This window comes from Calidris pugnax, unplaced genomic scaffold, assembly GCF_001431845.1.
Source record: "Calidris pugnax isolate Ruff unplaced genomic scaffold, ASM143184v1 scaffold32, whole genome shotgun sequence".
NCBI classification, from domain to species: domain Eukaryota; kingdom Metazoa; phylum Chordata; class Aves; order Charadriiformes; family Scolopacidae; genus Calidris; species Calidris pugnax.
Genome location: NW_015090783.1, coordinates 5,349,534 through 5,420,637, shown reverse-complemented (window position 1 = coordinate 5,420,637; position 71,104 = coordinate 5,349,534). Strand labels below are relative to the sequence as shown.

Sequence of the window (71,104 nt, the reverse complement as noted above, 5' to 3'; positions counted from 1 at the left end):
CACCTTAAAAAGCGAGTCCACCTTAATAAAGGGCCGCCTTGCGCCCCCCGACCGTGGGTCCGGAGCGGGGTCGGGGTTCGCCCCCGAGGTCCCGCCGCCCGCCCGGGCCCAGACAAAGCTCCGCGGAGCGCGGACGGCGAGCAGCAGCAGCGGCGGCGGCGCAAGCGCGGTGCGCGGCAGCGGGGGAGGCGGTCGCGGAGCGGCGGCGGCGGCGGCACCTGAGGCGGAGGGGGCCGAGCCCGGCGCATTTAAAGGCGCCGCCCGCCGGTGGCCCTGAGTCAGCGGCACGGCACGGTCCCCTGCGCCCCTCCGGTCGGGGACGGGGGGGTCCTGTCACCCTCTGCCCAGTGCGGGCCTTTGAAAAACGTTCCCAACAAATAAAGAAATGAGTCCGTTCGGGTGAATTGTTACAAATTCACCACAGGATGAGAGGGCCCAGGCGGGACCCCAGGGACTGGGGATAGGGCTGGTGGGCCCCATCCCACCTTCCACAGCACCCCTTCTTCGCCCAGCTCCTCCGCAGGCCCCAGCCTTCTCCACAGCCCGCTGTGGGGGGGACCAGGGCCCCCTCACCCCTCTGACGGGAGGGCAGCAGGCCCACAGCTCGCCCTGAGGAGGCTTTCCTCTGAGAAACCTCTCCACACCCCGCTGTGGAGCTCAGCGCGCCATCATTGTGAGGAGAAAGCTTGCCCAGCCCCAGCCCAAAACTCGGCTCTCCATCCCCTGCCCCTGGCTGTGCGGTTACCCACCAGCTTTGCCCTGGGGGTGCAGGCCCGTGGGTCGTTCCCTCCATGGCGGGAGCCTCTCACACCTCTGACCCGCTCCAGGCTGCCCACACCAGCTCCCGCTGGCCGTGGTGGCATCGGGACGGCTGGCGCACTCGCTCCCTTCCGTCTGCAGCCTTATCAAATTGTCCAAAGCGGAACATCATATTCCAGCTGCAGGGGAGATAACGCTCCCCGCGGGCAGCACCCCGGCTTGTACGGACCGGCCTGAAGTTTGCTTTTTACAGGGTTGCGCAGTATCGACCCGTGTGTCACACCACATTGGCACAGCTGTGCCAAACACCCACTGCTCTTACACCAGCACCTTCACAGAGACGCAAGGCGCTCAGTATCATGACACTGACCATCCACAATTATCGCTGTTTTCAGCAAAAATGAGGAACAAGCAGCACCTCACAGCGTCAGACCTTGTTTTCTATACAAAAGCACTGGCTGAGTGATAGGGCGTCTGGCCTGTGGTCTGCTGCCCTTGGATGGTACATAGCTCATGGTCAGGTACCGTCCTGCGCTTAAAATTTTGTTGAAAAAATGACAGCATATACCAAATGCTGATATAAAAGTCGCAGTGCCTGACCGGTGGTAATTTGCATCTTAAATTCCAGCAGTTATTTAGTGGTTGGTGGGAACTGTAGAAGCGATAAGGGTATTCTTCAATAAGAATTTGAAAACAGCATCTGTTGAAGTAGCCTTGAATTCAAAAGGAGACTGGAGTGCCTTTGCGATTTCAGCAGAAATTAATTAAAATTTTACTTTCTTAAAAAATACAATTGATTTGCTTCTTGTTTTTATTCTCACTTCTAGGCCTGTGCCATCCACAAGATTTACAATATCAGGCTTTTGTCAATGATCACACAGGGGTTAATTCAACAATTAACACAGAAACCAGTAAAAATGGCAAACATCATCAAACTTGCAAAAAAATAAAATCAAGCTACTTGGCAAATGACAGCCACGGGAATTTATTTTACCAGCTGTTAAAAGCCGCTGTCTGTAACGCAGAGCATAACAGTTGCAAAAGTTTAAGGCAGGAAGTGAAGAAAATGTTTTGAAACTTCTTAGATGACTTCTAGGCCGGCAAAATCTTGTATCCCCCTTGGCTGGAAAAGAGCCAGGGCACCACGGTTAGTGAGTGTGCTCTTGGGAGAGCTGTGGTAAAATCTCTAGTGGCCGCAGGTGTTTCTGCCCTGACTTTCCTCGCACAGCGGAGACACGCAGTCCTAGCGCGGGGCGAAGGAGGAAGTTGATACGAGTGCTGTTCAATTAGAGGCCAAAACATCACTGTGATGAATGTTCTTTGTTCTGTACTGTGTGTACTTGTTTGTTCCTTCACGTGCTGTTGGTTGGGGTAAAAAAAAAAAAAAAAAAAGATGTTTAACTTAAATAGTTTTTGATTAAAGGCAGGTCCTAAGGTAGCTTTCTGCAAGCAGAGCCAGGTGGCAAAGTCAGCCTCCTCTGTTGACGTTTTACTTTTATTCTGAGAAAACTGGGTTTGTTTTTAAGCCGACTCACTGGGTAGCTTTCTAGTGAATAAGTGGAACTTCAAAGTGGCGTAAGAATGGTGAAGGTGCTCGGAGGTCTCTTCAGGGATCAGGGCCAAGTTGTACTGGATGCTGTGCGCACACACGAGGCACGGCACTTTCTTTGAACTGACAGTTTAACGTTTGTAGCAGTTAAATGTCTCTCAAAAGTCTCTTCCGAAAATAGGCTGTTGAAAAGATTTCAAACTTCTACAGAGATTTAAAAATTTGACCAAGGACAACTAATAAATGTAATGCCACTTGACAGCAAATACAGTTTTGAGATATTTGGAGTGCACTCTGCAGACACATGGTATTAGCAAAACGTTTGTTTCTTTTGGAACAAAGGCAGCTGAAAAGCTTTTTAATCAAAAGTAGGGCTCCTCAATTTATTTTTTTTTTTTCTCCTGTGGTTTGCTGATTAAGTACTTATGCTCTATCAATTCTTCCCTGATGTCCAGAATTCAGTGAGAGTATGTTTAGGCCGACATCCAGCACATGCAAATTCTGCTCTCCTCCCCCAGTTTCCCATTTGCTAATGATGAAAGTACTACCACCAGCACGTATTCAACTGCTGCCTCGGATGGAGGCATTAATCTTTGAGGGGACAGTTCAACTGACTAATGCAAAACATGAGCGGAGGAGGATCTACTGCTGTGATTTACGATGGGTGGAGAAAAACACAAGCATCCACCCAACTGTGGGAAACCTTTGAAAATTTTCTTTAAATTCTTTTTTTAATTTAATGCAACTTTATTCTTTTTTTCTAGTTCACATGTGAAGGAAAGCAACAGATAACTGCTATCCTGATGACTCACATGATACTCTTTTCCAATACCATGTTTTAATCAGTAGTCATAAATATGACTGTTTCTACCTACCAGAATCCCAGAATGCCATCCTTACCTCTGGGATGCCAAGGTATGACATAATTATCATCACCATAATCTCTGACATCACCTGTATGCAGAAGTATGAGGGAATTATGCAAGAACAAGCAAACAGAATAAAGATTTAGAATAAAGACAGAATAGAGATTTCCATCTAAGGCTAAACTGTTCTCATCATAGTCCAACCTATGGAATAAATTATGTGTGTACCTTACCAGTATCTCAACCTGTGACTGAAGCTCGTGTAGGTACAACTGCACTAGTTTTAAGCAAGCTAACTCTTTTATCAATAACCGGGAGCAACACAGACTTCATCTTGGACTGCAAAGCCTAATTTGGAAGCTGGGTGGATGCTCCGAGGGCTACTTGCTGCTGTGTGCACTTTGCTGTAGGGACCAGAGCTTCGTGAACATGAGGCTACAGTCCCGTCCTGACATACCCAGGGAGCAAGATATATCTATTTGACTATGTCTTCTAGGACAAGTGACATTTTACTTTTGCCCCTATATAGGAAAGGCCTGCGTTCCCATATCCCAAAGAACCTGGGCCAGATGTGTGACCCGTTTCTTATTGCTGTTTTAGACAGTTTTGGCTACCACGAGCATCCTCTGTGGGCCAGACAGCTGTCTTTCCCAAGATCCTAATGTTTTTTCTTTTCTAGTTCAGCAGCTCCATCCCAGTGTTTCCCGCGCTGTCCCATGAGACACCAGAAGCCTCACAGCGGCCACCCACGGAGTTGAAGCACCGTATCTGGAAGGCATGGGGGAAATCCTTGGCCAGATACGATCGCAAAGAACAAGTTCTTTCCCTCACCGTGTGTCTCTATTTTGAAATCAAAGTTCTGCTCGTCAGAGAGGGAATCTCCAAGGCACTGCGGTGCAATCGTTTTATTGCAGCGGTTGCTTCACAGACAGAGGCACTAAGGGCCAGGAAAACAAATCCGTGTTTCTGGAGGAAGGGAAACACCAAACTATGAGGCTTGGGCACACGAGCAAGATGTGACTGAACAAGTTACTGCACACGGACTGAGCCTGTTAATTGGCCACACATCGCCTCTTTGCGTGAAATGAAAGCTTAAGCCTGCAGAGGAGCTGCAGCACAGTTGTAGGTAGTGCTGCTGCTGGCTAATTTATTTTCTTCACAGAAATGGATGCTTGATACTTATTTTGGGTACTTTATAGCCAAAAAAGAGGGACGGAGCAGCACAAGAGGAAAGATCAAGTATGGCTCAGTTTCAGAGTGCATTTGGATGAAAAGCAGACATTGTATTCGTGCGGTTTCAAAATCTTATTCAAATTCAGACGTGTTAAGACAGTTACACATCCGCTTTCCACACGCATCCTAAGAGCTGAGAGTAATTGCCAGTATCTGGGCAGAGCCCACACTAACCTGAATGCTGGAATTTTTGCCAGATCCATCAGGAAGGAGCAAAGGAACTGAATATGCAGTGCTTGGCTGAAAATCAGTTTGGTGATAGAAATATGTGGAAGGTCTACAAATATCTGTAAATGGTAAAAGTAAATATTAGCCTAGCATTAATGAATAGAAGGCAAGCTGCAGGCTGAATTTAATGGCAAATTAAAATTACATCTTTTAATCATATCTATTTCAGATGCTTGTTAGTCGGCTAGATTCTGGCTCAGTTACAGTAAGACACAGATTACAGTGGAATTGCACCAAAGTCCCACCAGGATAAGTGAGTTTTGAACACAGCCCTGTTGTGTTGCATTCCTGGGGAGGCTGAATGAGTGGATTAATTTGGAGCCCTGAAAACATCTGTAAATTTACAGCAGCAGTGTAAGATATGTCAAGAGTATTTGTTCGTACCTCGCTGGAGAGCTGCAGAAACAGCACTCCAACTCCAGTAAAATGCTTTTATCTTAGGAAGGGAGTGATCCTCCACTCGTGGCATCAGCTCTGGATGAGTGAAACTGGAGACACTGGGCGAAGTGACAGAGTTTACAGTCTGGTCCCTGCCTTCCACAGCCAACTGCTCCCTCCCATTCATGCACAGCTGAATTGAAGACATTTAAGTGACATCTAAGCATGGGATAACACAGCTGGAAAGGCTGGATGTTTGAACCCTCAGAGCATTGAGGTTATTCAGCTCCCTGTTGCTGGAGCAGTATGGCACCCAGCCTCCTGCACAGGAGAGGAAGAATCACTTTTCATGCACTTCCATAGCCCTATCGTATTACAGTCTGGATTTATTTATGCTCTGAGCCCCTTTATTGATTAATACTGTTGAGAGATTTAACTAGCCACTCAATTATCCTGGCAGCCAAGGTCTGAGATGTTTTATTACCCCTCTCCCCACACATATACACTGAACAGATTTTATGAATTATTGAAGGTGCCATTTTAACGTACTCAGCAAGGTGCTCTGGCAAGGGGCTTCCTAGGTTCCCCTTTGCGTTTTAATATCAGATGCATTTCAGCTGCTGGCAGAGGGCTCTGGGCACTAGAGGCTGTACTCGGTGTTCAAATCTGTTAGCACTCACATCAAGGACCATTACCTAACCTGCCTGTCAAGCGGCTGATTATATTAAAATGAGGTTTGCCAATAAATAAGAGACAGTCTGCAAATCTCCACCCAGAACAATCTGTTTTCAGACTAATTGGAAGCTATTTCTTGCCAGAACACTGCTTGTCCATATATCAGCAGGTATCACCACACAGTTCCTTATAAGACATCGTCTCTGTCCTGGATGAGAACAGATCCACCCTCAGCTTTTTTCACATCTGTATACATGCCATCCATGGGGCCTCTCACATCAGTCCTAGGAAAGCCAAGGTTTGTTGGGAGGGGACACAGGCTGCTCCTCAGCCAGTACCCTGGTCTTCTGGGACCCCTCCAATGCCCAGTGAAGTCAACACAATCCTCTGCAGCAGCTCCAACAAGCTTCAGCACTAGCCCTTGTTTTGGTGACCCCTGTGTTAAAAATAACTACTTGTCTCATGAGGGGAGAAGGAAGATTGTCAAGTCCCTCATCTTTCATATTTACGAAGTCATAAGTTTAGGAGGCAAGAATAAGATTGTTCAGCATTCAGCTTGGGCTTCTGTCGAGACAGGGCAGGGACAATGTGGGGTGAAGACAGGGCATGACTTGTAGAAGGGAAACGTGCAAGTTTAAGGACCATCTCCTTCTCCAGGAAAGAGATGAAAATCATGGTCAGAAAGAACCTCTCAGGCCAAGAAAGTCTTTCCAAAGCAGTCCAGGTAGACAGTGAAGTCACATTTATCATCTGTCTTTGACCTTCTTAAAAAGCAGCCTTAGGACAAAAATCACCTATGGTAGCTAAAATATTATAAACCAGCAGTGACTTCCCAGAGCAGCCTGTATCTATCCTGTTATGAATCAGAGGCCTCCTTGTTTTTCCTGCTCCAAGAGCTGCCCATCTGAGAGCAGGTTTAACACCAGCTCCCTGCTGGCTTAAGGCAAAGAGCCACAGAAGCGTGTGTGCTTATAAAAATAACAACCTCCTCCTCTCTGATGTGAACCTGGGAAGTGCTGAAACCTGTAATAGCTTAAGAATGGGATTCTCAGGCATTTTTTTGCAGCTGGGGTTTGGTCCATCAGCACCGCTGCCCCTGGGGAGGGGAGACACGGCCAGGAGCACCCCTTCCATACCCATAGAATCACAGAATCTTCACGGTTGGAAGGGACCTTCGAGATTGAGTCCAACCACAAAAAAACCCAAAACCCACACACCAAAAAAAAAAAAAAAACAACCACAGACACAAACCAACAATCTCAGGCACTAGAGCATGCCCTGAAGAGCCATGTCTACATGTTTCTTAAATACCTCCAGGGATGGTGACTCCACCACCTCCCTGGGCAGGCTGTTCCAGTGGCTGACCACTCTCTCAGTAAAGTAATTCTTCCTAATATCTAATCTAAACCTCCTCTGCCACAGCTTCAGACCATTTCCTCTGGTCCTGTCATTATTCACTTGGGAGAAGAGGCCAACACCCGCCTCTCTACAACCTCCTTTCAGGTAGTTGTAGAGGGCAATGAGGTCTCCCCTCAGCCCAGCTCACTCAGGATGGCTGCTTCTCAGCCTCACCTTAGGAAGGGACTGCTAATGAAACTTTCCTCTCTATGACTAACTGGCTTGGGGATGTCTATGTTTTCAAGTAGACCAGTAGCATATACAATTTCAAGCAGGCATTGCTCCAGCCAAGGCCTTACTCATCCCAAGTAAAGCCAGGACAGAAATAATAGTTTCCTTTATTTACATGCATATGTAAATAACAGCTGTAACAATGAGGAATGTCCAGAGGAGATAGGACAAGACATAACAAGCTTCAGCAGCAATGAAGGAGCTCTCTTCCTCCCTCAGATGGTTCAGGAGGGGAGCGGGAAGCAAGGCTCCAGCAGTGATGGTGCTCTTCTGGGACAGGTTGGGAGAACATCTGGCAGGAACAACACAGGCAAGGTCAAACCTTAGCCTGAAATGAGCTATGTTATACTGAGTTTTCTCCCCCTTTCTGTGATTTGCCTTCAGCGTTCTGGTGTCTCTTCCTAGAAACCCAAGATGAGCAGTTAATCCTAACTCACGCCTTGGAAGTTACCATACTAGTCCCACTCCTACGGATACAAAGAGTGAGCACTTAGGAAAAAAGAAAACAAAACAAACAACTCAGGCTCTTCCTCTGGTCCTGTTATCAACCAACTTTTTCAACTGACAAGGACAGGCTGCCTCACAGAAATGTAAAACTCAGCAGAGACGCACCCTGCAGCAAGTCTGGACACTGCCGTTTGCAGCAGCTGGGATCTGTGCCCCCATCACAACACTCCAAAGGAATGATCCCTCGTCCCTGCATGTTTCTAGGAGTCCAGAGGGACAATTCTCCAGCACGGAAGCCTGAAGCAGTGAGTGACAGGGAAGAAAATTTTCCAGTGGAGCGTTAGAGAAGTTTCTTCAGTTTTTAGTGCATTCAAACTCATTTTAATAAAACAAAACAAAACCCACTGATCTGCTAAGATGTCAGACCTGCCCATATCTGTTCCCCAGCACTTATTGCCCCACAGCAAAGAGGAGGGCCCAAGGGCAAGGAAATAATGAAAATAAGAGATATTTTTAACCTGATTTTTTTATTTATTTCCCTTTTTTGTACACCTGACCTCTTGGCTCCATGAATTCATATAGCAATTGCCCAGAAGCGCAGTTTAGCTGAACAATTTGACTGGGATTGGGGGTATCTAACTGCTGACTTCCTGCCTGACAAATCAGAGATGCATTTCTAAGAGGTATTTGGGTACTTAACTCCCCTGGATTGCTGTCGCTTCCTTTCCCTCATCTGTGTAAACGGCAAGGTCTTTGAAGACCTAATTTCTCATCATTATTTCTGTACTACTTTGATTTTAGTAGGGACTGTAATGCAGTAATGGTTACATCCAACGAAGATTAGAAATGTACACATCTCAGCATTTGTCATCTGCCATTTGTAAAACACAACAAGGTACAATCACTAATAAAAACAAACCAGGACAGAAAGCAAGAGGGAAAAGGCTAACCCTGATTTTGGAATTCTCTGCCCATAGCCAATGCTCTCCCCAGGGCTAGGTACAAGCTCTGAGAGCTGTTCTGCTCATACGCCAGGTTAACCCTACTGTTTCCCAGTAGAGGATTTTGGTTTTATCAACACTATAAAATGTCACAGGATGCATTCACGATGTGTATCCAGGTACCAGGAGGACACCTGACCTGGCAGTACCAGACAGCAAGATCATCCAGAACTATGAGGGCTATGGAGCTTTCCCATGACTCATGAAGTTGTAGTCAAATATTCCGTGACTCATCAATTAACCTAACAAAACCCAGAGGGAAGAAAAGCTATTGGGTCGTTGGTTGACAAGAGTCTTTTAAAATTAACATGGCATAATAAGCAGAATTCCAACATCCTCTTTCTGACTCTTGAGAAACTTGTAAGGAAGAGTTTTATCCAGTCACTTATTACCAAGGGACCTCAGCTGAGGTTAAGTAATTAGGATGGGACACTTTTTGCAGCTTCGAGGCTTGAATAGCAATATTAATATAATCCAGTTACAGAAAACGTGACCACATGCAAGAAGCTATTAATATTAGCTTATATTTAAATGCAGTTCCCTTCCATTCTACTGCAAATAAACAAAATTTATCAGACAAATACATAGAAACTAGAGTGTAACCTTAAATGAACCACATGATAAAATACAGTAAACAAGGTTAACTGTCTCCCATTCTGCCAAAATGTTATGCACTTGCTTACAGTGTAATACAAATAGTCTGACCCTGAACAGGGCATGGAAGGGGGATTTCCAGAGTCCTGGGTGCATTCGTGCTCCCTGCTTTGCAATGAATTTCCTGGGAATCTCTGGGCACCTCTGCAAGTACAAGATAATCATGCTGGTAGATTAGATAGCGTAGACAAACCTCTCCAATCCCTCTACGCCTCTGTTCTCTCTGTAAAATAGGGTGAGGGGAATTGCTGAGTAGACAGGATGAAATACATTAAGTATTGTGGGGCCAGCAATTGACTGCAGTAACAGAGGCCATAGAAGGGCCTGGGATGCTGCTGGTTGAACAAGTATAAATTCCAGATGGGCACAAAGGGTTTGGCAGTGGAAAGCCTGTCCACTGTGGGACTTAGAAGGAACAGAAAGTACCCCATTATTTTTCATTTGGCATTCGGTCTTCCCATCCCTTCACATATCTAGGATCCTAATGGCTTCTTTGAATTCTCTTGTATAGACATAATAAAACAAACCTAAGTCTAGGGAGCAATCCAATATATTTTACATTTAAAACATCACAGTCAGTTTGGTTTAAATAACATGTATTGTGTCATTCCAACGATACTGATACAAGTTGAGAGATTTTCTTCTTCAGAAGCTATGCATGATGAATACAGTGAAAAAATAGCCAGAAGAATAGAGTTTAAATGGCATCTAGGGGAAAGAGAGGAACAGTGGAATTTTCTGTTTTGAGACAACTTGTTTATTGTTTTTATGACATTATCCTATAGTTTATAAGGCTAGGATTTGCTTGGCACAACTTCCTTCAGATTTCAGGGTTTATATCGAGAATCGGATTTTTCTGTCAACAGTTTTAATCTTTTAACTAATATACTATCTTCCATTAAAAACTCCAAGCACTTTGTAGTCCTCAGATGATATGTTATAAGATGATACTCAAATATTCTTAATTTAATGTCACAGTCCTGTAGGAGCTTGGAGCCTCAGCCAGATGAAACAATTCTAATTATATTGGCTTGCACCAGCAGAGGATCTGGCTAATGCCAGCCAACATGCTTAGGAAGAGAATCAACTTGGAAGACATGTGTAACCACTGTGACATCAGTTTAATATGTCACAGGACAACACATTAAGGCCATGATAAAAAATAATATCTGATACACGTATGGGTAAGGCACAGAAGGGCTACCCCTGTGACTCTGACACAAAATAAGCCATTGTACACGAGCAGGAGGAATGGCCACAGCAAGATGCACACTCATTTTCTCATGCGTGTATGTTCATTCTGATCATCGCATGTGAGAGCTGGGAGGATTAAGAAGGATTAAGTCTTTGTGTTTTTTCTTACAGTGAATTTCAGAGGAAGAGGCCCCCATGTCTAGGATACCCAAACAGCGCTGAATGAAATATTAAAAAAAAAGAAAATGTACCAGAAACAATCAAAACACAAACATTAGCAGTTACTGCAAGTCAGCACTGTCACTGAGGATGAGAGTTGCCACCCACAGACCCACCCACATCAAACCAACCTGCCTAATTTGATCAGAAAAATTCTTTGTGGTTGGATTCAGTTAGAAAGACCATAGAGAAATAGGCCTGGGAGCAAATGATACCATTTTAACAAGGTAAGTATACTCTTATCTGAATCATAGGGGATCTGTTGTTACACAATGAATGAAGTGTCCTCCTTGTAATCGTTTAGCCACTTCCCCCGTGCTACAGAGGAGGCACACGCCGTCTGCATCCCACGGGAAACGTCCTGCCTCTCCCTGGCTGTCAGCACGGCATCGGTTGTGTCAGGGCATCACTATGCATTGCAGCAGCAGCCAGTTATTTACCATCTCTGCTGACAGGTCCTGTACAGCACACCGTTTTCTGCATTTAGGCTAGCCATTCATTGCCTTTCCTCACCAAGACTCTTGCCGACTCTTTAAAGAGCAGACTTGCCAACATTAGGCTATTTCAGTGCCGGAGGTTGCAAGCAGGAATGAAGAACCACTGGGCTGCTAGACCCAGCTGGGCAGCCGGAATGCCTGCCTGATTACTGCTAGCAGGGCAGAAGAGGGGAAACATTTCAGGAGAACATAAGTAATGAAGATGTTCCAGGTTCACAGCTTGCATTAAAGCCAGCATTAAACCTATTCTGTGACTACACAAAATGACTGGCTTATACATTTCCTGACTTACATAACATCTGCCTTTTTTTTCCCCCCCTCTCTCCTTTCTCCTGTTATTTAAGAAACCAAGGCCTCTTTGCTCTTTACCCAATAACTTCATTAAAGCGTAATACCTCTTATCGTGCAGCTCATTGTAACAGGTTTGCTGTGTACGTGTGTTTTCCAGGAAGTTTCCAAAAGTACTCCTTGTACCGATTGCAAGAACTGTTATCAATCAACTGTTTTTAAATAGACAGTGATGCATACATAGCTTCTGCAAAGGGTTGCTTTAAACCTGTATTTCATTTATCTTGAAAAAGAAAATATGTTTGGCAAAATTATCTCCTTGTGCCCTTCTGTCTTTCACTTCTACCCACTGCCAGCGCTCAAGACCCAAGGGCAATAAAGGACTTAGCCCTTTGCTACCCACTCCTCAAAAGGTGTCTGTCAGTGAATGTTAGGGTCAGGTTACACTAATAAATTTAATTTAGGCATTTATAACGTGGACAAGATACTGCCTATCCACTTTCTCCTCCTTGTGCCCTTCTGTCTTTCACTTCTACCCACTGCCAGCGCTCAAGACCCAAGGGCAATAAAGGACTTAGCCCTTTGCTACCCACTCCTCAAAAGGTGTCTGTCAGTGAATGTTAGGGTCAGGTTACACTAATAAATTTAATTTAGGCATTTATAACGTGGACAAGATACTGCCTATCCACTTTCTCTTCTCTGTCTGGAATAGCTACATTCTAATACATTTATTACAGCCCCGATAGGTGTGACTGTCAAGTGTCAGGCTGCGCCTAGAAGCAAAACAGGACAGAGCACTTAGAGAAGCAGGCTACTGGGAGATTCCTCAGCTCTTACATGATCTCAGAATTGACCTAAGTAAGAAGGAGGGAGCTTAAAGAGCCTGCCAAAATGGATCCTATTTGGAAATACAGACAGCAGCTGAAGCAGACTCAAACAATGCTTCTTCTCTGTTGCATATAATTAATAGGACAAAAAAAGAAGCCATAAAAAGCTTCATCTCTCACACTTTTTGTCTGAAGCTTTTGAGATTTGATAGTTTTTTTCAGTTACCTAAAGTAGAGATGATTTAACTTTGTGTTATAATATTAGGGAAGTACTGCCTGCTATGTAAAAATGAAACACTAGAGATATCTTCTTAAGTACAGCACAAAGAGAAGGTAATTATAGAAGGTATTTAAGCCTGAAGAGTCACTTCTTTAAGTTTCAGGGCTAATGAATTCCTGATAAGAAGTTTCTGAGCCAGAAAAACTCATGGAGGGACTAATGGAAAATCCCAAATTAACTTGAGAAGGCAATCAAAATTTGTCAAGCACATGAAGTTATCCAGTACAGACTGATGCTAGGAAATGTCAGCAGCACCATGAAATCCTGGGCATGATAGAAGATCCAAAGTAATACAGAGAAAGAGGCCAACAAGGGGAGAGGGAAAGGAAAGAAAGGTAGAACTCACAAAGAAACAGCACATGAAGATCTCCCAGCCTGGACTATTGACACATGCCATGAGGTCAGAGATCAAACCTTGCCACAGATTACATCACTTTTGCAGGAATTGGCAAAAACTGCTGGCATATCCTAAAAAAAAAAAACCCAAACAAACAAAGAAAGGAGACATTCCTAGGTCATTTTACAGACAGAGTGCCATCAGCACATCATCCCTGTCCCTCTGAACTGAGCCAGGTAGAGCACAAACTCTGCCCCGGGGCAGAAACATCCACCTTCACTTCCTCTGTGGTGGAGCCCTGCTCTGAACCAACACCCTGAGCTGCACAAAGCCAAGCGGACCCCACAGGAGAGACCATTGTGGGCTTCCTTGGGACTTTTCTTGAACTGCAGATATTCAGCTCATGATTACCATGTACAGCATGTAGAAAAAATATTAAAGTCTCAGTCATTGCCCTGATGGCTGCTTACCTTGTGTTTCTGTGCCGAGACAGAATTTAACCTACATAACATTTCTGCATTGCTGTCACCAGAGCACTGGATGGTTGTGCTCCCTGTGACACATTGCTATGATCTGGCATGCCGGCGTGTGAAATGCCACAAGGCTGGATTATGCCTTTCCTTCCTTTATCCCCTGAGTTTTGAACAGGCCCAGTGACACCAAACCAGCTCGTTTTCTGAGCTAGCTCATACCTGGGGGCTGTTTCACCACTCTACTCCTGGGTTTGCTGAGGGCTGAAGCACAGCAGCTTCCCAGATACCAAGAAGTTCATCAATTACTTTGTTAGCAAACACCTTTGGCTTCTTGATCAGCTCAGCCAAAGGGACAGAAGAGCTCCAGCCCTAGAGACAGTCAGGCCTCCACGTGGCTTTGAGCTTGGGACTTTCCAAAGAAAGGCAGCTCTGAAATATTTGCATGCAGACTGCCAGCTTGCATCCTGGGCTCTAGGACAGGAACCAGAAACAGAGCTCCAAAGTTCATGGTGAAAATGCTGTTCTGTGTGAAACTGCACACAAGGACCAGACACAGGGAAAGTCTGATGATTCTTTCCATTTGTTCTGGGGTTTTTTTGTTTGTTTATTTTCTTTTTAGGCTGTAAAAATCACCCTCAGTCATTTTACCCCCCAAGTTAAAACCCAGCTGTTAATTGTAGGTGTTTCATCTTGGTGAGGTTGTGAAGCTGGAGCCAGGAGGGTGGAAGTGCTGCAGTCAGCGCCAAAGGACTCCACTGAAGCCCATCATTTATCGCCTGAATGGAAAGAGTAACAACCCAACACAAATATTTGAACTTCTCTTTGTTCCTGGCAGGACTCTTGCAGCATACACGCGAGCAGATTGCATTTGTTTTCGCTAGGATGGGAGAAGCAATAGAGACAGAGCTGGGTATGAGCTGAACCCAGCGCACAGGAGAGGCAGATGCAGGTCCCAGGGCCGTGCCTACGTGCGCAGGGCTGGAGCACCAGCACGTGCCATTTTAGCTGGTTCCTGGAGCCTAATCCAGGGTATAGATCAAGGATTGTTGTTGATCATGAAGAGCAGCACTAGGGCAGAAGCTCCAGCAGGTAAATCCTCTGCCTGTGGGGGTATGAGCAGAACTGAGCCAACCCCAAAAAGAGCACGGATCTGAGCAAAAACTCAGTGGGTCCAAACCTGGACCTTACTCAAAACCGGTCACAGCCACTTGATCAGAGCAAAGCATTCACCAAACAGCACCCTTCAAAATAATGGCATTTTCCTGTCCTTATATCAGAGCAAGGGCAGTACCACTGGAAAGATCAGTGTGACCTCAGCTGCACAACCACACATTTGTACCCCTCCATTTCTACATCTGTTAGAAGTCCAAATACACAGTCCCGCTGTTGTGGGGCTAGTTCATCTTTATAAGTAGTGACGGTGTGGTCACACCTTGTGTTTAGTGTTGTGAAAACTAATGTAAGGTCTTCCCCCATCCTCCAAAACCACCAGAGTGGGAAATCAGAGGCTTCCATCACCTGCAGACCAAGAGGCCATGAGCAGACTTAGTCTCACCCATAGCACTGGCACAATTTAAACAGCCTGTGGAAAAACAAACATTGTTGGATAGGCCCGATTCCCTGGCTCACAGCCCAAGGCAGGAGAGCACTGAGCAAAGGAGCCAGAGGACAGCCACCAAACACCCACCACAGAGGGTGGAGGCCAGTGAACCCTGTGTGCAGAGTGGACAAGGACTGAGCTGAGGAGCACCTGTGAAGGCACCATCTCCCCAACTGGCCTCCACTCCACCCTCCCTCCTGGCCCCTGGTTTCACCAACCACCACAAGTCTCCATGTTAGGGTATGAGTCCCTAATGACATAATGACATGAGTCCCCAGGGACATAACTTGTAATCAATATAAAAGGCAAGAGGTGAATTAACTTCTAATATGTCTCCTACTGCTCACCCTGCCCTAATTCAGCATGGTTTACTAAATACTGCATTGAGGCTTTTGTTCTGGCATTTAAAAAAAAAAATCTGCTCTGTATTCATGGCTTTCAAGAGGAAAGAAGTGAAGGAGAAAGTCCAGCAGCAGCATGGGCTCAGCTGAGCACAGCAGCAGCACAAACTGCTGCAGCCCTGGGAACAGCAGCCCGAAACACCAGCCTTCAGAAGCTTGGTGCTATGATGGATAATCGCTGATGTTTTAATTATTTCCTACCATTTATCAGAGCTTTTCACAACCGTCGATGCCGACATGCTTCAGAAGCCGGGTTCAAGTGAGGCGAGACCCAGGCAGAGAACAATACTGTGCTTTCTCTCTGCTATCTGGGACAGGATTACACCCCCGGGCACACCTGCCCCGTCCAAACAGAGCTGAGATAGCAGGCACATAAACACCTGCACCTTACAAGGCCAGGCAGGCGGGCACACAGCTGCCTTTTGGTGGAAATGGTTGGCAAGTGTTTATTTGCTTGCCCTTAGCGACACAGACAAGCGAGTAGGAAGCAGAGTTGAATTAAACCTCAGAGCCTTAATTGTCTTTGCAAGGCTCAGGGTAGCATTTAGAGTGTTTCCTATGCTTTGGGAGCATGGCAGAGAGGGATTCTCCTTCGGAGCTGGTAAAGCAGCCCTTTCAGATATTTGTCAAGCCCTTTTCTCTTGGCAGCCTCCTGTTGGGACCCAAGGAGACGGGAATTACGAAGAGATCAACATCTCTTGGCAAACACTTGCTGAGTCAGCCCGTATCAGTCCTCAGATACTCATGGGGGGTGAGATGTTGTCCTTGAATGGCTTTGCCCAGGGTCTGTAGAGGTGCCAGCTCACGCTGCTGCAGTCACCTCACCCTGCCCACGCCAGAGGGGCTGACAGAACAGGGCAAAGCACAAAGCCCTGCACCTACGGTCCCATGGGAGGCAGGGAAGCCTGCACTGGCTCCCAGCAGGGTGGGCAATGGTAAATAAACAGATTGCCTTGGGCAGCGTAGGGAAGAGCCTTTCACTTTGCTGATGAGAAATGGCTCGTGCCAGTGGAAGAGAAGCACTGGGGCCATCCCCCTTTGCAGCAACAACCAGCACAACACAAGCTCTGATGCAGATCACAGCAGGGGCAGTTGATGGATGAGCCACACTTCAGAGCTGCTGTGACAGAGCGAAGTTCTTCCATTACGTCACTGCTACCTTGCCTGACCCAAGGGTTAAGAATAACAACCCACTGCCTCATGCCACCAGAATGAGACTATTTAGAGGCAGGCTTCCTAGGGCAGCCACGAGCTTGCTGCCCTGGCACGCTTGCAGGAAGAAGATCTTTGAGAGGCAGGGCCCTTCAGTACCCCTGAGGGAGATGGAGACCAGTAGGGACATGACTCCATTCCCATGAGTGCAAGGGGTGCCAAGTGTTTGGCATGTGCTGTGCAGAATAGGATTAGCATGGGCCCTGCTCGTGGGCCCTCGCCCGAGCATGGCTTTTGCTTAGGGGGTTTCTCATCTCACTTGTTTATCCTGGTTGTACACCAGGATAAAAAGCCTTCCAGAGCCAACAGAGATGAAGGAAGTACATTCTTGATGAGCTGCTCCCTCCCCAGTCAGTCCCCTCCCTTTCAGGGTTAGATCCTGCAGCCTACACAAGGCATTGTGTCTCTTCTGAGACTAGGATAGGATCCATGTCCTGATTTTGGACATGACCTACCACAAGCTGCACTCACGTGACAGGGACTCCAGAGTCCCCCTCTCACATCCCCCATGACAGAAGGGAGGACATAAGGGAGATTGGGCATGGGAGCACTGTGCAATCTCTTCCTGAGTACTAGAAATACACTCTTCTCCCTGGGAAGTCAAAGCCCTGAGGCACAGGGCTGGGAAAAGCCAGAATTCACTTGCTTGCAGGGGTACCTGAGGAGAAAGGGGCAGGTGAGCACCTGTAGTTACAGCCAATCTGCTCCACTCCTTCATTGCTTCCTTACACACAGACTCATTGCAGCCCAGAGCTCTGCTGCTGCCCAGCAGGCACATCTGGGCAGATGTTTGATATCTGTCAAATCCCATCATGCAGATCTCCCTTCCCTAGATGTTCCCAGGTCACTCCAGTTCTGCTTTCTCCCAGCTTCATATCCCCAGGTCAGACTATTGGAGATTCATCAAATATGTTGTGGTATTTCTGATCCTCATGACCCTGGGCTAAGGTCATGCATCCTCTAATGGGCAGTAGCCATCCATTATACAGAGACACGAGGAGCTCTTGGATCTTCTTTCCTAAGAGCTTGACCTGTGTATTTTTGCAGTGGGGAGGGAGAACTTCACAGCACCAGATGAAGGAAAAGGGAAAATGAGCACAGAAGTGGAAAAAGGGAGGGTGAAAACAGATAATTGCTGTAAAACACTGAGCCCTTTGCTTCTGCGCAGTCAGGAAATTAGAGCAGTTAAGAGCCTGAGTTGAGCATTAGTGATGGCATTTCAGATAAGTTCATGCAAATAAGCAAGGCAAAGAGTTACCGCCACTTGTGTGGAAGCCTCTCCCTGTGAGCTCTGCTCAGAGGGAGGGTTCCAAAGCAGGATCACGGCTTTGTCACAGCAAGCCCTCATTGGCCACAGTTACTCCATTACCTGGCAACTTTGGCAACAAGCAAACCCATCCCACAGCACAGGAGCTGATGTGTGCAGTGTGTAGCTGTCGTGCAAGTAAACACGGAGTATCAGGGTGAGTCCCTAGAACCAGAGGAGTTGCAGGAAGCGAGATGACCGTGGTTCTCTGAGGCAGCTGATGATGGACAATTGCAACATGAAGACCACCCAACACCATAATCTTCTATTCCCCAGACAAACTCAGCTTCAGATCCAGAATAACCATCAATTTCTCAGGCTGGGAAGAGGAAGGACACACTGTCACTGAATTGCTCTATAACCACCAAGCTCCCTGCCCTGCTCCACAGGGAGACCATGCCAGGGGCCATCCTGGCTGGGCTGTATCTGCAGTACAGATGGGGTGGGAAGCAAAATAGGGTATTTCCATCCTTTGAAGTTTAGTGAAGGGACCCTGAATACAACCAGGCTTCTACAATCATCACCTGTGCTCCCCCCAAAGCCCTCCTCTTGTTCCAACAGAGACCAGACCAAGTGTCTGATCTGGAGCAAGAGACCCTCTTTCTCCCGAGGTTTCCAGCTGCACAGCACATTGGCTCCGCTCAGCTTGTCAGATGTGGGGTGGGAAGGCCTCTCCCCAGGACATGGAGACCAAAGACAAGTTGCCACAACCCAAACAGTACAACCCATAAATCTTGACACGGTTCCTCGGGAAGCTTGTGAAGTCTTGTCCTCACCGCAATAAAGTGTCCCTCTTCTCAATGCAGCTCTTCCCCTGCCAAACCGTGCTAGCTGAAAGCTGCTGGGAGCAGACTCATCACTGTCCCAGCAAAAACCAGGCCTGGGTCTCATTTTATTTGACTCGTTTCGATGTGCAGTGAAGCCCAAAGCCCTTTAAAAAAAGGGAGAAATCCAGACTCTTCCACACCATTGAGAAATAAACCCACCGGAGCTGGCAACCTCATGCTGAGTTAGGGTTTCACTAATGACAGGACCATAAATCCCAGGGGTTTGGGATTTGTTTTTTTAAGCCGGGGACCAGAAATTTGGGTGGAGGGCAGGGAACTGCTCTGGCAGCTCTTGTAGTAATTTCACTAGTGCCACGAGGTCAGTAATCACTTGTACTGCAGAAGATCCAGAGGCAGCCTGTTTGTTTCCCCCTTTACAGCCCTAGCACACGCCTGCTGAACTCCTCCACATACCATCCAGCTTTAATACCCTCTTCTATTCTTAGCCCAAGCTGGTCTTCTTATAGACTATTACTCAGTTACGTACTCCCTGTTTTTGGCAGTCCTAGATCCCTCCCCTGTTCCAGCCCCACGAGGCCAGCCAACTCCCCCTGTCTAGAAATTTCAGAGAAAAGCAAGTAAGCAATTCACAGCACTGAGCTTACCAGGAACTGCTGGGACGTGGAGAGCCAGGACAAGTCCCCTTCCCCTGAACAAAACATCCCTTGGGATTGCTTCTGCTGCTCACAGCAGCATCGGGCTCAGCCCCAGCTCACGCACCACACTCACCTGGCAGAGGAGATGGAAAAAGCAAGGTGGTAGGGCTGGTGGCAGCTCTGGTATTTATCCTCATCCGAACTGCCCTCTGAGAAGCAAAAGACAGCTTCATCTCCAGGAGCTGCAGAAAGGCTTCAGGAGCAGATACCCACCTGCTGATATGGGGCATCATCCAGAGCAGCTCCACCTGGGTGAGCTATGGGGCTGATCCCCACCACCCACTCTCCTGGCCCACAGCTGTGCAAGGGCATTTTCTGATTAAAGTGGGGGTTGAGGTGAGAACTGTCACTTTTAATAAAGCAGAAAGTCCCATTTTAGAAAAGCCATCTGGAGTAAGGGCTGACATTTCTTCCCCTCAGCAGTAAGGGGGATATGGGAGGCAGGAACCTCTCACAGCACACACACCTGCCTTTATCAGCAAGTAAAGATGAGTCTCAATAACTGTTTTCTGTTTCTCAAGCTGTTAAATCTCAGATCTTGTCTGAGATGACTTGTTATTATTTTTTTTTTTAAATCCAGGTATTGCTATGGCTTTGTCATTTGAAAATTGCTCCTGTCTACCTTACTTTTTTTTTTTTTCCTTCTGCCTTGAAGGCTGGCTGAGCCTAGGGATGGGTGGGAATGAGAGCCAGGAAAAACCTTGACTGGGGCCCTGGAGCCAGCCCCAGCATGCATAGCTGCCATAAACTCAGGTTTTCAGTTTTAAATCCTTGTGGGTTCAGATGCCCAGTGCCCCTTCTTTAACTTCCCATCCCTACTATTACATAGGATAAGTATTTCAACTCTGAAATGACCTCACAAAATCCTCTGAGAATTTAAATAGTTGGAAACTATCCAGGCTGGGCAATACGCAATAGCAATATGATGCTCAGGTTATTTTTTCAGAGGGTGGAGGTGGATTTCCAGCTAAGACGAAGGATGTTGTTGTGAAGAGCTGGCCCAGGGATTCTGGGTAGGACAGGAGGAATCCAGGCACAGGAATGGTGCCAGGGAGCCCAGCAGCAGAGCATCAGCAACCTTTTGGTGTACAGAGACTGCATGTATATGTTACACTCTTATTTTTAAGCAGCTAGGAAGCCCAACTGTGCCCCTACAGGCAGAACTCTTGGGGCTGGGAGCGGTGCCAGCAGCTGTCTCTGCTGTTCTCCCAGACCTGGCTGCTCCTCCAACCTCCTCTGGACCCCAGGAGAGGGGTCTGTGGCTCTGGCAGTGGTTCTGCCGCCAGCCCATCCTTGGGTTTGCTGTTCCTTGACTCTGTACCTGCTCAGCACCTCTCGGAGACAGTGCCCATCCTCCCCACACCCAGAAAAGCACACGGTGAGTCAGGCTTTAGGGGAAAACCCAAGAAAATAAAAGAAGTTCTGCAAGAACCAGGTTTGTGCTGTGATTTGCACCTATTGCGTTATCCTTCCCAGGGGCTGTCCAGTAGCAGTGGAATACTGATTCCTGCTACACTTCCAATCATCAAAATTCATAATTTGAAGTAGAGAAGGGTGTATTGAAAGCCTTTCCACAGGTTTATTTCTAAATCACAGTCCCCCCATGTTAAATAAAATTAATTTATCTTGACATCCCGTGGGTCCCGGCACCACTGTGACCAGCGTGGCTGCATGGCCACTGGTCCTTGTCACCACAACAGGCTCCTTGATTGTCCTGGAGAAACCATGGAAGCAGTAATAGTTGCATCCCTGCCTCCTCTGGTCTTTCAGGTACAGCTTCTGAACATTTCTTTTGTGGAGAAAGATGAAAAAAGAAAAAAAACAATAAAAAAACTAAAGAGGAGGGTGTCTTCTTCAAGATGCTGTACTCCTACCTCACCTCATCTCCAAGAGAATATATAACATGCTGACATTCGTGCAGCATCACCCCAGCGAGGACTAAAAGCAATGTCTTCTTGACTCAAGAGGGGAGAGGAAGAAGAGCAATGTGAACCAAAGGAAAAATTCCATCTCCCATGATGGCAACCCCCAGCGCTCCGCCCATGCAGCCCCTGCTCAGCTGGAGAGGCAGAGGTAGGATGGGGAGCTGCTTTGAGCAGAGCAAAATGAAGTGACAGCACCAAAGCCAGCTTTACTCAGCAGAGGGAGCTGCTATGCATGAAGTTTTTTGGTCTGTGTTTTATTTTAGAGGATACCTAATGGTTTAATGGGAGGTTTCCAAGGACTCATGCCCCACAAAAATCCCACTGTAGCACATCGTCCTGAAAACAGCTGCACCCTGTGAATTATCGGGACTATTTAAAAAAATCAAACAGCAGAGAGGGAAACTCAAGGTCACCCCTTTTTTCCATCAGGAGGCAACTGTGCACTTCTGTGCTGTGCCACAGAGGACTTTGCATTATGCCCAGCCCCATGGCAAGCACCCTGGCTGGCACTGGGGCCAGGGGAGCAGCCTCGGGTCCCACAATGACACTGCCTGCTGCCAGGTCTCCCCCAGGAGCTGGCCCTGGCAGAGGCAGCAAGAGGCACTTCTGTACAGAGGAACAGTGTGTCCCAGGGGCTGCTGCCCATTTCTCTCCTTTAACACGCCTTGACAACACCACACTGGAGGACCCTGGCCTTCCTGACATCTCTTGCAGTTCCTTCCATAAGGACATGGACCTGTTGGAGTGAATCCAGAGGGGGGCCACAAAGACACTCAGAGGTCTGGAGCATCTCTGCTGTGAGGGCAGGCTGAGAGAGTTGGGGTTGTTCAGTCTGGAGAATAGAAGGCTCCAGGGAGACCTTAGAGCCCCTTCTAGTACCTAAAAGGGCTACAGGAAAGATGGGGAGGGACTCTTGATCAGGGAGTGGAGCCATAAGACAAGGGGTAACGGTTTTAAACCAAAAAACCAGGAGATATAGGTGTGATATTAAGAAGAAATTCTTTACTCTGAGGGTGGTGAGACAATGGAACAGGCTGCTGAGAGAAGCTTGGATGCCCCATCCCCGGAGACGTTCAAGGCCATGGTGGATGGGACTTCGAGCAACCTGGTCAGTGGGAGGTGTCCCTGCCCATGGCAGGGCAGTTGGAACTAGATGATCCTGAAGGTCCCTTCAAACTCTAACCTTTCTATGATTCTGTGATTCTATAATTCCTAGCTTAGGTTCTCACTCACCTTTTTCAAGGACTCTCAGGTACCCAAATTATACTGCAGGAAATGGATTAGCAGTAAGAAAAACCCCAGAAACATCCTAATGCAGCACTTGACCTTGCTTCTGTCACTCCGAACTCCCGGCAGAGGCACCAAGAAGTGTTTGAGGCTGACTGTGCAGCATCCCTCCCCCCTCTGGCCCATCCTCTGCAGTGCAGCTGGGTATGACAGAGTCACAGATGAATGCAGTACATCTTGATCCCTCACGAAATGAAAAAAAAACAACCTGAAACAGGAATTTCAAGTGCAGGAGTTCACGTACATGGATTAGGCTGGGGCGGTGGGTGTAACTGCATCTCATTTGGCTGCACCCAGCAAAGCAGCTCCTGAGCATCAGCAGTCAGCACCTGACTGCAGGTGGCAGGCTTGGTCTGGCAGAGGACTGGGAAATCTCTGTAGGCAGCCAAGGTTTATTAGAGAAATTGTTAAATCCAAGTGACTCGGATACAAAGATAAGCTGCACTGCCCTCTGCAAGGCAAAGGTGTTTCTGACCCATAGAAACTGATACAGGTTACCGAGACATCAGTGACCACAGCAGGTTTGACAGTGAAACGATCACCTTGCAGTTAATCTCAGCGGAGTCAAAGTTTCTTTCTACCTAGTACATCCAATGGGATGTGTACATTGTGTCAGCATATAACTACCACCTCGTGCTTATAGCCCGGCTGCCTTTCCTCCGGGATGTTGCCATCTGTCTCGGCAGCACCTCTTCTGTTCCCATTCAATCCCAGCAGCTCTCCCCTCCCTCGTTTGCCATGTTTAATCATCCAAAGCAACGCATCTCTATGGAACATCTCTAAATTCAATGTTAGGCTGCTCTCATCTTTAACCAGATGGGGAAATAAGAAGGTGCAGAAATCAAAATCTGTTATTAAGCCTTTAAACTAAAATTAAAAAGAAAAAACCAAAAACCGCTGTTCATTTCTCATGGAGAATTCAAACCCTTCACTGGCGTGTTCCGAGGAATGTTTTTCTGCTTGCAACAGTTTGCCTCACGGCGTCGTATCCGCCTCCCCTCCCTGGAGCACCACGGGGTTGTCTGGTCGGTGGGATGAGATGTCATAGGGCTGCACACACCAGCGCTGCTGTCCACACGCTCGTCAGCACGAGGCTGGCCGACAGTCTGAGCAGGGGGCAGGCCCGGAGGGACGGGGAGGCCGAGGTGCAGGAGCAGACCTCGTAGCCGTTTTCCGAGCGGCTCTCGTCGTGCTGCCCCGGTCTGGAGCGTGCCCCAGTCCTGCTGCTCCCCGCTGCTTCTGGGGCGTCGGACTGCATGTCACTGCACACCAGCCAGTCTCTGGCAATGGACTGGGGGTAGCCAGGCTGGGCCTCCAGGTCACTGTCCATCACTTTCCAGTACTCCTTGCCCCTGAAGAAGTAACTTGCACCTGCAAAGAGACCAAAACCCAAAGGCAAGATGAGCAGTGGTGGGCACTCTCCCAGTGGAAAGGGCAGAGAAGCACCTGGAGCAGCAGAGTGGTGCTCCCACCCCAGCTGAGCCTCGGGGAACAGAGGCAGGTGCATTACCACCCCTTGTTGCCAGCACCCTCTCCACAGCCAAGCACAGCAGCTGCTGGTGGGATGCTCTAGAAGATGAAGGTGTGCCCAGCCAGGATCTCTCACACCAGCCAGGAGCCACCAGACAGAGGGAGGGTGGGTGGTGAGATGTCGCCTCTTCTATGGTGGGTCCACAACATCCCCCTGGTACCGAGGGTGTGCAGCGTAAAAGCCCTAGTAATTCCATGTGTGGGCACACCATACACATCTCTCAGTGGCCATCAGTGAACAGTCTAACAAGGCATGGTAAGGCTGAAGAAGACCTCATCTCCCTGTTAATGACCTTGGGTGATGCTGCTATCCCTGGGCTCAGAAAAACAACCTGAGCCTAGCAGGGCCCAGGGAACCTTCTGCTCTTGGGTGCGTTTTTCCCACTCTTAACTGGGAAGTTGGGAATTCTCTAAGCAGGTCCCATGCTCGTGCAGGACTCCTACCCGTGTGAATGGTTGGTCACTCTCAACAGCTTCAGGAATTCAGTTTGAAAAGCCTCTGGAAATGTCCCTCCCTTCTGCCTGGTTTATTGGTTGCTATTACGCTGTAAGGTCAACAGTAAATAAAACCTGGAAGTGCCACTTTGCTGTGAGCGAACGGCTGGTTTTAAACATCTCCTGTGACAAAATTTTTGTGGCCTTTTCAGGGAGAAGAAACCACTGAGAAGTCTCATCCCCAGAAAATAAGTCGTAACTCTGGGGAAGACATTTCCTTTAAAAATAATTTCTGTCACATCCTCATGAATCTAGCTAAAAATCCAATGACAACCAATTCAGTGAAAAGCAAACCGGCACGTATTAGGATAAAAATCACTGCAAAACAACATCAACCGTGTTCTTTTAATAAAATCAAGTTATTAGGCCCTCAGGATATTTTTGTTGCCTGCTAGAAATGACAAAGTGTTTTAGTGAGCTGCATGGGGAGCTCTGGCTGGAAGCCTACCTCCATCTTCAGCTTTCAGACACCAGGAACTGCCGTCCCATCTGGGGCTGAGCAGTTTATGTCAGCAGGCAGAGTAGAAGGGGATATAGCTCAACAACAAATGAAGCATTTATTTCTTTTCTTGTGTTTTTCTGAACTGGCACAGAGACTCACCATCCGACCACCTCATGGCATCATCTAAAGGGCTTGGTATCCCCTTCCACAGGAGGGTCTCTGAAGGGTACCCAGGATCCATCCTCCGCTCGTGGTCGTCATAACGCCAGTAGAGATTGTCCTTAAAGAAATAAGTCTTGTCATTGTGGGCCCAGGAGAAAGCGGCATCGATTCCTCCCAGTGGCAGACCGAAGTCCGAGATCGGCCGTGGGTATCCTTCCTCCACGTTATTGTCTTTGAAGACCCAGTATCTGTCTCCTGCAGAAAGGAAAGAAGCACAGAGCAAAATCACATTTGTGTCACAGCCAAAACCAGCATTCCCCTGCAGACCGGCTGATGTTTCATTATCTGTTGCCGTGACAATCCTCAGGACTGAGCTCTCGACATTGAAGGATGGGGATGGGAAGGCAGCAGCCTGGTGGGGATCCTCAATCTTTGAACAGTTGATTTTTTGTGTGTCAGGCTCTCCATGGAGCATAGCCTCGTTTCCCTCCTGAATGTCTGCAGGCATGATGGTCCTGGGACACAAACACGCCGACAACATTAGTACTGTTGTCACTTTTATGCATTTGGTGGTGACATTTGGTTTTCTGCCCCTTTGATTTCTGCCTGATATCCAGCTGCAAGGCACAGAAAGTTACATGCAGCTTTTGTGGGCAAATTGAACACTACCTGCCTGCTATTCGACTCCTAGGAAGCAAAGCGTAGTCCCTCTTCAGAAGAGAAATCACCACACATTTTCGAGCCAGCTGGGCTGAAGGACCTCTGGATTTTAAGGGCTGTAAGGAGGATGCACAGGGGCAGGACAAATCTCATCTCAGCATCTCACTGCTTATCCAATATTCTACATAGCCATGCCCCAGCACTACCCTGGGCAGGACAGAACTGTCAATATGGGGTTTTTTTCCTGATAAAAATGAAGCATGACATGACTGGCCCATGGTCTGTGGCAGAACAAGAAAATAAATCCAGATCTCTCAATTTCTATGTGATACTCTAACCATGGGGATGGTCCTTCTGCTTGTACAGTGTCTCTTTGGGAACCTGCAGTGTCCTTTTTGGTATTGCACAACCTATTTTAAACATCAGGCATTTTCCTCCCTTGGTTTTCTAGAAAATCTGAAGAGGCACTTAAATACATGCCCATGTATCAGCAGCAGGACCTTAGATGCCGGGGTAATTTGTGTGTTTTGGTTTCTGTCCAGGGATCAATGAAACAGCGCTGGAGAGAGAGAACGAGACAGTATTTTATAGCTGGAAAGAAAATCCTGAGTTTAATCTTTGGAGCTAGGCAGGACTAACACAGACATCATGCCTGGCCATGGAGCGCTGTGCCTTGCAGGGGCGAGCTCCCAGCCGTGGCACAGCTGTAATTTTGGCTTTACAAGCCCAATTTAACCAGCAGCCAGGATGAGCCCCCAGCACCCGAGCTGCGGGATGTCTGTCCGGCCCCAGCTGGCAGAGGAGGGAAGGATGCGAGCAGCACCCTGGTCTGCAGAGCTGCCGTGGGGGTTCTGGTGCTGGGCAGAGGGGCTGCCGTGCTCCAGCTGGCCCCATTCCCCCTGGATTAGCAGAAAAGCAGAGCGGGGTGGGCTGCCCGAGGCTCTTCCTTGGGGAGACGCGGGGTTTGGCACAGCTGTGGGGTGCCTGGGCAGCCTGGAAGGGCTTGGAAACGCTTCTGTGAGCACAGAGGCTTGCACAGGACGTAACCCATCCCTGCAGCCTCGCTGGAGGAGTCAAAACCAAATTATTGCTTTGAGAAGTGCTTGGTTCAGCACTTCTGAAGCCGATAATTGCACCGCGCTCGGAGCAGAACAGTCGGGAGACAAAAAGCAATTTCCAGCCATGGAGCACAGAGGGCTGGGGTGTTTTTAGCTCTTCAAAGGCAGCACCTTTTCAAAACAAGTGCCAGTGCCTGCCGAGGGCTTGGGTCACTCTGAGCACATAGGTAATGTCTAACCAGCATGGGTGGATGGTTTGTGGCAGACATTTGAGTAGGAAGCACAAGCTAATTTCTTTCCTCCTTTTCTTAAAAAAAACTTGTGAGATGCTTTAAAAAGGCAGAAAGGATTATAACACTTATTTTAAGAAAAAAAGAAGTAACAAATATAGCCAGCACAACCAAGCTCTTCAGGGTTTCATTTTTGTCCTCTCTGCAGCTTCTTCACTTCTCAGCCACAAATACTAAAAAGAGAAAAGGCCAAAGAGGGAAAACAAAACTTGTGAAGTGGGCGTGTAGGTGGTTCCTGCTTTTATTTCATTCTTGGAAAAGCTAAGATTTCAGTTAGATTTGGCTGAAGTTTTTCTTCAATGACATTTCCCTCATTTTCTGGGGAACAAGACCGCTACTTTTTGCCTACCCTCCCTATGAGCTGGTTTCTCCTGGCCTCATGTGCGGACAACAGACCTTGGACCTGCTCTGGGAGATGCTCAGTGACTGATGCTGGTGTCTCCTGCCTGCAAGAGAGGCCACAATGCTGCCAAGGTACCTTGGCACCAGGCTCTCCAGCCCCACATTCGCTCTCACCTTTGAAGAAGACAATCTTGTGGTCGCTGGTTCTCTCGTAGACGGCGTCCAGGCTCTCCAGGTTGAGCGGCAAGCCCCGCCAGAAACGGTGGATCTGAGCCGGCTGGAGGGAGACCAAGTGCTTATTGCGAGTCAGTCTCCAGAAGTACTTGCCTGGAGGGACAGACTGGACATTACTGAACCACACTGCCACCACCTGCGCCGGGGGAGAGGCGAGTGCGGGGCTCACAGCAGCAGCAGCAAGCCAAGCGCGTGAGATGGGAGCTATGAGTTACGGGCGTCCTGCTTTCCAGCAGCAGCTGCTAGCACTTTCTATTCCCAGCAGTCATTAGAAGAAATCCCCTTGTTTGGGATCAAAATAGTCCTCCGGCCATTGCGCCGGAGTCGTCATACTCCTGGCTGTGGTGTGAAATTGCACCTTTCATGAAATTGAACCTTTCATCTCCTCCCTCCCTGCTCTGCATGGCATCTCCTGGGAGCCTGTGGGACCAGGCACCAGCAGCCTTTAGCAAGAGCCTCCAAAGGAACATCCCTATCATCCCTGTTTCTCCTCTCCCGGAGCATCAGCAGCTTCCAGAGCACAGGGTGCCCAGCTGCTTTCCTATTTAGAAATGTGTATGATGTTAACGATGAAAGATGGAAATGCCAATTCTTTAATGAAGAAAGGGAGTTAAAAAAGGAGGAGGAAGAAACTATATTAATAAAACTGTAAGGGGTTGAGGTGGTGAAAGGGGCACAATAAAGGAGTTTGGTACCATCTTGAGGTGTAGGGTAAGCAGGGAACCTCGACCCTGCAGTGCTCCCAGGGGCTGGAGATACTGCTGGTGGATGCAAACACAATTCCAGCACCTGGAGCAACACTACCCCAGCCAGAAAAGAGTGTGTCTTGGGGTATTTCTGGAATATTTTGGATTATGGAAAAGGAAACAGGTTTGTTCTCTGTGGGAAGGATGCCAAACTTTCTCCCGCTGAAGGAACCTTACATGGGATTTCCTGAGGAGTCTTAATGATTTTAGGGGCAACACAAAACCTGACTCTGCACTGTCTCTGGGATTCTCAGCCTGAGTTTTTGCGGTACGCTTCGTGCTGCGTTTTCCCCGGGGAGCTCCACACAGCAAGACCTGAGCTGGTGCAAGATGTCTAAGAGCCACCTCTCAACTTTGTCTCCTATTTGTTATTGCCTTTTAGAAATTATTGCATGTTATTTACATCAGCTCTTGCATCGATTCCCATGGGGGGATAAGCAACAGAAACCAAAGATGCGCCTTCAGATTTGTATTCATGACACTCAGCCCTTTCTCCAGAGCCAGCAGATTGTGACACCGTCTTTTAAAATTTTATGGAAATTGGATCTTAGCCTAATAATGCAGGAGGCGAAACTCTAACACTTAAACATCTGCAGAGAGGGAGTTTTATTCTAATTATAAGGATTTATATCATATTCTTGTTCTTCTGCTCCAGTTTGCATATTTGCTCTATCTGACTGAAACCCACGGATGAATAATACATTCAAATGTGGTAGGAATTGCCATAATTACAGATTCTTTTTAAGAACGCTAAAAAAAAAGGGATTGAAATTTGGTGGCCATTGTACATCGATGGAAACACATGTAATTAAATAAAGATGATCTCTGCATCTCTAATTAGTGAGGCATTAGACAAAGCCAGATTTTCACTTTTTTTAGAAAGAAATACAGCTTGACATAATTCCTTCCTTAGCAGATAAGTATGTGAACTTCGGAGTGCCCTGGGCTCATTTGAGACAAGGAGGGAAGCCTCAGTGCTTTTGACATTTCAACCCTTGGCCAGCAATGGGCTCAGCAGGTGTGGAACTGCAGCAAGGCATCACAGCCAGGCACAGCCTGGGCTGGTGCCTAGTTTGGTTGGGTTTTTTGATAAGTTAACAGGAAAAAGCAAAACAATAAAGCAATTAAGTAGCAAGGAGTTCTTAACACGAGGGACCCTTTCTGCCTGTGCTCATGTTTTGTTACGGCCAAGCCTGCTCCGCAAAGTGCTCCGGCTGCTTGGATGATCATCATCAGCCAAAGCCAGATCCAGGGGGGAATTGCTGCTGTTAGCATGCAGAAATATAATAAAGAAAAAAAAAATAAATCCCAGCCCTGTGTTTGTTTAAAAAGCTTGATTTAAAACCACCCTCTGAGCTAGCAAACTGAGCAGGATGAAAGCCAAGTGTGAAGTCCTGCTGTCCCAAGCGTCTCGTTTTATATGGATGATGGGTTGAGGCAATTGCTTTCTTTAATACCAGGTGATTTTGATCCCAGCTGTGTACTGTGCTCTCCGTACTTTGGCCGCCTCTGGCAAGACTGCTGCACACACTGTGCAGACGCACACACAGGCCAAAGTTATTTGAAAACTTCAGGAGTCTGCAGCGAGGCACCTAAATCAAAGCAACTGGCCCCTCTGAAGTGTGGAGAACCCACCATTGCCTTCAGTGCAACAAGCCTGGGAGCCCTGGGGAGCTCCTGTCCCGGTGCCTTTGCAGTAGGAGAGGCTGCTCTCCAGATAGGGAACCAGCTGGACCAGCTCAGAACAAAATGTCCATCGATGGAGGGAGCTTATCACTGGAGGTCATTAAAATCCTGCCCCAGAACAACATCCCCTCTCCTTGGTGCCCAGGATGGTTTGATGGCAGTGATGGGGCTCCAAGGGAGGTGCTGGGCTCCAGAGGCAGCCGTGCAGCTGGCACCCACTGACACTCTGCTCTTTACATTTGCATTTTGGCCCACAATAAATATATCCAAAAATAGACGCTAAGATGGATTTCTCTTCACTTTTCATCTTTTTTTTTTTTTTCCCCACTCTGAAAGACAGACAGCCATTTATCCTGGACACCAGTTCTTGTCTCTTATTTTCCCTTCTTCACTGTGGCTCTTTGGAGCTGGCGTCTGAACAAATACCACGGGGGAACAGCCTTCGTATTGTGCTCTCCCGAGGGCACAGACAACATCCAGTTCTCTGCAGCCCTTCTCCCCTTCTTGCCTGCGACCCGAGACTTGCACTGTGATACCCAGATGGGTCACACGCGCCCGGATGCTGCTCCCCATCCCTGAGGAAAATGGATCTGCTTCCCTGATGGATGGCTTTGGGGTGGCCAGAGATGGAAAGAAGTGCCCAGCGGGCATTTTTTGATCTTGGAAAGATGGGAAAGAAAGCCCAGAGAGTCCAGCCTCCATGGGCTCGGTACAACTGAGAAGGCACTGATAGGAACCTCGTTGACAGGCGGGTGCCCCAGGGACACGCTGCCAGCAAGTGTTTGCTGACATGGAACCAGATGGCTCTGCAATTGCTCACACGGCGTCTTTGAACGGTGCACAGCAAGCAGCACTAGGGCTGGTGAAGTGTTCGAGGAAAGGAAAGTTGGAAGCATCCAGGAAAAAAAGCAGTGGAGAGCTGTTGCTGTGCTCACCCCCCAGATTTTAACATTGGAAGCACAAATATCAGATTTTAGTTCTTCACTTGGGCAGAGCAGCACAGTGGATCAGTGCAGCGTGGTACAAAGTACTGTGCTGGATTGTCACAGCTCAGCCACTTCAGAGGGAAGCATTAAACCCTGAGACGTGCCACATGGACACACACCTGCCCTGGTGTTAGGACACACATCCCTTGTGGGCACCAGACCATCTGCGCCCCGCAGTGGCTTGGGCAGGTGGCTTTGCCTCCAGTGGTCTCTTCTTCCTAACCACTCACCAGAGCCCCAACCTGCTCGTGCTGCTGAACTGCTCTTGGTCACAGGTCCCACAGGTTAATTCTACCCTGAACTAAAGAGCACCTGATTTTATCATTTTAAAATAAATTGTGTTTCAGTTTCACTGGCTTTCTCTGTTTTGGATTAAAAAAATGCTCGATTTACTGCATTTTGCAAGACTTGCATTACTGCAAGTCTTTTGGATGTCTTGACCACATCTCTTTTCCTTTTCCTCCCTCTCAGTCCCCAGTGAGCTGCAATCTCTACCTCCCCCAGCAATGCCACTGTGTGTCCCCAGCTGTTGGCCATGTGGGTCCCTCCTCCACTGTGCTGTGACAGACCGGGCACAAGCCAGTTTCCTTCTGCATCAGAGGTGGGATTCACATTGATGTGGACATTTCTTTATCACATGCCCTCAACCTCCGTGCAACCATTAAAGGTCTGAGCCCTTTGATTTGAGCCAAAAGGAGTTAGTGGCATGTGAGATGCCTCCCTGGGGCTGTGGGACCCCCAGCCTGCAAACCCCAAGCCAGCTTGTCCTCATCCCCCCCCCCCAGCCTGGCCGACACCACCACCATCACATGAATGCCACCGCAGGGTGACACAGGCAGAGACCACTGGCAGTGGTGCTTACCTTTGAAGAAGAAAGCCTCTCCCCGGATCTGGGCCACCGCATCAAAGTGAGTGTTGCATCTGTTGGGCACATCCCGCCTGACCCTGCGGAGAGATGCTCAGGTGAGCAACGAGGGGCTGTCCCCTCCCTAGTGTCCCCCATTCCATGGCCACCTCTCTCCCTGTCCCCAGAGCCCCCAGCAGAAGACAACAGGCTGCATCTGTCTGTCATTCCTCACCCTCCAACCCAACCACGTGCACAGGGATTTCCAAGGCGAGCTCGGGCAACCCTCAGCCTGAAGACAGCTCTGTGGCAGACGCACTCCCTGGGCCACCAGAGGCCATCGCTCTGGTGGGGACACGCTCTACGTCTACCAGCTAGAGTAACTGGTGAGGACAGAGCTGGCTTGCCGCTCCCCGGTGGCACCGCGTGGCTCAGCCGGCTGCCCTTGGGCAGCAGGACACATGGTGGATAAGAGCCAAGCAGCATCTCGCTCCAGTGGCTGGGGACACTGCTGCTCCAAGGCTGAGCTCCGAAATGCCAGTGAGAAGTGACAGAGCTGCAAAGCAGAAAGCAGCTGAGAACAAACAGAGGGAGATGATGCCACATGCGAGACGATGCCACGTGACACCTGGTGAAAGCCACCTGGCAAGTCACAGCTGAGAAACTGAGCTGCTTTTAATGAGGTGGGTGGGGGAGGCACAAAGTATAAAGGACCAAAAGAGCTACGAAGCCCATGTGAAAAATGATGATTGATGGAGGACAAGGAGAGGATGCTGGGAACACACACAGAAAAGCTGCTGCGGGTGACAGGGAAGCATAAATCTAATTTGCTGATAGAAGGGTTGTGCTGGGCTGCCAGCACCAGCTTCACAGCCCTCTTTGGCCACAAAATGACAGATGTGGAGATGAACCCTATCCACCCTCCCAGTCACACACGGGGCAGGAAGAAGGGGTTAGCACAAACAAGTTTCCTGCTCCTCCTGCAGCTGGTATGGGACGATGGTCTCCTACAGCAGGAGGGAGAAATGCTCTCACATCTCCAGCTCAAAACACGGCCATACAGAGCCTTGTGGACAGGCTCTGTTAGAAGCTACATGGGAAGAAAGATAACTAAGGCCATTCAGCATGTTCAAGGAGAAGGGTCCCTTAGGAACCCTCTTAGCCTTTCTGCAGCCCCTGGCAGCTGAACAACCTCCACCAAGAGCAGGTCCTCAGCACCTCTGTACTGCGGGCATCTCGCCAAGCAGGGCAAAGTGAGGTGAAGAAGGTGCTGAGGTGGGAAAAGTATTTGCAGCAAAGGGATATTTTTTGTTAAGATTAGGTTCTTGTTGGTCCCATTACTTTAGGAATGCAGTCATTCGTGCTTCAGTGCTGTTATCCCCTCTTTGGAGATGGGGCATTGAGGCACAGAGAGAAGTGGCTTCTTCAAGGTCACACTCCAGACGGGGGCAGAGGTGAAGGTGACCTGCTCCATCTCTGCTGCTGTCACTTGGGGCATTCCTGGTATCTGGCAAAAACATGCATGACCATGAACTCCTGCCTTTTTGTTCAGTGTCCCTTCCTCTCTTAACTGTCCTGCTGCCCTGGTAGTAACACAATTTGGTAACTTCAGGGTTTATAAATGAGCTAGATCCAGACCTTCCCTTAATGAGGGCATGCTGGTAGCTTGATGACACTCAGTGTAAAAGTCCTTTGCCAACGCAAACTTGTGTTGGAGTCAGGCTCTCGGTTGACTTGTTCCAATATTCACCCCCACAGGTACATTAGGGAGTGGAAAGATTTAGGTAAGTTGTGCTTGCACAATTCAGGATACTGCAGCAGAGGAAGTTTGATTAAAATTTCAGCAAGGATGAGTGATGGAGACAAATTTCCATTAACATGAGTAAAATTTTGAGTCTTAGGAAAATGCAAAGCATTCCAAGATGATATGGAATTTCTGGACATGCCTTGATAAAAATGATAAAAATGAATTAAGGGATAAATAGCAACTGTCACTTGTTCCTGCTCTTAACCACTCTTAACCAGCTGTGGGCTGGCTGGGCAGTCTCCACATGTACTGCTTGAGAAAAGCAACAGCATATGCAGGAGAGAATCAGGAGATGTGAGGAAGAAGGGGCACTCTGTGTGTGTGTGTATTTTCCAGAAGACAAGAAGTCCAGAGGGAAATACAGAAGCCAGAGTGAGCAGGTAAGATACTCATGCTTAACTGGAGCTTCACTACTGAATTTCACTGAATTTCACTGAATTTCTAGAGTTGGAAGGGACCATAGAGATCATCTAGTCCAACTCCCCTGGTGAAGCAGGATTGCCCAGAGCTAGAGCATGTTACTCAGGACTGCATCCAGGCGGGTTTTGAAAATCTCCAAGGAAGGGGACTCCACAACCTCCCTGGGCAGCCTGTTCCAGGGCTCTGTCACCCTCACCGTGAAGAAGTTTCTCCTCATATTTGAGTGGAACCTCTTATGTTCCAACTTGTGCCCGTTGCCCCTCGTCCTCTCACTGGGAACCACTGAAAAGAGTCTGGCTCCCTCCTCCTTCAACCCTCCCTTGAGATACTTGTAGGCGTTGATAAGGTCTCCCCTCAGCCTTCTCTTCTCCAGACTAAAGAGTCCCAGCTCTCATACATGATTTACCCTTACTACATGCTCTTTGCAGGAAAGAAATAAACTTGACTTACGGGACAGTGGAGCGGTTCTCTGGCAGTTCTGGCAGGATAGGATGGTCATCAGTTTTGCTTATTTCAGGCTTGGCTGTGGGGGACACAGATTCCCTGACTCCTGTGTGTAAGGACAAAGAAGCAGTAGTGGGGAACACCATCCTCCCCACCAGCCCCACTTACCCCAGAACACAGCTATTCCTGTGTGCCCCGTGGCAGAAACAGGCTGTAGCCGGGTGACGGACACAAACTTACCATAGAGTTGCCAGATTCGGACTTTGTCCTCGTAAGGTAGGTCATACTTCAGAGGATCCCCCACCGGGCCTTGGTAGTAGGGTCTCATAATAGACTCTATGGCAGAGATGTGGGTCAAGCCAATAGCATGGCCAAACTCATGGACAGCTACAGCAAATAGGTCCATCCCGTGAGCATCTGGAAGTGAAGAAAAAATTGAAACAAAAGTCACTACATGCTGAGTGTGTTTTGGGGGTTTAGGTGGGCTGTAAGAGCTGTAAGAGAAAGTATAGGTAATGTTGGATAAACTGGAAAGAAAAGCTTTGGAATAGGTTAAGTTTGAAAAAGACATTTTTCCCCACTTGGAAAAAGGAGACTGAAGGGGATCATATGAAAATGGAAAGCAAGCCAGCCCTCAGCCCACAGCGCGAGTCCTCAGCCCCACACAAGCCTGGGGATTCACCCCTTTCATTCCCAGCTCAGCGATGGCACCTGAGAAAGAGCTGAACAAAGGGCTGAGATAACGACCTCGGCACAGCCATCCATCATCCCCACTAACCGCCGCTGCAGGAGCTGGGCCAGAGCAGTCGTCTCCATCTCCCGCCTGCCCCGCGGCAGCTGCCGACACAGTCCTTGCCATGCCCAGAATACCAAATTTCTGCAGCCGCTAGCCAGAAGCTCGTCAGAGCCTGTGATAATGAGCAAAGCCACGTGCCAAGGAACCGGTGAGCGCCCAGCAGTGCCTGCCTGCCCACGGTGCTCGGCTGGGCTTTCCCTGCCTGCACAAGGCTGGCATCACACGCTGCTGCCCTGGCCAGATCCACCACAACCACCTTTCTGCATGTGTAAAGAGGTAGAGCTGTTCAACTGCTCATCAGCCACCAACCCTGCTCGTCTAACTGCTCTCCTGACACGGAATGGCAGAAGTAGCAGGTGGCCACGTCCAGCATGTTTCCAGAGGATTTGCCCATCTTCTCTCCTTCCCCACCTTGTGCTGGTGGGGCTGCAGCTCCAGGGTCTGCTCCCTTTGGCAAGCACTTTGACCCTCACACACCGCACTGGGCATTAGGAAGACTTTATTGAACACCGATACCTCATCTGATGGCTGTTTTTTCCCCAGTCTGGGCTATCTCTGCTCTATTCTTTTTCCCCAAATTTCCTTATTTGCAACCCAAGTGCCCGCAAACCTACACATGGACCCATCCCATACTCTCCAGAGCCTCAGATGCTCAGGTCAGATCTCAACAGGGATTAATGTCTGCTTCAAAACTTATACCACCACTGCCAAAGCAAAGCAGGAGCTGCTCCCAAGACCATCCAGGACTGATCCTGCTTGGTGCGTTCCCACCAGCTGGGCCAAGCACTCGTGCAATTGCTGCCCCTCGCTGCACAGCCATGCCCTGCAGAGCAACACCAGAGGGCAAGAATGAACTTTGTAAGAACTACTGGTCTTACAAAGATCATGGTTGCAAGTCTTGTAATAAAAGAGCAGTGTGGTGGGAAAGGTCTCGGCAGAGCTCAGGGGAGCCCCATGTTCCCTGAGCTGCACTCAGGGCAAGACATCAAAGGAGACATCGGGCAGAAGAAGCCATGGCTGATCCTTCACAGTCCTTTGTGCTCCCCACTGGGCTTGGGGTGTTGGGGGTATATATTTTTGCTGAATTCTGCTTTTTCCTTGATGACTATTATTTACAGTGTCTGTAAACAGCCAGGATTTTTATAACCTGTGCTGTTCTCCCGGCACTAGGAGAGAACAAGACATATGCTTTCTGACATTTTAATGCCAAACTGACAACCTTGGGGATATTTTTATATCACCTACCAAGTTGTTATTTTTGAATCGCTAGGGAGAACAATATAAATAAAAGATGAAGCTTGGATAGCTCCAAGACCTTCAAAATAGAGGGCAGCTTTCTCTCTGTCAGGGTCATCCCCTTGTTCCTCGGTGATGCTTGGAGGGATCCTGGTGGCCCTGAGCTCGTTCCTCCATACGAGCCTGTTTCACAATGAACATTCCCAACCACCAGCTACAGAATGGGCACCATTCGTTACTTCATCACGTAACACATCTGCTACAGCAAGCTACCAGACCTCAGTGCTTGCCTCTGCCCTGGACGTCTGCAGAGCAGAGCTGCTCTTTTTTTATTTCCCAGTAAGAGGCATCGGTTGGGGTTGCACAGCAGCGTGAACCAAGGACCAGGCTGAATCCTGAAGGATCAGCCTCTCCAGACCTTTAGCCTTAACCCCAGACCACCTCCAGCATGTCTGGTGAACGTTCCAGCCCACGAACACTCAGCAGGGATAGACAGAGGTCAGCTGGTGAGAAGGGAGGAGAAGGTGGGGAGAAGTAAGGTATTAGCTGGTTCCAGAGAAGACAATTACATCTAAGTGAAATCATTAAGCTGAAGCAGCAGGAGCCCACTGGGAGGCTGGTGGAGGAGGTGGTGTGACAAGTAAATTAGCAGCTGGTGATTGCAGAGGAGATACTCTGTCAAGACGTGCCCGACATGAAGGTTGGGGATCTGATCCCCACAGATGGCTCACACAGCTGAGGCGCACACTTCTGAAAGTCTCTCTGTTCATTAAAACACTGTTCTAGCCAGATGAGATGAAATAAAAGAAAAAAGAAATAATAAATCTGTAACTTGTAACCATCTTGATGTCATGTAATGGACATGAGATAGCAGGAAAAACCTACCGTTCACAGGGGGCTTTTTCCCTGCAGACCACAGAGCCCTTTCCAGGCAGGTCAGCTTAAAAATATGTTTTAAAAATAGGGAACTGGGACATGGGGCAGTGAAGCTATCCAAAAGACGCTAGAGTCAGAGAATGCAGTCCCCATCCAAGACCTCCAACAGCCACACATCCAGCCTGTGACCTCCCAGGTCCCAGAGGAGATGGGAACTGAGGGTGGGTGATGGGGAGCTCTGCATCTGCTGATAAAATGGGGAGAAACACAAGATGCCATTGAGGCTTCCAGGAACACAGAAGGTCCTCAACACTGGTTGTTGTAATTTCACTGGCAAGGCTGAGGGGGGAACCAGAAGAAGGTGTTGGAATCCCCGAGCCCAGAGTGAAAACACAGCAGAGGCTACACACCACTCCAACCACCAGAGCAGAAAAGGGAAACTTGGGAGCCCTTGCATTTGGCCGCAGCTCTTCCACCCTGACCTACCTGATGATCGGAAAGTCCAATATTCATCATCGTCAAAATGAGTGTCTCCTGCTGTGTGGTGATCTCCAGGGAAAAAAGCATGTGCCACTGTCCCACCGGGCCCATCAAAGGGATAGCCATCATTGTGATCTGCCTTGGAGAAGTCTATCTGGATGTCAGCGTTGTTACCTGCCACTTCATGGAAATTCAGTGGGGTTATGTCACTCCAGACCTTCAGGGCGTAGTACATCAGGGCTCGGACTGTGTCATGGCCCAGGTGGGACTCTTTTGGGAAGGTGCGAACTCTGAAATAAAGAAGGCAAAAAAGAGATAGGGCAGTAGCATGAAAGATCTTTTCCAAGGACCACCAGAAAGGGGTCTGCAGGTTCCTGGTGTGTCACAGAGCCTCAGTGAGACCTCCAGAGATCTTAGTGCTTCTCCAAAAAGCCCCAACACATTTTATTTAGGTCTCTGAATCATTTCTGTTCCAGAGCTGTGAGGATTTCAGAGACTGAATTTGGGTCCTCTGGAAATACTGAGCCAGTCTTGCCCACCACAGCTTGAAACATCCCACATGTGAGAAAGACAACCAGGATTTGAATCCTGAGACCTCCCGATCCTGCTGTACCAGGTGGCAGTCAGCCTCAGGGGCACAATTCATGCACAAACTGCTGTTAATGCCTACGACAACTACCCTCGCCCAGCCTTGAAAATATCAATGCCATGAGTGTTTTCCCAGAGCTTGCCCATTTCTTTTTTCAAGCTCCCCTTCAGACCTGTCGACAATTATTTTCTCACCACTTATTTGTTCCAAGTGCAACCCAAATATGCAAAGATTATTGGCTTCTGAAGCCTTCATACCACACACAGGACCATAAGTTTTCCTGCAACAAACAGCGGGTCATTGCTCATTCCTATTACAGGCACACAGAAATCCAGTACGGATTTGCTGCCTCCATATATTTCCCAGCATGTCTGCCAGAGGTATAACATATTCTCTGAAACCAGTACACTGCCAGCAATCTGAGACTGCAATCCATAACAAGGAGGAAGAGGAAAGGATGCATTTTATGTAAATCACATTCAAAATTCCTGCAGCCTATTGCCTGCAGGAGACGGGCTGTCTGATGGAGCACGGCAGTTGAGAAGCTCTTGCCTGGCTTCTTGGTAGGAAAAGCATTGATGAGTGGGGGCTTACGACACCACTGCACACCTCATAGAACTCTTATGGTTTCTCTGCATCAGCACAGCATCCCTAGGGCCTCAGCTCTGCCTTGTCCTGGAAGAGAATCCAGGTATGAGGAGCCGTGCACCAGCATCTGCCCTGCAACTGCAGGATTCAAACCTCCCTTTTGGCCTGAGCTGGAATGAAAAAAAAAGCCAATGTTTCCCATATAACCAAACCTTGAAAAAGAATTCCTAATCTTGTTGATTTAATAGAGGAGTGAAAAGACAAAGATGCAACAAGGCACCTTGGCTTCTAAAAGAGTATGTTTAGATAATATTTCACTGACAATTTTGACAAAAATAAACACACTCCAGGAAAATGTACTGTTGACTGAGTAGTTATTGACAAAAACCAATTCTGCTGGAAAATTTCTGGCCAGCTCTACCCCAGTAATAATGGATACTTTATTTCTTGTGTACCAGCACACCAACCAAAGTGTTCATGAAATATTCATGGCTTGACAGATTTTTAAAGGCTAAAGCAACAATTATGATCACCTCACTCGCCCTCCTGCATAATATAGCTGGGAGAGCATCGCTCGGTATTACACCACTCTCCAGCACCAGTGTGAAGCAATGACCCGACTAAACCTCTAGAGGTAATTACAGGTGTCAGAAAGGGACCTCATGTCACTCAGGCTCTTCCCATGAGTAGTGATTTGGGTACAGGGAGACACCATGGATCACCGAAGGGGAGGAGGGGTGACTCACTGACTGAGGTTGGATGCTTTAGCTTTCACAAATATCTGCATAAATCCCATGCCCTCAGACACATGCAGCCCAAGGTTGGTAGCACCTCCTGACCTGGGAGAAACCAGTGAGGGTTAATTCCAGGACAGAACAAAAAGGGACTCAAGAGAACAAGCAGAAATCTCACAAACAGCTTGGGACCCCCATCCTAGAGACAGAGGGAATGAGATGGATAGATCAGGCAAAACACATCACAGCCGGATACTCAAGTATCACAAATACCTGTACCTTTGCTATCCCTAAACTATTCTGGGCAAAGAAAGACCTTAACTACCAAACCAAATCAGTGAGCATACGTGTAACATCAGATAATCATAGGCCTTCAAACAAAACATACTTGTAAAGGAGGCAGCACGGAGGTACAAACACTATGAGCACAAATTAGAAAAGACAATTTTCAGGCAATTTTGGTTTATAGAAGAGACTGTGGCTGGATGTAAACCTCTAAGCGAAAAAAATAAAAGGCTACCTGGTTTCCAGATACTCTTTAACTAGGTGTCTTCATCTTCCACAACACTCCTCTGCACTTAAGGAAACCCTTTGCTCCTTTAATTTCTACTGAACAAGTCGTTATATGTCTAAAACACACCGTGTTTAATCCAGGAATTATGACCTGTCTCCAAGATCTTGGTGCCTTGAGGCACGGACTCAGATTTGGGGCATTATCTGCTCTTCCCTCCTCAAGCCCTGCTTGAATGCATGAGCTGTTTTCCTTTTCTTTTCCTCCCTTTCCAGCTGTAGAATGAGGATAATAAATCTGTTCTCCCTTGTAAAAGGACAGTGGATGAAAAATCCTGTCTAAAGAGACAAACATTATTAACATTCATCCCAACCCCTGACTCCAGAAACGTTAGATTAAGGCAGAAACAGTATCAATACTTATTTTGCTTCTTATAAAAGGTCCTGCACCTCTGAGCTGACCCGCATTTTATTAACATGCTGCAGGTGTAAGTGAAAAATCCCCCATCCTTTATTCATTACCACCATTATTTTTCAAGAGAATCCCATCAGGGTTTTTCAATTCAGCATCTGATTTGATTGCTGGAGCTCTGCTAATTGTTTTCAATGAGATTAGGAGAAGCCTATTATGCCGATAGGATGTTCGTCAGCATTGTGTTACCCAGTTCCATTGAAAAGGAGGCACATTTCTAACATCACGCAGATGCACATAGGACTAAATAAGCTTCCTCCCACCTTGATTATTATTATTTGTAGTAAGTGGTGCTTAGGTGCCCAGCGGAGAGCAGCACTCCTTCTTCCTGGATGTTAATCCCTCCTAAGACTCCCCACACAGAGCTCCAATTGTAGGCAAAAGCCTGATGTGAGTAATTGGAGAGAAACCTCTCTTCTCCAGATGGCCCTGCCAAGCCACCGGGAAGGTGATAAGAACAGGGCTGCTCGGTCCCTCTCCAGCCACCCCACCAACATGGCTCAAAGCCCCCTGCAAAGCCACATGCTGGGTCACCCCAAGAAGCATCAGCCCTATCCAGCCAGATGGGACTGTCATGGGACAACATCAGCCACATCAGTTGGAGCAGTGTCTCCTGAGCTCTATGTGGTTTTAAATGGCACAACAGGATGCTGAGGAGAACATCTCCACTCTGCTTTTAGAGCTCACCCAGGTGGCAGCACCACCATGCAGATGAATGAAAGCTGGCTTTCACCCAGCTGCTGCCCATCCTTCAACTGTCCCCCTGAGTCCCCTCCTTCACCCATCCTAAAGAGATTTGGGGTCTAAATTGGTTAATTTAGACCAAGAGAGGGTTGATTTACAGCTGTTCACTATTGAGGGGCACCCACATCAAGGGTTATTTTGGTTTCTGAGTTCCTTTTTTGGTTTTTGTCCTCCCAAAGCCAAAAGTGGAAGAGTATTAAGTGATGTATGAGAAATCAATTGCTGGTTAATGAAAGCCCTACTTCACCTTCTGCAGCCCTGAAACCACAAAGAAATAAAATAAATGCTGATAACTACCAAACACAGCAGGCTAAGGATTGCCTGATAAACCCAAATTGATTTTTCTGGCCAGAGGAAGAGGGGAGAGTGGAAAGGGTGGCTGCTGGCTGCCCTGGCAAAGGTGCCTTCCCAGCCACCTGGAACCACCTGTGACACGGCAGCCCCGATCCAGTGCTACCCCAGCACCAAAGCGGAAAGCAGCGGGGCTGTTTGCACCCTGCACTGCATCTCTCCCAGCACTTTTCAAAGATTACTGAACATTTTGGGGGGATAATCCTTCTCCTGTCCTTTAATAAGCACATCTCTCCCGGTGGCTCCCTGCAGCCCAGCAATTGGTGCCAGCACAGGAATAACCCTTCCTGGAAGGAAGAGGTGGGTGAAAGCAAATTTCACAGCCAGTTTCTCAGGCTGTGGGAGGAGGAGCTGGTCCGGGGAGGGCTGCTGTATTTCCACGGGGCCATCGTGCCCCCGTGCTGCCACCTGTGCCAATGTGGCAGCTGCCTGCACTCTGCTCCAGCCATTCGGGCCTTTTCCTACGTATCTGAGATGGGCACGTTGTGACAGCCCTAAAGCAGCTTTGCAGTGGGGGGCAATGCTCCTGCTCCACCCTTGGGCACCTCTCACCCCCAGGCAACGGGGGGCTCAGCTGCCTCGGACCATCTGAGCTTGGGCTAGGAGGTCCCATGGTGGGATGCCACCCATTAGAGGAGGAAAGCAGGAGGATCAGGTCCATCATGGGGATGGGAGCGTGGTGCTGGGGGTTGCCCCAGTTGCACATCTTTACCCCATGGTACCTGCCCTTCCATGCTTTGGTAAATCCCCATCTCAGCTCAGGCAGTGCTGTACCTCTGCCGCGGGTGTCCTTGGGATGCTGGCAGTGATGATGGGCAGTGAGTGACAGACATCACTGCTCCCCTGCCGCCTGCGTTTGCTCCAGCTCCGGCACCTCATGTCCCGAGCATCGCAGTTTCAAAGACTGCAGCTCTGATGAAGTGGCACCAGGGACTCATCCTTAACTAAAGATGGATGAAAGTCAGCTCGGTTTGGCACCAGGCTGAGATTTCAGCAAGGAAAAAAATATGAGAAATTCAGAAAGCTGGGCTTCAGTGGCTTTCCCTACCCCCGGGAGCTCAAAGCATGCAGAGAGGGGGCACGGCCCTGACACTGCACTTTTCGTGACTGCAAGGAGACAGCGAGCGCCTGGGAAGAGACGGAGATGCAAGCTGTGAACTCCCCTTCTGCAGGACATAACCAGAAACAATAAAGCAAAATTAGCAAAAGGCAAACCAGGCTGCAAACGCGAGGGGGAACGGGCAGCTCCTGGCGCTGATGCCAGCAGAGGGCATCCACAGCACGCCACTCCCCACACCCTGCTCCAGCCGCATCCCAAAGCCATCTCCCTGCCGCCTCATCAGCCTCCTGAGTGCCTCGGTACCTATGTACAATGCAGGAAAAATAAAATAATAAAAACAATCCCATGAAAAGAAGATTTATATGCTGTAATATCCTGGAAGCTTCCCGTGGAGATGATGCACAGAAGACCCTGTGTGTGTGATGAGGCTGTACCGGGATGCTCTGAGGCTGTCCCACGGGCTGTGCAGGATGCAGCCTGTACTGCTTTGGTGCCTGAGCCCTCCCATCCCACAGGCTGTACTCAAGGGTACAAAGGAAAAACCTGAGCAATCTGCATGCCTATAAAACCTTGTTTGCCAGACACTGCCTTCTCCATCAGTGGAGGTGTCTATCCCAGATCATCCTTTCATACAGCTTCACTTACACGTTTATTCCAGGTTTGCAATTGTTCAGGTTTTTCTTCAATTTTTAAATGCATGGCATACCAAAATTTGGCTTTGTTTTCTTTTTTTAAAATCTTCAATCAGTGCGTAAAAGGTAAGCATGCAAAACTTTATGTCTCTATTGGCAGATTTTCATGGCTGTTTCAAAAAAGCTATTTTAATCTCAAGTGTTGAATGTAAATACTATGTTGGAGTTTCTATAATGCTATAGCCTTCTGTTGGCTTATACAGCCTCCAGTTATAAAATACAGCCCTTTCTTGAACAAAAGCCAAGATCTTGGAAAGGATCAAAGAATAAAAAGCAGAAATGAGTTTGTCGGGAGATGGATTTTTTTATATCATACATATAAAATCGTCTCAGACATAAACCCTTTTTTATGGCAATCTTTGCTGCAGCATCACAGCTTCCAAGGGGGTGGGAGGCCGGGGGTGTCCCAAAGCTGCATCCACCAGAACATCCTGACCCTATTCTCCTCCCATCCTTCGCTCCAGCCTGGACTCTGCCAGCACAACCAGAGCCCTGGAGGTCCCTGCAGCACTGGGCTCCTGCCTGCCATCACCCGGCCACCATGTCTGCCCACCGCAAGACGTAGCTCAGATTTGTCCAGCCCAGGAGCTGCCAAGGTCAGAGCTGTGCACAAGCCATCTCCCTGCACTGGCTCTGGCAGCTCACAGGACATCAGGGCAGGTTTTATAGTTTGCCCAAAGATACTGTTTTGTCTCTGAAATATAAAGTTTATTCCTCTTACCCACCAAGATGGGACTGGTGGACAGGGGGACATTTTATAGCACGAGTCACTTCACTACAAGAAGTCTTCCATAGGTCAAAATTGTTTCTTACTGAAGCTGAATTATGTTTATCTTCTCTGAAAATAGGGTCTCAGAGGGATGTGCTGGAACAAGGACCAAATCCCTGGTAAGGCCAGTTTCAACACGTGTCAACAGCGACAGCCAAATTGAGATATGTTACTGCAACGGGAGGTGGACTCACTTTAGGGACTAGGCCAGGATCAAAGAGAAGCTTATTAATAATAAAGAAGATCTCTCCATAGCATCCACATGCGCTTTCAGAATAGTACAAACACCTTATGGTGCTCACCTTGGAGGAACAATCACTACAGCACACGGTCTTTGAGGAAGGAAGAATGATTCCCAGAAAGCACAAGTCTTGGTGGGACAGGGATCAGCTTCTTTGCCAACCCAGAGCTGCAGCATGACGGCCACGTCTCTTGAAGAGACCTGAACTTCGGCATGTCGCAGGTTCAGAGCGACCCACAAGCATCACTCCCTGCCATCAAGGGTAAAATACTCCCCTGTGGAAAGGACTAGAAGAAAAAAAGTGACTCTGTTGCCAAAAAATGCTCCCAACCCTTGGGCTTAAGTGGGGAGAGAGAAGTCTGCCAAGTCTGTGGCAGCTGCTTGTGAAAAAGCAAAGTCCCCATGAAGGCAGGAGAAATTATGTTGTAACCATTGCAACGCAGCAAAAACCTCCCAGTTAACCCACCAGCCAAATCTACACCATTCCCAGCTGGTGAATGAATGGGTCCAAGAAATCAAGGATAGAACTGTCAGGAGAAGAATTTCAATAAATAATCTGTGGGGTCCTGGGAGCGTGGAGGAACACATTTTAGCACATCATTCTGAAACTCATCACAAAGCCGTATTTGGCCCAGGTTTGCGTGGGATGAGCCCTTTTCTGCAAGAGTTCAGTAGGGGACAATAAAGTCCTACCTCCAAGATAAGTTCCTTTTGCTCCACTTGGAGAGAGCCTGCGCAAATCGCTTCCTCCTGGTCTCTGTGGTGGCGAGGTCGGGCAGAGAGCAGCGCGGGGTCTTCATCAGCTCCAGCGTGGCTTCATCTAGGGTTAGGAAAAAAATAATAGAAATCATGGGAATGGTGGGTTAGGACATCCCAGGGGGACAGAGAGGGGAGGGGAAGTGCTGAGGATGCAGCAGTGGAGCACAAGGCAGTGCCAGGGAGCTATCGGGGCATGGCACCCACAGTGCCCCCTCCATGCCACGTCTGTGCCCACCCACGGCAGCAATTCCTGTTGAAAGCCCATCAAAACACCCACCAGCTGGGGCAGCCAGGAGGTAAGGGGACAGGGCACCCCACAGCTGGGGGTCGTTAGGTACTAGGTCTGCTCTTAGTGTCAACGGACAGTTTCACAGATCTCAGGAGAAGATGCAGCAGGTTACCTCTTGCATGTCACTTTACAGATCTTGAAAACTTGTGTGGAAAACGACCTGTGGCCAGCTTTGATTACATTTTAAAACATACATTTTTAATTATTCTATTTTAGTCTCTCTTGCTGAATTTCCTAATATTCCCCTGACAAAGCAGAGAAACATTAGCATGTAAATAAACGATATCACTTTTCAGCTAGGAGCTCGTTTGGAAAATGCTCATATTCATTCCTATTTATTTTTAAAACTGAATGGAAGCTTAAAGCTCCTATTCCATTCTGCTGAAAGGCAGACGAGTTGTTCACTCACTTTTCCATGCTGGCTTTGCCTCTTTACTTAAATATCTTGTTTTCAGATGCAAACCCACATCCATGAACTGCCCAGGGCAGCTCCCCAAGACTTTTTCAAACACCCCCTCCAAAAATGAGAAAGGAAATGCAATCAAAAGGCCATCCTTGCTCCCGGGCCTCCTGCAGCCTGTGATAAGGTGGAAGAGAAATAATTGCACGTGCTCAATTAAGAGCAGGGAGGGAAAGCCAGGGAGGGAAAGACAGGGCATGGTCAGCCACTGCTCAGATGGCAGCTGCTCTGGGGGACCAGCAGAAGACAGCCAGAGTGGATGGAGACTGGCCTGCTAATTAGCAGCTTCTTGCTAATTCTGTCCTGAGCAGCGGAAGCAAGCTGGCCACACAGTGGGAGGTCGTGGCCATGCATCGGGCAGGGAGGGGAGGAGAGCAGATGGGTGCCCTTCCGAGGGCCGGATAATGCTAGCTTTCTCCTTCCCTCAATGAGGACATTGAGAGGAATGACCCTGGCCATGCTGGGGAACTTGTGTCACTCCAGTCTGGCCTTAGAATGCTCCCTCCCAGCCAGATGTGGCTGCCACGTCAGGCAGAAGCCACCCACTGCCCCTTCCTGCTGGCCCCCGGAGAGGGTGACGTGCTCTTAGCTGGCCAGGGGCAACCTGGGGGGTGCCCAGAGCCGCTGCAGCTTGGGGAGAGCCAAGGAGACCCCCAGCAGCCCTGCAGGCACCTCGTGGCTCTGTGTCATGGGCAGGAGCCAGCAGTGCTGGGGTGATGCCACACCATCTTCCTCCCTCCCCTGTGCTGTGCCCCAGCGGTGAGGAAACCAGACTATCTACATATACAAAGTGGGAAGCTTAATCAGGACTTCTGTTCAACTCAATGTGATGCTGCAATTAAGCCTTTGAACAGGACAACCTATCAGCATTTGTTCCTGTCTTTTTTTTTCTCCTTGTCTTTTTTTTTTTCCTTTTTTTTTTTTTCCTTTTTTTTTTTCCTAAGCACACCAAAAGCTATTTTAAGCTATTTTAAGCACGATGGGAACCCCAAGGGTGTGTAGGTCTGGTGAAATAATTGCTTGCCTCAGGTTCTTGAAGGCACAAAGCAACAAAGCACCTGAGCCATGTAATTACTCTTACAGCTGCAAACCGGGCCGTATGTTACACCCGCGTGTACTTTTCCTGCAGATGATGCTTCTCCACAACTCAGTGCCAAGTCCCCTCTCCTCTCGGGACGTGCCGGGAGCCGTCTCTGAATCCCCCTGCACCAGAGAGAGGGTGCAGAGGGACAAGCCACTGACCTAGGACCCCCGTCGCCTCCAGCCCCCCGAACCGCTGCATGGCAGTGATGGCCTTGGTGAGCTCCTCCTGCGTCTGCAGTTGTCCTGTGACAGGATCCGGAGGAGGCAGGTACCCAAATCTTGTCAGCCAGTCCTGTGAAACAAGGAGAAGCGGGGGATGAGAGAAGGAAAAGAAGGAAATACATACGCAGGGGAAGACGCTCTGAAGGTCCCGTCCGTTCCGCTTGGAAATCTTTTTCCCATTTACATGTTTATACCCGACTTCCCCATCGAACTGCGTGGTCCCCGCTAACAAATGGACGTGTCAGGACAGATCTGTACACATCACTTCAGTAATGGGATCCGGTGACCTTCACGCGCTCCAAGGGTGACATCTAATTTCCCCACCCGGCTGCAGACCATCTTCGACAGTGTCGGCAGCGCAGCCCCAACCCAAGAGTCACACAGGGGCCTTTGATTCCCCCCTCAGACACCAGCAGCTCTGCTGGAAACGTGCTGCAGGGCTGAGCACAGCGAGGGCAGGAGAACTGCCTGTCACGAGGGCCAGGCAATGCCACCTCCCCCGGGACATCCCTTACAGTGGGAGCCCTTAGGGGTCTTGGGGAGGGTCCCCAGGTCCAACAAGGGAATCTTGCTGACCTCTGGCCGAGGCTGCAGAGCAGCTGGATTTTGCCCAGCTTTGTCTCGACCACATGTGCTGTGCTTTAAACTTTATGCTGTCTCCTGCGGGCCCCACAGTAAGGTCACATCTTCCCACAAGAGGTGAGTGGAGGGGACCGTTCCTCCTCCCTGCTGGTGTGGGGAACACCTCTGTGGCCAACTGTGGTTTACAAGTCCCACCATCTCCCCACACCAGCTCTTCAACCATCCTGCTGTGACATTAATTGACCCACTGTGACCTGCTGCTTTCTAGTCCATGTATGGCTGGGGTGGTGAAACTTTGGGATGACAGTGCATTAAGGATACAAGCAGCTTGGAAGAGGCTCCCTTCGCCCAGCAGAGAAGAGGTGGGACACAAGGACACCCCTGTGGTCCAAATCCCCTCAAGACACCCTGATGGCTTGAGGGTGGCTTGTTTTACCTTCAGGTCATCAAGATTTTGATTAGAAACAAATCCAACCATGAAGTCTCTAACCATGCTCCAAGCCATGCAATTATTTGAGACCCCAGGTGGACAACCTCAGCACTGACACAAACCTGAGCCCTCTGGAGAAAAACACCATGGAGACATAACATGCCAAGCCGCTTCTTGGAGGCCATCATTGGACCTCATCTTGGTCCCTTCCCACCAGTTCCCAGGCAACACGAGCACTGCAGGTGCAAAATCTCTACTTCTAGGCACCGAAACACTGTCCCAGCGAGGCTCAGTAGTTTCCCAGCTGTGCCGTTGCCCTCCAGCCATGGCAGGGAGCAGTACAGGGAGCAAAGCAAAACCCCGCAATAGACATCCCCTAAAATTTGACCAACACTAAAAAGTCATTCCTGGTGACTGATGGCCCTCATACAATTAGAAAAAAAAAAAAAAAAAAGAAAGACATAATTAGATTTTAAAAAAAACACTGTATGAAAGTCCCATTGATAATGGTAACAGGTTTCTTAACTTCAGATTATTTGTTCAAAGGGATAAATCAGCAGAGTTGTGCTCATCCCCCAGCACCAGAAATGCCAGGACTGGCTTAATGGCAAAGCCAAAACCTCGGTCCCTTGCAGCCCCTGACAGGACTTGCCTGATTTATTTAAGAGGAGAAATAAATGGCTTTTCTCTCTGTGCCCTCTTCTCCAGCATTTCCCACATGCCCTGGTTTAACCATCTCTGCCAGTTGCCTTAAAGCGTTTAGAGCCGAGCACAGGTATCTCTACCACCAGGAAGCAGCGTGGACCTGTGAAACACCCACGTGTCCCTCTTTGCCAAAGCCTAAGCAAGCACAGGCACGTGCCAGCAATCCCCCTGCCACGGATGCCTCATTAAAACCAAGGCTGCTATTTGATAGAAATTTGTCTTTCAAAGGACAATGCATCGTTTATGAAGATCTTCCTATTTTCAGCCAGAACTGATGAAAAAAGTGCCATAAATCTCCTTCTTACAACTGCTTTTTAAACTTCTGGTGAATTATCTTTCTAAATCACTTCTTACTTTCCTTCTTGCTCCCTTCCCTTACCTCAGCAGAAGGATCAGCAAAGAACAATAATACCGCATGCAGGGAATGCCATAAACACCTACCCTCTATTTTCTTTATCTGTATCAAAGAAACATTGACCTATTGAGCCTCTTGAAGACTGGTATCGATCTAGACTTCCACCGCAGTCAATACGCCACAAATTTATTGTAGTCAGATCAGCTCCAGAAGTCGGTACCTGCTTATTGTTATTATCTGAATGTCTCATAGCTCGGTGTCACCTGCGGTGGCCACCCCAAATGCCACAGCATCCCCAGCCCCTCTCTGGCAAACCAAGAGCCACTTACAGAGCTTTGCTCAGGTCTCGCCACGTTTGGTGTGGCTCTGCATTGGAGAATGTGGTCTCCTGTGCCAGATTTCTCACCAGCAATTCACTTCCCTCCTCACCCTCCTTCCCAGTTGCCTTATTTTAGCAGGGTGGAGCGTTATTGCAGCCAGAGAAAGCAGCTCATCTGGCCATGTCTTATTGCTTAATGCAACTCCCATTAGCCACCACCTTGCTAGGAGCACATTAGTGTCACCACAGCCTTCCCTCGCCATCAGGCTGAAGGCCAGACCAAGCGCTCCTCTCCTCTCCTCCCTGCTCCTATTTGTCCCTTCGCATAGCAAAAACATTTGTGACAGAAATTAGAGATACAATTCACCCCTGATTGTTGATGAGAAATCAGCTGTGACACAGAGCTCAGTAGCCGGACTATCAATTGCTGAGGATGGTGGGGTTTAATTTGGTTTCTTCCCTGGCCACGGAGACAGTGTCATTTATTCCCTAATGACAGCGGAGCCGATGCTACGACAGAAATGTACATAGCCCAGCCTTGCTCAGGTCCCCCTGGGAAAGGAGGTGGCAGCAAAAGGCTGGAGAAAGCAAAGACACTGTGAGGTCCAGCAAAGGTCCTGCTGCTCTGGCTGCAACCAGGGTGAGATCTTCTCTCTTCCTTAACCCAAAGGGACAGAAAAAGCACAAGGACAAGTGGACATCTCAGAGCAAATGAAGGGCTCCCTAAAGAAAAGATGGAAGGAATGGGCAGATATCACAAGTCCTTCACCTGATCCACCTTGCCAGCACTGATTTTCCTGCTTGTGTTTTTTCATCTAGACAATCATGCCTTACTCAGATTCTCCATAATTTTGTAGACCTCTGTGATATCACTCTCATTCATGTCTTTTCCAGTTACAGGTTCTGTGTGGTTTCCTCTCTCTTTGTAAGGAAATATGATCCATAACATTGAACTTTCACATTCCACCTTTGCTCTGGCAGAATATTTCATTAGGGAAAATACAGCTGGACTCAGAGATGAGAAAGACCATGAGGAATTGTCTGACTAGTTATCTGTGTGACCTGTGCAAGCATTTCGAATGTTTTCTTGTCCTTAACTTCGACAAAAGCTAAACTTATAAACTTCCATAAATGAAAAATATGAAAACATTTTCCACTGAGATAACTTCAACACATTCCCGTCTTATTTCCACCTTTTTTTTTTTAATATAAAAAGCTTTTTTGCCAACTCTCATTAGCTTAAAATGTTTAAATGAAATAGTGATTTGAGCTGAATGCTAAAATTCTTTGAACATATTTCTTGCCTGAGTTGGCACGATAACTTTTCCTTAAAAATGTGCTGCACAAAATGAATTGACCTAATCCCATGAGAAGATTCAGCTTCAGCAACTCCGTGTTTTAAAAGGAAAAAAATTTCTTCACCAAAATTTCGGATTGAGCCAATGCCTGATCATCTTTCAGCTCCGAGATGAGCTGGGAACAAGTGTGACTGGACTACGCGATTCATGCCATGGCCCGGGGTACATACCTTGGTCTGGGTTTCATGGGATCCCAGCTCAGTTTTTGTGGGAATCACCCCGTCATGTCTCTGGCCCCCCAACTCCTCATCTACAAAAAGTCTGTAAGGTATCTTCTGGTCATACCATACCAAGGGTAAGCGCATACGCATCCTTTAAAAACCACAGCTGGGACGTTTATTAAGAAAACACCATCCCTGAATGAGGCTGGAGATCCCACCCTGCCCCACGTGGGATGACAGAATTCATGCTGTGTCCTGTGCAGCAAGGAAAAGCCATCACAACATATTCACCTCTCAGAACTGTGGCACCACAAACAGAGGCCCCCAGGGTGCTGCCCATGCCCCATCTCCTGTGGCCGCATGGGACCAGGCAGCCACAGATGACACAACTCAAGAAGTGAAGAAAAATCAGAGAAAGAAGTGTAGCTCTAGAATCTTTAAGTGGTTTGATTCTGCCCCTCTTATCTCACTGTGGGTGGTACTCAATAAAAGATGTTTTAAAGCAACTGCTTCAAAACACAGTTTTCCTTTGAAAAGGGAATGTGTTAACAGTGATGCAGCAGCGTCGCTGCTACATGCATGTGTTTGGAGACAGATTGCTCACTTGGTTGGCTAAAAATAAGGTGTTCTTTTTTTTTTCTTGCCTGGGTTCCCATACTGCTGTGGCATAGCTTAATGGGGAAAAGCCTGCTTCTTCCCTTAAAAAAAAAAAGGTTAACAGAATCCAAAACTGCTGATTTTTTCTGCACTTTTTTTTTTCTTTCAGAGGAGGCACAAAGTTTGGAAAAATGGTAATGAAGTCCTCTCCTCTGCAAAGAAGCCTTGTTTCCCTGTTTTAATTTTGGACTTTTTTTACTCCTTAACCCACTTGAATGGAATACCAGGGGAAAACGCTGCTGTGGCAGCAGCCAGGGACTGGGGCTCTCCAGGGCCAACTGATGACCCAGAGCAAAACACTGGCTCTGCTGGCAGCAGTGAAGCTTCTGGTATCTCTTATGCAGAACAAATTTTCAGATTAAAATGGCAATTTCATTTCTTTCATTTATCCACTTCCTTTGTATCAATACCCTTTTGTCCTAGAACCCACTTACCTGTTTCATTTTAAAATAGATGTAGATACTGTCCCTTTTTTATGGAAGATTTATGAGCTCTGTAGGTTTGCTTTTACAAATATTAATATTATATAAGCTGATGGGCTTATTCAACTGCCACAGGCAAAAAAAGACTCAGTCAGCAAGTTTTCTTCCTGATAATTTCTTTTTAGGGGTTGTAGGTTGGCGTTTACAAGACGACAAACTAGTTCAGGATAACAAGGAGAGGATAAACAGGATAAACAGCAAAACAGAAATTAGGATAAGCAGAAAAACTCTACCCAAGCCAGCTCCATGCTTCTGCCTGCTCTTGCATTATTATAATGACCACGTTTCTAAAGCTTAGCCCCAAAAAATCATGGGGTTTTGGATTCTGTTGGGTTTTTTTTTTTTGGTTGGTTGGTTTTTTTCTTGATGTTGCATAGACATACAGGGGAAAACACAGCCTTAATCCTGCAGAGATTGTAACACTCCCTTTGCTCTGGAATGTTCCCAACATAAGAAGGATATAGGTCCTTCTTTGCAGATAGCAGGTCCATAGAAGGCCATGAAGATACTCAGAGGTCTGGAGCCCCTCTGCTGTGAGGACAGTCTGAGAGAGCTGGGGGTGTTCAGCTTTTTTTCACTCAAAAGATCCTTTTCATGAATAGTCCCTGAAAAGCTTTACCAAACTGCACCATTGCTCATTAATCAAGCTACAAGTTGCTTTTATTCTTGTGAAAAGGCTCCTGTCACGGCCAAGAGCCTAAACCCTTCCCTGACCCCAATCTGGTGCTTGGCTTTCCGGCAGGAGCAGCTCTGGTGAGGTCCCTCCCCACCATCCTCAACGTCCATGGCCACAGTAGGAGCACAAACCACCCCACCGTGCATCTCCACCACTCATCTCCTGCCGTCCATACCGGACAACCACAGAGAAACGGGCTTTGTTTTTGTAGGGTCACCCGGGGCAGGGAGAACTTTGAAAGGTCCCTTTCCTGCTGGAAGTCCCTCTGAAACCCGGGTGCAGTCGCACTTCGCACACGCAGGGGAAGAAAATCCAAACACACTATTCAACAAAATTAATGACCCAGATTACTAAAATAAAGCTACAACTCAAACATCCGGAACTAATTTCCAAATTACACTTCACTTTATCTCTGCAGCTCCCATTAAATAGGGTGGAAGATTTTAAAATGAAAAAATAAAAAATAAAATCACCGCCACTACAAACTGGATTAAAGGGAAATTGCTTTTGGCTGTTGGAGTTTTTCTTCCAAGTTTTCAAAGGTATACAGTATTCAAATTTTTTACAGTCATTTTCCTGAGATCAAACGACCCCAGGAACAACGCCCATTAATTAGAGCAACACATATGGTGCCGCAATACTCCGAGGAGCATGCTTCTACGATGTAACGGCCTCCGGGCCACGCAAAGCCAATAATTTCCTTCCAAAGGTTGCCACGCACCTCTCTAATGAGCTATCGCACGCACGTAATCAGCTGATTAATTCATTAGGTGAAAAAACGGCAGTTTGGATTACAACCAGGATTTTGGTTGCCGCCACCGTTGAACTGCGGGCCCGGTTTCATTAGCTCACGCTGGAGGAGTCGCTTGAATCCAAGCAGCTATTTAATTCAAGCAAACACTGTGCACAGAATCCAGGGTAGAAGTTAATGCAGCTCCTAATGATTTCCTCTCCCTCCCCCTCGCTTTAAATGTTCGATTAGGTTAACAGCAGCAGTGCTGCAAAAGGCCACAACCTACAAGTCCTGAAGACAGCAGGTCCCTTGGCAAGGGACAAATCGTGCCACTCGGTGCCTTTGGACCTGGGACATCCAGGTCATTAAGAATCAAGCAGAGAGAGCACCTCCGCTCAGGCACAGCTCGTTTCCCAGCCAGCAACTGAATGCCAACTTGGCTGCCTGCAGGTCTTGTCGGATGTGATCAGGTCTTTCCTGTAGCCTCATCCATTCATTCGCAGGGCTCTGCTCGCCTTACCACTCTCCTTGTGTTGGGGGATGACGTCCTCCCTAGGGCTAGGTGGGCATGGGAGAAGGCTGTCGTGATTTGGAAGCAAACTTCATCCACTCTGCAGTAGGTGTCACACGTGGTGTAAGCATCTCTTTGGTTGGAGAGCCTTCCCAGAAACATAGAGTTAATCAAGAGATGTTGTAGAAGCAGAAGGAAATTCTCTGCAGACCATAGAAACAGTCTTTTCAACCTCTTTGAACTGGAGATCAAAGAACCAATTCCCACCCATAGAAGGCAGGCAGAACAGCGCAGCGCTGAACAATGTTTACTACTACTGCTTTAGGTTTCTTTTCAGAGTATGAAAAAGCAACAAAACATATAAACAAGGTACAGTTTATTCTGTATTTTCAACACAAATGTATATTTTTCTTGGTGGAGACAATACACCAGGGCTTCAGGGAGGCTTTCAATCACATGCTGAAAATTTCCACTCGAAGGCAATGTATGATGCAAAAAAAATGTGTGTAATTGAAACTCCACATGACCATCAAAAAGGAATTTTAATGGAATAGGTCTTTTTGTTTTTAAATCAGCCCTAGTTTTGCATAATGCTGCCTGTCACAGTGAAACATCCGTTTTCATCAATGAGTTATTTAGGAAGGAAAAGAAGAAAGTCCTGGCGTATAATAATCTGTTGAACTGTGATGGCAAGTTAGGTAAATAACCGAATTAGCATCGTTTTATCTTGCTGCAAAAATAGCTCTAGACCATGTAACTCATTGCTTATTGTGATTTATGAAAATGACCCTGCTCCTTCTGTGCGGGCTTAAGTCAGAGGCTGTTTGTGGCGGACACAGGGGGCTCAGCCCTGGCAGCACCATGTCCCCGTTACAGATGCCACTAGCTGGACCCTGTGCTGAACAGCAAACTTGGGACTTTGGCTCTCCCTGAACACCCCCAGCCCTGCTCACTGTGAAAGAAAGTGCATTCAAAATAAAAACGTGAAAAGTTCTAGTCCTCTGGTGGGTCCAGAGGCAAATAACATCACCAGCAGGTTCTAAACAACCCAAATACTCTATTCCATTGAGAAGCACAGTAAGTAATTACCATTGCAACATATGGCACATGGCAGCAGAGTTTGGATGCGCTTTAAAATCCACTTTAGAGCATTTATACTGCTGGTCCCCAGGCGGTGCCCAGCTTCGTGTGCATCAGGGAGTGTGGTGGCTGTTGGGTTACCTCACGGGCTTTCTCTGGCTTTGTTCACACGGGACAAACCAGAGTACTGCCTCCACCCATGAGTCCAGGTAGGACGGACACTGGCCAAGCAGGGTGGAGGGAAAAGCCCAACTCCAGCATGAGAGGCAGAGCAACTGGAAACCATGAGACCTGCCACCCTTGAAGTGGCACTTGATGATCTGAAGCATTTAAAGCTCACACAAAAACCCAGGCAGGGTTTTCTCCTTCTGTGCTGGAGCCCACCAACCAGCAGGCACCCAGAGCCAGGGATCATGTCCCCTGGCACACCTCCTCCCCACCAGCATCACCCCCCGGTGTGCTCCGAGCACGCCTGCAGGTACGACTGGATCAAATCTAACCTCAGATCGGGTGTGACAGGGTTAAATTAAATGTCACCAGACACAGTTCTTGCAGCATTTGTAAGCCCAGGAGAACTATCCTCCCCGCGTACCCGGCTGCTGTCCACACGTAGCCAGGGAGGAGATTTCCCTGTTCAACACAGCGCAATAAATCACAGCGAGAAGTTGCCTTATCCCTGAAATCACATCCTCTCTGTACAAAGAAAAATCAAAGCCAAGACTTAGTGAATTCAAGGTTTTCTGGGCACAGGACATGGGAATGTCCGTGATTTCCTGGATGATTTTGCACAAGACTCAGCAGTGTCCAAAGCAGCCGGGAGGACTGCGGTGAGCAGAGCCAGCTGGACGGTGCTCCTCAGGAAACATCTGCTGGAGATAGATGGAGAGAACAGAGAGTGCCTCAACCCTCCCCTCTCCATGTTCTTCCACCTTGTATCACCCATACAGCAGCAGGGTGGCTGCTGCCTCTTGCCCAAGGGAAATCCTGCATCAGGAGGCTCCCTGAGCCCTCTCCACCACAGGAGCTGGGGTGCTCAAGGCTCTACAAGATGGGGGTTTGGTTCTGAGGGGTTTTGTTCATCTCTCTGAGGGGTTTGGTTCATCTCAGTACACAGATGTTTGGACATTTAATTAAAGCCTCCAAGCCTCCCAAGTATCCAACATGGGGATGCTGACATCACCCAAGCAGACTATGCAGAGAACTTGCAAACACTCCCGTCCTCCAGCTGGACTGGGACCAGGATGAGCAAGAAAATGATGAATTCTTTTATAAGAAGTACAAATTGCTCTTCACCAAAGTGAGAATACACAGCAAGGCTCTCCTAGGGGGTGACTTTAGAGGTCCTGGTTTTGCTTAATGAGCCTGTCCATCTCATTGGACCTGAACGGCACGTTTGCTCACAGTACGTAGGGAAAGTCAATGACGCATTGAGAACACAATGGCGTTAATCTACATTCTCTCCCGGTCTCATCGAGATGAGCTCCTACTCTTTGGTTTCAGTCATTAAACAAACCACGTCTGGTAGCTAACCGAACAGACTGCTATACATCAAAACAAATCTCTCACTAACTCCGTTTATTGGATCTTTTATTAGGACAGTGTCTCCTCCAGGATGGACTCCAGACCTGACTTTCTCTCTGTAGCATGACCAGTAACACCAGGGTTTGCCTGGGCCCATCCACATCTTCCACTCACAGCTCTCAACCTCCATCCCAGGCTTCAGAATTGAACCTACAGCACAGCTCAACTATTTCACCATTTACAGCAGCCAACAACATTTTACCTTGATAAATCAACTCAGCTGCACGTCTCTCCTCTACACATTAGCTCAGAGATCAGTGGCTTCCTTCCTCCCCTTGTAGCATCACACTTCCCTCCAGCTAGGTAGGTTTGGTTTTCAAGATAACCTCAGGACAGACACAGCCTGTTTAAATATGCTCACAGCGTGGCTCAATATCCCTTTCAAGAGACTGCAGAAGTTCTCTAGTCCTCTGCAAACTGGGAATTCCAACACTGTCATCACCGTGCTCTGTGCTAGGACTGGTCTACGGGCTGCTAACAACAGCCTCAGTCCCTGTATTTACCTCAGCAGCTTTTAGATCAGGTCTTAGCTGCATCCTCCCATTATAGTTTTTAGCAGTGAGAATATTCTGACATTAAGGAATCCATAGATCAGAAGTTGTTCTGGGGTGTGAAATAGAGCATCCATTTGGGAGAAAATTAAACCCCACTTACATCTCCTGTCCCTGGATCTATGTGACTACAGGAACAACACATTTGCTACCTGGTTGGCTTTGCTGCTTCCCCCAATCTCTTTAAAACAGCAGCATTACAATGAACTTTTCTTGTTGACAGGCTCTTTCTATTAGCTGTACAAGTGTCTTGAACAATTATTGATGCTGCGGGCAACTGGCAAACAAAAAAAAAAAAAAAAGGAGCCTTCTGTTCAGGAGCAAGGCTATTAAATCAAAGGAAACAATAATATCACAATTCTCAGGTGACCAGCCCTCAGGTGCAAACACGAGAAACTCTTCACAAGTACTCCAGGAGCACCCCACAGGCTGTACGAGCTGGAAGAAATTACCTACTGAACAGCAGCAGATAGAAATAAAGAGCCCTGCATTACCACAAAGTGTTGGACAATTTGCAAAACATGAGAAAATTTCTTTAATTATTAAAACAAACTAAGAGAAATGAATAATTCAACCTGCTCTGACTAGTCCAGGGCATTTTCCTGTGGCTACCAGGATGAGTCTGCTTTCACCTAGAACTGGTGTTAATCATGACCTGGGACCAAAGCAGTTTTGCAGAAAACAACCAGAACAAAGCAGAAACCAAACAAACCAAGAGATTATACTTCTCCCCAGAGGGATTCAAATTATACAGTACCTGACTTTGGCAAACAAGCTGAACCCGGCAACGCACAACCTGCTTTTACCAGCACTCCCCCTGCCCCAAATGCTAATTTAAATAATAATAAATTCACATGTCTATACACACTGTTACTTCTTCAGGCATTATGAGCCATACTGAATTATGCAGCGCCACTTGTGTATGTACTGGAGCTCTGTGGCTGGGTAAACAGCAATAACCACCTCCCACATGAGAGCACAAGATGCAGGTGTTGACTCCTCCTGACACTGAGGGCCTGAGCATCCCTCCAGCCTGACACCCCTCCTGCACACCCCCCTGGGAACACAACACCAACACCAGGCTCCCCAGCCACCACTGGCACCTGTGGCTCTGCCACATCAAGGCAGAGGCCAAGAACAGAGGTTTTGCAATGTGTTATCCAACAGAAACGTGGGTACAGGCTACCATCTGCATATGTACCACCAGTTTGGTCCGCCCTTGCTCACCCCCCTCCAGCTGCTTCCAGGCTTTGCCCTGGGCCAGTCACTCACAGCTTCATCCCAGTCAAGTGCAAGCTGATGGGATATTGGAAAAGTAGGGGTTTTGTGACACAGCTCTTTCCCGCTGCTGGCAGGAATTGCTTTTCCTGCCCTGCCAGGACTGCGGCTCTGCAGGGGAGACACTCATCCAGGAGACACTTCTCTTTTATTCCAAGGCTGCTCTTGGGAGCATTTTCACAGCACAGGAACCTCACACGGGTCCTGTTTTACTAATGGGGAAACTGAGGCAGGGGCAGCAAAGGGAGGTGAGTGCTGAGTCCCTCGTGGCAGTAAATAATCCTGCTTTGCAGACAGTGGCATGAGGGGCTTTTGGCTGCTCTTCCCACACTACATCCCTGGGACATGGGCACCCCATGGATGAAAGGATGAGATGACCGTCATCTAGGTCCTACTCAGGTAGTTCAAAGGGAAACCAGACCAAAACCCCACATCCCACTTACAGTAATGAGAACTGAGCATTGCCTTTGAACAGCCATGTCCCTAATTAGGAGTCCTCATTCCCAGCTCGGATTTGCAGCAGCAAAAAATCTTGGAGGTGGCTGCTGTGACTGATGGCACGGGCTGTGGCAGCGCAGCAATCACTCGGTCAGAGGTGATGCTTTATGTGCAGGCTGCAGACAATAAATAATATTTGGGTGGCTTTTAACATTCGCTTGAAGAACAGAGTACAAAGTGTTGTTGTGACTCATGTCTATTAGAGGGGACTGGGTACCCATGCCCTGAAGGATGGACTGTCCTGACATACCCCCACGCAGTTTCAAATAACCCCTCCAGGAGGGGCACCAGATGGGGCTCCAACCTTGGGTTTCTGCTGGGTGGCTCAGTGCCACGTGCCCATGGCCAGGGAGTCACCACACTGCTGCTGTCCTCTCACCAGCCTGCAGACCTTGAAACCCTGCATTATTTTTCACGTGGGGCAGCAGTGCCCCAAAGCCATCAGGTGGGGATGAGCCTTTTCCCAACATGACGGCCATCTGCGTGACCAGAGCCCCGTGCGCCGCCTTGGATCCAACCCTGATCTTAATTACAACAGCCTCTCTTTGCTCACTGTGGTCCTGATCGCACCAAGGTGGGATGTGCAAATTAAAGCCAGTGCCTGTGATTTTAGCACATCAAAAGCCACTCCAGGCTTGTGATAAAGGAGCCCACTCTCCCCACCACCCTCCAGCCTGCATCTCTGCACATCCCCTTCCCAGCACGGCTGGCAACAGGCACATTTATGCACAAAGATCATCTCTCCCCCACTGGGCAGAAAATGATGAAATAAAAAGATTATAAAACTTACATATTTGAAAAAGCTCTAATGGGAAAATATCCCCAATCTTCTGTGGCCTCTCTATGGTGTTGATACAGCTTGACACAGCTGGAGACATCCTTCACCTTTCTACGCCTAAACAGCCAGACTTGTAATATACCTCTTAGATCTATTTGCACTGCAGACAGCTATCAAGGTTAAGGGGTTTCAGCTTCCCAGCCACGTACCCCATGCCAAGACCCAGCTGGAAGAATCCCATCTAACCACCCCAGCTACCACTGGTCGGCTCAACCCTCAGCTGCGCTTCCCTGCCCTCGAGCCTTGGTTTGTCTCTCGCACCAGAACCCCCAAAGCATAAGCAAAAAAGGTCCATCTTCCTTTATTATCTTGTTGAATCCTTGCCAAAAGTGTGTTTCCCCTCTGCGAGGGCTATGGGTGTTGGTGGTGATGGCAGGACAAAGCACACTGTTCCTGCTTTGGGCAGCCACCGCTCTCTGCTCACAAGATTTATGCAGAAATTCATTCCCTGGCCCCTTCCCGAGAGCTATTCCAGCAGGAACAACGCAGACTAACTTTTGATACCAATCAAACTCATTAAATGGAGAGGTCTTACATTCCTACATAAGCAGAATATGAAATGCAGAGAAACTCCTGGAACAGACCATCCTGCTCAGCAGAGCAGAAATCCATCTGGTAAATTGGATACATTTAATCACACCAGGTTTGTTTTGCCTTTTTTTTTTTTTAAAGGCCCATATATTTTGACTCCTTCAGCTTCACGACACAAGCTCTGTCAACACATTTGATTGAAAATGTCAAAGTGACCATCCGTATCACGTCACGAGCAGAACTGCTCTCCTTGCAACACCAGGACGGCTCTTCATCAGGAGCAGAGACATGCCCCAGCATGCTGAGCGAGCCGCCGTTCTCTTCGGCCATATATATCAAGTACCATTTGTTAACTAAATGGAAGCCAGCATCCAGGCCTGCTGTCTGCTGTCCTAAATACCATAAGAACAATCTCATCTCCTGCTGAGCCTTGTGCAGAAAGGCAATCGGCATCATCCTGCAACTGCAGAGTCTGTAGGTCCTGCTGGTTGGACTAGACAAACTGCCCACGGTTTGCCAACACATCTATTTTCAACGCTCACAAAGCTGGGTAATACCCTAGATGGAGCTGAATGCCTTCCCATGGGATGAGGAGCCCCTGGGACTCTCAGAGCGGTGACACCTTTATAGAGAAAGGCCAACAAAACCTGCCAAGAAAGGTTGAAGAATCATAGAATCATCATAGAACAGCTCAGGTTGGAAGGAAACTTTAAAGGCCACCTAGTCCAACCCCCCTGCAATGAGCAGGGACATCTTCAACTAGATTGGGCTGCTTAGAGACCTGTCCAACCTGACCTGGAAGGTTTCCTGGGATGGGGTAAGAGAGGACATTTACGTCCTCGGAAGGACTAAGGCAAAGCACCAGGTTCTGCTGACTGCGTTGCTTTGGGTTTTGCCTTGTCCAAGCAATGAGGTTGGTCAGAAATGCAGGTGATGAATTTCTTCCCATAAGGAGCAGGGTGAATCCTTGTTCCTCCTTATCAACACGTCAATTCCTCCTGCTTTCTCTGGGAAAGGAAGGATGCTGCTGTGCTCAAATGACAGTGAGCAAAGAGAGCTATAAAGATATCAGTAAATAAGGGTTATTCCCCCTTTAACACAGGGAATGAGACGACTTTTCCAGGCACCTGCAGCTTTCTACAGCTCCAACCCTGCCTCTTAGAAGATGTTTTGGGGTACATCTAGCCCACAGAATGCAATGGCAGCACAGAGACCTGTCCAGCTGCAATAATAGATTAGCTTTGTTTTGTTCTGGTTTGGTTTGGGATGGTGCTTTCTTTTTTCCACATGCCACAGCCACAAGCATAAGCGCTATCTTTTATTTTCTTCCATAGCAAGGACGCGGACATCTCGGTGCAAGCAGATCTGCTGGTGCTGTGCAATCAGCCCACTCTAGCAGGCAGCTGCTCCTGAGCAAAACCACAGCAGCCGCCGTGGAGGTGGGACACAGCCCCTTCCTCAGAGCGCAACTTTCAAAGCATAATTAGGCCAATTTCAGCAATCAAGCTGTTTAGCTGATTTAATCTTGTTCTTGGTAAAATAACCAAAGAAATCAAAATGTAAACCCCTAGGTTAATGCAAATTTAAGCTTTCGCATTGATTGCCCATCACATATTTATGTCATTGCTTAATCTAGCTGCACCAAAATTAACATTCTTCTAGAAATAGTACAAATGATAATCCTCAGTGCCTTTCAGTGGCTCTGGGGCTGCCATCCTGCAGGGGAGCACAGAGGCTACATGCAGACAGAGCCCATCCTTCCCCCAAAGAGACCTCACCATATCACCAAGAGATACAGCAAAAGGGAAATAGGGAGGAGGCATGGGCTGGAGGTGACACCACAGGTCCCCCGCATCCCAGGAGGATGCTCCGGCCACCAAACCTCAATTCCTCTTGGCAATTATTCACAGAAGCACTTTACATTACGCATTATTGTCTTGCCTTTTTTCCTGGTTAAAGCCTCAGGCTAAAAATAAAACCATGTTGAAAATCTGGCTCTTAATTTTTTTTTCTCTATTATTATTTTTTGTATTGTGGGAAGTACTTGCAACTGATGGAACATGGCTGGGGAGGCGGCGTGGCAGCGATGCTGTCAGCTGGCTCCCCACCAGCCCGCATCAGGCCATAATGGTTAACGAACCCCTCATAGCCTTTGTTTTGCTCCCTTTTCTGTATTTAATGCCACCATTTATAAGCCCCTTGGGAAAAGCGATGGGTTTGCCTGCGAGTGTCCTGTGAATTTTCAGCAAGAAACCAGGTTTCTGTAAACAGGGATGCAGCCAAGCTCCCGTGTTTAATGAGATTATGTCAGAGCTGGCTGGGTGGGAAGAGCGAGGAATTTGCAACAGCCTTTCCTTTTTCTTTCTCTCCTTTTTTTTTCCTTAAATGAATACCTTTTGTCATCTTTCCCCTCTCCTCTCTTCTTTACAAACAAGCTGTTAGCGTGGCCCGGTGATGGTGGCCTGGCCCAGCGGGTGGCACGCAGAAACAGGACACAGGGCTCCCCGAGGATCCCCAAATAAAAGTGTTGGTGCTCCCAATGAAGTGAGACTCCAGGGGCTGGGGGAAAGCTGATCAGATTTTGCTGTTGAGGGATGCACTGCCCGATTCCCTGCAGACATGGGGACGTTACAGCCAGTGCAGGGGGGAAAAATGCCAGCCCGAAAACAAACACAAGAGAAGAGCCAACTGACCTGCTGCAAAAGTACAGTAACTCCATGGGAGCCAAACCCAGACATCAGAGCCCCTTCCTCTGCCACTGCTCGGACAGAAAAGCTGGAGAGGGATGGCTTCACCCAGCCCCTACTGATCCCAGTCATCCCGACGCTTAATATTGAGCTGTCTCCTTTCTTGCTTTAATACAAAGGCCTTGCTTGGCTTTGGACAACCTATCCATCAGTCTGAGCTTTCAAAGCAATAAAAGAAGATGTCCAAAGTCCATCTTGTAGACACAGGAAGAAATCTTGCAGGCAGGGCTCGCTGCAAGTCAGGACAGCATTGTTATGTATATATTCTGTGAATTAATGCCTTTTAGCTAGTAAGACTTGAATCTTTTCCAGCCCGTAGGCTCATGGTTTTACTAAGTAGCAAGTATTGACTTTTTAAAAGGCCAAGATAATTTTATGACCATCAGGAATATCTCAAGCTATACAAAGCCAGATAATGGCATGGGGGGGGCAAAGAAAGAAATCAAATCAGTTCGTATATATCAGGCCTTAATTACTGACTGACAACAGCCAGGAAGGATTTTTTTCCTTTCAGAAGCAGCATTTCAGACACTGTTAGAGACACGGCTGGCAGAAGCCAAGAGCACAGTTGCCCTTCACGGGACAGGCTCAGAGATGGAGACTGTGCACTGTGGGTGCAACATCAATGCACCGGGACCCTGCCCAGCCTGACCCAGCATCCTTCACCACCAAGCCAGCCTTCCTCTGGAATGGCAGACTGGTACATCAGATGCATGAACCCAGCTGTATGCTGGATGGAAAGACAGATTTCTCCACCCAAACCACCCAAATAAAGAGGGAAAGTCACCAGCATGGAGCTTATGCCAGAGCTCCAGAGGAAAGCAGGGTGAAAACATGACAAGAAAACACACAGGAGACAGTTACTCCGTGGCCGACTCAGGAAAAAAAAAACAAATTGCTAATTAATAGAGTGGAGAGGCTAAAGAATCAAACAGAAGCCAAAATACATCAGATTAATTGAGTTTGCTGGATGGGTGGGAGGGAGAAGTGCAGCAGGCAGCGATGGAGCTGGCAGGCAGCAGTCAGGTGCTCCCCACCCGTCCCTGTGGAGGGGCAGCCGAAAACCAAGTCCTTGTCACAGCCGGGATGGCAAAAGTTAGAAGATTGTGCTTGGTGGTGGCCCTCCAGAGAAAGGCACCTTATACCTATGGAACTAAGAGAAAAATATAATCTGGCACTTGCACTGCTACAAAATCTTATCTCATTTTGCTCCCAGTTTGCTGCTTTGTGGGCTGCCAGTTTTTGGGAGGAATGAGGCAGGCAAGGGAAAGGTGAAATCCTGGCTCCTCTGAAACCAGGGCAAGACTCCCATGGCTCCCCCACGTCCAATCACTCAGGCAAGGAGGTATGAGGAGTCGCTCTTCTCCTCCCTTACCCATCACCCCAGCCTCAGCCACGGCCACAGTTTGCACCGGGTGGGAGTATAAACATGTCTGCAAAAGGCATCCTCTGATGGATGGAGAGGGAGGGACAGAAAAGAACCTATTCCCATTGCTCTGACAATTTAATCTGGCTAAAAGCACAACCACAAAGGCAGCAGCAGGCAGACACCCATACTAACCCCAGCCCATCAGCTCAGCAGGGCCTACTTTAATGGACTTTTTGTTCGCTCCGTATTTAAGTGAGTGTATTGTACGCTGTTGTGTTGTACTACAAAGAGCATTAAAGCATCTTCCCGGCTCTCGGGGTGTGAGTGACAGATAAGATGGCTTGGAGACCCACTCAGTGGGGAGCTGGGGTGGGCAGGCTCCACTGGGTCACCCCCCAAAGCCTATCATGTAGAAAAGCAGCATTTGAGGTGGGTTAGGAAATGCAAGAAAAAAGCAGCGCACGCCCTGATAAAGAACATCACAGACTGCTTGGTGAGTGAAGGCAAGTGTCAGCCACAAGCACAGATAAGACAGACCCTGATGAAGATCTGGCTAAATAGAAAATTACAGCAGTGAGCTGCATTACAGGGATTTCTAAAGCGAAGGCAGGTTCAAGAAGAAACTGGTGCAGGGAAAAGTCTCACCCCCATGGATGCTGTTACAGCTGGACAAGCATGGCCCACCACCCACCTCCAGCTGCCCCCAGACCCTCCAAGCCTTCGGCAGGCACACTGCAAGGGGCAGGTGGCTTCCCCACAGATGCTGTACCAGCCAGGAGCATCACCTCTGCCATTTCCCCCCATCCCAGCAATGTCCCATATGCAGCACCAGCATCCCACCTGCCTGGCCAAGCAGTCCAGAGCGATGCTGCCCACAAAACCTTTGTCATTATCCCCTGGGGGTTTGGTACCAACAAGCAGGCACATGGCTCCCCATTCCCCTGCCTTTGCACCCACTGCACCCATCCTCCTTCTTGCACCCAAAGCACCGGAGACAAACCCAGCCATCTCAAGCAACCTCCCATGAAAACATTTCTAACAATAAATCCACCACCACATAGCAAATCAAAACTATTCGGAGAAAGCAAGCAAGCTCTTTGGGTAAGAAAACTTTAGCCAAACGACTATAAGCAGAATAAGATGTACTTGACCTGGACAGCAAGGAAAACCATTGCAGTGGGCTACTCCTGCCTCCCTTTGCTGCTGGGGGGCTCCGCTGGTTCCCTGCACACACACAGACCCACCAAGTAGGGCTGAACAGGACCCGGCCAACGAGGGGAGGATCTTGGCACACTCCAGCAGCTCCAAGACATCCTGACACCAGGGACACGAGGACATCAGAAGCAAAGCCAAAAAAATCCCCTGCTGCTTGCTCAGACGGAGCCGGGGGGAAGAAGAAGCAGTAGGTAAGCAGGGAGCAGAAGGAAGCCTCCCTCTGAGCCCCCCCATGTAAGTGCATTTTAATGTTACATAAGGGTGGACTTTACAGTAAGGCTCATTTTGAGACAGATCCTGTGAGGAAAGGTTAAAGAAGCTGAAATTATTCTCTTTGAAGTCGGAGGCTCAGAAGTGACGTCTTTCCTGTTGCTGAAGGTACTGGAGTCTGGAAGCGCAGCCCTGCACGGGGTCTGGGTGCTGTGGGGGCTTGGGGCTTCACGGGGAAACCGAATGTTTGCAGGAGATTGTGTTTCTTTTTCTTTGCGCACTTACCACAGCGCGGGCTCCAGCTGGGACTAGTGAGAGAAGTGGTGAAAAAAGCCTGTTTTAATTAAAGAGCTGGCTGGGTGCAGGGTTATTCCAGTTCATTTTGTGGCTTTCTTGACCGGGAACCTCCAGGACACCCCTCAGAAAACCAAAGCAGCATCCTCAGACGCTGTCCTTCCTGTCCCCTTGGTTAGAGGGACCACGCAGGTCCCTGGGGCTCTCTACCCAGGCGAGATGCCTGTGGGGCCGTGAACCCACAGCCAGCACCTCTCGCAGGAGATCTGCCCCTCGGTAGCATTTTCCATCACAGGCAGAGGATGCTCCGAGACAGCGTTTAAGGAGGTTTTGGTTCAGCTTTGCTCAACAGCCACCTCCATCCCCAGCCACATACGCTACACGCCTGCAGGGAGAGCTGCTTGTCCTAAGGGAAGCATTCCCAGCCTGGCACACTGCCGTACCGTGTCTCGGCTCTGCACCGAGCCAAGAGATAGATTAGTTAATAGACAAGGAGGAAACATTTACTGCTTCTCATAAGGGGATGTATGAAACTTTCTGCCTTGTCATATGCTGTCGCAAGCCCAAAAATTAGGGGAGAAGTGGGGGAGGGAGGACCACTGTCCCTGAGGGAGTGCTCCAGGCAGCACTGCAGCACCTTTAGCAAGAGCAGGAGGTAAACCTGGCCTGGGAGAAGCTTCAGGGGCTGATTGCTCAGCCTAATAAGCTAGTTGAGTGGGGTGAAGCAGCTATATAAAGAACATATAGTTATGCATCATTTTAATTATGCATATAATGGCTTTATCTTTTTGTTACCTTATTTCATTATTGAAAACCTTTATTTCAGATATACATTTTAATTCTCAAATCCAGCTACCAACAAGACTGCTTATAAATAATTTAATACACAATGAGGCACCAATTCCTCCAAAAGCAGCAGTCCTGGAATGAGGCTACTGGCAACTCTCTCAGCATCTGACACTTTAATGTACCAGAGGACCCAGAAGGTAGCAATATACAGCTCCTCCAACCCACACATGCTCATTTAGAAGCTGTAGCTGAGGAGCTTGTGTGAAAAGAGCATCTCTTGGTGATCATCAATATACAAGAGAGGTCTTTAGCATGCAGCAAGGCAGGAGAGGCTGCCAGTGAGCTTGCAACACCAGCTTGGGAGCTGCACACAGAAAGAAAAGAAACGTTCAGCTGCACCATCTTCTCTGCCCTGGAGACCCATAGTCAGATACCCAGATGAGGCTGGGCAAGAACATTGCCCTACCAATGTTTTTTGGCACCACAACACCATGTTTAGGATGGAGAAGAGTCATTATAGCATGTCAAACCACATGGAGCAATGAAGAAGGTCTCGAGCACGGATCACAGCTGTTGAGCACCAACAGCCCTGCAAAATAATCCCAGGAGAGCCAAAACCAGACCCTCACTTCCCAGCTGTACTAGGAGAGAACAGCACTAGTCCACAATCAGTGTCTGCTTAATACATAGATTTCTCTAATGACGTTTATCAGCTTTTGTAATTACACAAGATATGCAGCACAACACCTTAATTTTTCGTCTGCCTGTCTCCCTTTTTCCTTACAATAAAATGAAATTAAAGACAAATCCACCCATGCAATCTCTACCCCTGTAGAACTAAGAAGGCTTTCACCACAGGCATCCACACAGCTAAGCTTTTACCTTACATTTCTTCATTGCATTTATTCCCCCCATGAAGTTATATTAAAATTATATAGGTCAAACAAGGAATACCTGGAGATGAAAGCATGTTCTCTCTCGCTCTCTCTTTTGGTCCTGCTACAGTAAGCATTTGTGTCTAAGACCCAGTGAGGTCAATTGGAAATAAGCAGGTGCTTAAGTTTTAGGTAGGTGAATAAATTAATTGTTATTGAATAGAGTACACATGTGCATACTTTACTGATTGCCAAATCAGGGCTTTTAAGCTATCAAATTGGATCAGCCTGATTGCCCTCACAGAGTGCTCTTTTGCTTCCCTGCAACTGAGGCAAGGCCTCCTTAACCAGATTACTTTTGCGTTACTTGGTGGAAGGGGAGAGATGCAGGGAACTCCCCTGAGCCCTCGTGTCCACCAACCCTTGCCACGGGGCACCTCTGCTATGTCTTCAGCTCAGAAGAGTGGGAGATGTAAGAGCAGCTCCTGAGGAGACAACTCCGTTGGGCTGCAAAGGGACGGTGGGTGCATCTGCCCGCTGTGGGACTGTGCTCTGGGTTTTCCAGCTCTGCCCATGCTACATGGAGGGTGGTGTGGGCACCACACAAAGCTTCTGTCTACAGCAGGGTGGGACATAAAGACATATTCCAAATTAACAGCAGATTTTGCCAGTAATGCTAATGAAACCACAGCTGGCATTAAACTGATGGGTGATTTTTGGGTGTTGACAAGTCTGAATTGGTGCAAGGACACAATGGCAAAACACTTGCAGCTGGTGGTGTCAAATGAAGCGCAGGCAGCACTTCATCTGAGCGACCACCTGGATGATGAGCTTCCTCTGGCTCCCACCCACAGAAAAACCCAGAGCGTTTGCTAATGGCAGTGAGGGGGATGCTCTGTGCCCCCAGTACTGTCTGCGCACCCTGAAGGAGCCAGTCCAGCCTTGTACAGGCAGGCTCCTGCCAGCAGCATGTGGTTCAAACTGGCTCTACCCCAGTTTCAGTCCAGCCTTGTACAGGCAGGCTCCTGCCAGCAGCATGTGGTTCAAACTGGCTCTACCCCGACCTGCCAGTTCCTTCCCACCCCCATTCCCAAAAACCAAAGCATCAGCCACTCACCAAGCGCATCCCAAACCACGGCCCCCATCCCTCCAGCCCCATTCATGCATGACTGCGAGGTGCCACTCCAGGCTGGATTAACTCCCAGTTTTGAAGCCCCCTGAGATCACCCTCTGCTCCTCCCCATGCTTTCATCCGGCGTGGGAGCACTGGGACCCTCCTGGGAGCCAACAGCCTTTGCAAACGGACTTTATCTTTGCTAGCAGGAAACCTTGAAGGCTCAGAAGGCAGCAAGGGAAATGTGTGCTGTCAAAATCAAAGCCACAGTAATTAAACAGGAGTTTCCTCTGTCCCAGGGAGGCGGGTGAGTGGAGGCAGAGCAGTATTACAGAGCGGGGACATGAGGTCATGTCCTACAAGAGCAGGTGTCCATGCTCCTCCAGGAGGGACTGCATACTCAGAAGAGGAGAACTCATCCCATTCCAGGGCATGTTGCACCAACCCCATGGCTGTGGCCGGAGCCGGTAGCACGCTCACCATCGCTCACGTACGTGGGCATCCTGAGGACTCTCACCCTGCTGTTCCAAGTTCATCCTCACCCTGCAACTCAAAGCTTACTCTGTCTTTGTTCAAAACTAAGAAAACCTTCCACAAAGAAAGGAAGAAAAAAAAAAAAAAAGCAGCTTCTGAAGCACTTCCCAGTCTGATGTGCAAAAGCCAATTACCCAAAACAGAGACGAATCGATGGAAAAGGCTCTTGGGTGTCGGGAAAGGCAGCGGCTGGCCTTTCCCAGGCCTGCACGGAGCCCGGATCGATGCTGCTTTGCGCCTGGCATCTGCTCTCCATATTTCTATTTGTTCCAGTGATGGGTTGCCAAGGTGTCAAAGTCAAATAATTTGAATTTCTCACTGAGTGAAAGATACTCAAGGTTCAAAATGACACCTTGACCCGGTTGGGTCATTTTGCAGCAATTATCACCAATTTCTACCATGGAAGATTGTAAGAATTCAGAGGAGGAGAAAAAAAAATTGCTTGTCCTTTCTTCACCTTGCATACAAATGAAAAACAAATGTGATCTTCTTGCTCTTGACATAACCATGCTTTAAAGAGCTCCACAAACATCTATTTCCTCATTTGGGCTCACGCAGAAGACATATTATCTCTTTTAAACATGCCTTCTCCTTGGCAGTGTGCAGCCTATCCCCTATCTTTAACATTTTACAAAGCCGCCAAGTGGTTATTTGCAAAACTGACGTTAGGAGATGGATATAATCTATTTTCAACCTCAGCAAAATTGGCCAATTTCATGAGGTTTTAACATAGAGCTGAATTAATCAAGTCACACAGATTATGAAATGTGGATCGCAGCCCCCCCC

At 48.2% G+C, this 71,104-nt stretch overlaps 2 protein-coding genes across 6 annotated transcripts in view; both read right to left on the bottom strand.

The window, feature by feature from the left end:
• ULK1 (unc-51 like autophagy activating kinase 1) overlaps window positions 1–892 on the bottom strand; it is an 80,905-nt gene extending 80,013 nt beyond the window's left edge. For 2 of the 5 annotated variants that reach the window (XM_014963062.1, XM_014963046.1), the window contains exon 1: window positions 750–890. In XM_014963062.1, the coding sequence (XP_014818548.1) occupies window positions 750–863 (114 nt within the window). In that variant the 5' untranslated portion in view covers window positions 864–890. Of the gene's footprint in view, window positions 1–749 lie in introns of all 5 variants that reach the window. The other 3 variants (XM_014963054.1, XM_014963038.1, XM_014963028.1) reach the window with 3 other exon arrangements.
• Window positions 893–23,120: 22,228 nt separating this feature from the next.
• Window positions 23,121–66,501, bottom strand: MMP17 (matrix metallopeptidase 17). The gene is made up of 10 exons (XM_014960876.1): window positions 66,439–66,501; window positions 47,783–47,915; window positions 45,726–45,852; window positions 38,289–38,572; window positions 35,135–35,311; window positions 34,901–35,000; window positions 32,242–32,324; window positions 27,902–28,054; window positions 25,375–25,632; window positions 23,121–24,119 (listed from the first exon to the last, which is right to left on the bottom strand). Exons 1-10 carry the CDS (start codon window positions 66,457–66,459, stop codon window positions 23,791–23,793), a joined length of 1,665 nt encoding a protein of 554 aa, XP_014816362.1. The 5' UTR covers window positions 66,460–66,501; the 3' UTR covers window positions 23,121–23,790.
• Between the last annotated feature and the right edge of the window lie 4,603 nt (window positions 66,502–71,104).

What these genes read in the sequence shown, in the direction of transcription:
- MMP17 (XM_014960876.1), bottom strand. Translation starts at nt 66,459, where the DNA reads ATGGTTTTCCTTGCTGTCCAG. An exon ending in GAGAACCGCTCCACTGTCCC is followed by an intron (nt 32,325 to 34,900) that starts GTAAGTCAAGTT and finishes ATCTCTCCGCAG; the next exon opens with GGTCAGGCGGGATGTGCCCA. An exon ending in TGCCATGAGGTGGTCGGATG is followed by an intron (nt 24,120 to 25,374) that starts GTGAGTCTCTGT and finishes GTCTCTTTGCAG; the next exon opens with GTGCAAGTTACTTCTTCAGG.